Raw genomic sequence first — 70,174 nt, 5'->3', positions numbered from 1 at the left:
CCGCTGGGGAACATCCGGAAGGCACTGTCTGCACCCACCCCAGCTCCCTGCTCCGAGACTCATCCCACCACCATGCCCACCTCCCGGGGAGAAAGTCAAGGCCGCACTGAATCCTTTTTTCCCCCTCCTGTGAACTCGGTGGTGCCTCTGGGGGGGTGCACGTATTTATTGCTCTGGGATTTGAGAGTCACAGTTGTCCTGCCCCCGTACATCAGGTATATTAAGCAGACACCGACAGGAGCATCAAAAAGGCCTCCCTTCAGGATTTCAGACCCCTCCGCTGGACCATACAGTGAGTGCGGGGAGGACCCGGCCCAGGGGCCCTGGGGCTCCCACTCTACAGGTGCCCCGCATCCAGCAGGCGCTGAGTACTCGTGGGATGGATGTTTGAGGCAGTAAGATCCAGATAACATTACATGCTAATGACTTACGCACACGGTGCAATCCAAACCCATCCATTTCTGAAAACAAAAATATTCCCCAGAGCCTCTTCCCTCGGAAATGCTGAGCCCCTCTCTGTCCTTGAGTCCCCACGCACAACTGAGCTTCCACTGAGTCCACTGACACGTTTAGGGGGCAGGGACAGCTCGGACCACTCTCGCCCCCCTACTTTGCACTGTCTGAGCCCCACGTTGGTCAAAAGAAACGCTGCCCACTCATCCCGATCGGTTCATCCCAGACCTGCTTTTCACGGGGCCACTACAGCTCTATCCTGCAGTGAAAAACTTGATGATGAAAGGACATACGTTTTTTTGAGGAATCTGCCCTTTAAGAGAATAAAACACATACCACTACGAGAGACCATCAGGTGCCCCGCCTGCTAGTAAGTTGCGTTGTTCCAAACCCCTCGGAGAGCCTCCTAGGGCCTCCCAACCGACCGCTGCTCAGCCCACCTGCACTGACCCTTCTCTCCCCACGTGACCTGTCTCCGGTCACCACCCCCATGACCAATGGCTGAAGCCCTCGGGACACCCCCTGCTGACATGCTTCCCCTCGACCCTCCTGTGTGACGGGGCACCAAGTCCTTTTCCTCCTAGCACCTCGGTATCTCCCCTCGACTCGCTGACAGCTCTCCCTGCCCGGCCACTCTCTCGGGGCAGGCACCTGTTCTCTCACCTGGAGGATTACTCGCTAAAACCACCTTACTTGCCTCTCACCCGCCCATCTTGCTGGCCTCTAACTCGCTTTCCTCGCCGCTGCCAAACTCGAGGTCCCTGAAACGCAGACCCAAGCCAGGCAGGGAGGATGCAGTAGGGGCTTCTCAGGCATCTAGCAGGCCCTCATTCCTCACCCACCTTCTCCTTCCCGTCTCTGCACACACTCCTCCTTCGCAACCACCTGCAGCCTCCTAATGCACTGCGCCCTCCCCGGTCTTTGCTCCCCCTGTCTGGAGCGCTCTTCCCTTCAGGACTCAACCCCAACACCCCTCTCCTCCGGGGGGCCTTCCTTGGCCTTGCCCACCCTGTCGGGCTTGGTTAGGGGCGGCCCCCCGTGGGCCCACAGAACCTGGCCTTTCCCTCACACCATGCTGTGACAAATGGCCTGTTTGTGCCTCTCTCCGCACAGCAGATGCTGAGCTCCAAGCTCCGTAGGAGCAAGCGCTGCATGCCGTCCACCGCTCTCTCTCCAGGCCAGGGCCCGGCGCCCACGCTGTTCAAGTCAGGGAGTATGTCGTATTCATGCTTGCTTCTCCGGATGTGTCACAATGCTAAAACACGGTAGGTATGCACAAATGCTGACGAATGAATGGAACATTCTATTGGTTAAAATTCAGTTTTGAAATTAGCGCCCTCTAACTTGCTGCTTATCCGTGTTCGGTACCCAAATGTTCAGATGACTCGTACGGATGATAGGAGACCTTCACTTCTACCGTGTGCAGGGGAGAAAGCATTGCTGGGAATAAATAGGGTTGTGATACAAGCATCCGTTCGCCGAATTTCCAGGACTGGGGACCTGCCTCTGCAAGTTGGCAGCCTGTGCTCTGGAGCCCAAAGATCCTCGTTATCACTTACTAGTGAGTCGTTGCATCTTCCTGGGACTCAGCCTCTTCATGGGAGAAGCAAGCCCTCCCCAGCTTCACAAGCTGGCACGTGGAAGTGGCCTGCTATTTTTACCCATTGAGTTTGAAAGGCGTTTTGAATAATAAGGCTCCCGGAAAAAATAAAATAGTCTACCACTGCGTCTTGCAGCTGATGCTTGAGTGCACATACTCACACACGCAGTTTGAAGACGGCAAGTGGGCTAAGGACGTTTAGCACTAAGTTGTTCTGGAAACATTCTACGGAGAAAATGTATATAAACAGTTCTAGACAAAATGACACAGGCCTAGTGCTTGAACAGCATGTACATAGAATACAGCGACTGTGGCAGGGCCAGGGAGCCTAGTGGTAACCAACCTATGATTTGCACTTGCCCGTCCTTCCTTCCTTCCTTCCTTCCTTCCTTCCTTCCTTCCTTCCTTCCTTCCTTCCTTCCTTCCCTCCCTCCCTCCCTCTTTCTTTCTCTCCCTCTTTCTTTCTCTCCCTCTTTCTTTCTCTCTCTCTCTTCTTTCTTTCTCTCTTTCCTGGTTAGATAAGCAGTATGACAAGATGATTCCACAATGATCATTCTATATGCCCCGAACTTTTAGGTCACCGACTTCTGTAGCTCTTTCTTAAAACCCAGTTCGTTTGGGCTTCCCCATGGGCAATGCTATAGAGCTGGGGGTGCTGGGGTCAATGTTATTCCACATACAATCCCGAGCATCTTAACCGCGCTGTCTTCATTACCAGTTCGATCACTCAGTTTAAAGAAACAGCAAGAGACCCCGTGTCTCTTTCTTTTCCCAGGTCCCCAAGTTAAAGGGGCCTCAGTCATAGTACAGCTTCCTATTTTAGCCGCCTAAAATTAGATGCAGATTTACAAAGGCTCTTAGCTCAACCACCACCTTGCACAGTTTAAAAAAAATTATGCACAGAAATACTTGCACTTTCTTAGCCTGCTCAAAGGAGTTTTTTTTCGTTAAGGCCATCAGATTTATATATAATCTTACAAGTGCATGCTTCATGTAACTTTGTATCTACATGTGATCTTACAGTTTTAACTTTGGAGTTCTTCAAAAGATCTTTAGGTTCTGTTATTTTAAGCCTAAAATAAACTTACATTTTATAAAGTATGATCATCTTACAGATTATGCATTTAAGATAACAGAAAAGTATAAAATAGCATATTCTTTACCAAACATAAAAATAACAAATAGCTCGAGCCTCTGTCACCTAACTTCCAAGTCGTACTTTTGGGAGAAAGAGCACCTATTTGTTCTTTCACTCAAACCCACATATTTAAATTCAAATACTACTCTCCAAAAAAACCAGCATGCCTCCTTTCTGGCGAGTTGCTAAAGCCCAGGAAGCTGTTAAAGACACAGGGAGGCAGTGACCTACCCCTTGGCCGCCCCAGGCAGTTCCAGCCCAGATTCCAGCCCCTTTGCAGCAAGCCGCCCTCCAGCCCCGGCCCCTCCCCCAGCTGGTGCCCTCCCCCGTAGCACCTATTGCTCCTTCAGCATTCATGCCTGGCCTGCCACTTCCTGCGGGCCGGCTGCAGGGGTCTCAGCTCTCCTGAACTCCAGCAAGGTGGCACAGTTGTGTTGGTCTCTAGCTCCGTTTCCTTTTACGTTCACCATCCCCACTGCCCGAGCGAAGCACTGTGAGGGCTGTGCTCACAGTGCCGGGGCTGCTCTTCTGCACTCTTAGGTTCCCGGTGCCCGCAAGTACTAGACGATGGGGCGGGTCGAGGGGCGCTCACAGATGAATGACAGCAGGTACAGAAAGACTCCATGCGTCTATTCCATCTTTTACCCGGGTCGTTCTTAAGAGCAAGGATTTTTATCACCTTATGTCATTTGTATCACCGGGGTCCTGACCATAATGGGCTTAGGATGAAACAATATTTAGAAACACTGAAAGATGGGGATCCCCTGAGCCTAGTGCCTCATGCAAACACGTGCAAGGCTGATGATGCTGACTTGTATTAGGAGGGTCATTTGACCAGTTAACCACATGCAATGTTTCAAAAAAAAAAAAAAAATGGAGCTACATCTTCTGTAAGAGTCCTAAAGTCAATGCATCTGGTGAAAATATGAGAGTGAAAATTATCCTTCCAGTGGGTCCCCCCCAAACACAGCATATGAGGTCCTGCACACACTGCCCCACGTCTCAGTAAGGAGCGTGTGACGGCGACGTCTCCACCAGCATTTGGAACAGAGATGCTGTTGCTGCCGTTAACGATGCTGTAAAGCAGTTGCATTTTTCGAAGCCATGTTCTAGGAAAAAAAAATACTTAATTTTTTCTCTCTTCCCTACTCAGCGTGTATAGTTGAATTAAAGGAGCAGTCAGTGCAACAGCACTGAACACACATTGTACAGATAACCAATTAATTCTACCAATAAAAACTGCAGGGAAGACGATGGCCACAGAAGCTCAAGAGTCTGACTCGGCAACTGTCACAAGGAATCCCCGAGTGCCGAGTCTTTACCGACACCTGGCAAACCCTCCGAAAGCTTCTCCGAGTGACGGGTCAGCTGTGCACCGTCTTTTCTACAGTGTATATCTGCGTTTATTCCTTTACATAGAAATTGTTTTTTTTAAAAAAATACATATATATTTATATTTTACATACATATTATGTAAATATGTATGCATATTATTGCAATAATAAATATTAAATAAATTTAAATATTATGCAATATATTATACATATATTAAATATTTTTTTTATTTTTACAGAGGGAAGGGAGTGAGAAAAAGAGAAAGAGAGAAACATCAATATGTGGTTGCTGGGGGCCGTGGCCTACAACCCAGGCATGTGCCCTGACTGAGAATTGAACCTGCGATGCTTTGGTTTGCAGGCCTCACTCAATCCACTGAGCTACACCAGCCAGGGTCTTTACATAGAAATTGTTTACCAACTGCTCCCCTCCCCGACCCCCAGGCAAAAGAAGTCATTTTTGAAGAAGTATTTCCCTCAAAATAAGAAAATATCTAGGTTTTGGAAAATTGTCTTTTGATATTTGGCAACAAGTTATGTGTGATAGTCTGCATGTTTTAAAGTCCTTAACAAATTCGGTTAAAGCAAAAACACCACAAAAATGCAGATGTCCTCTGTTTTCCCTTCCACACACACACACACACACACACACACACACACAATCAATTCTAGTCTTTAAAGAGTACTGTATGTAATTATCATATGAACCGCAATTGCATTCCCGGGCCTTTATCCCAGGAAAATGAAAACTTATATTCACACAAAAACCTGTACATGAATGTTTATAGCAGCTTTCCTTGTAATCATCAAAAACTAAAACGACCCCGTCCCAGCTGGTGCATGGCTAAGCAAACCGTGGGCCAATCCCACCTTGGGATACTACCCAAGTGTGAAAACAGAACAAAGCATTGTGTACACAAGTTGAAATCTCTATGAACCGGAGAACAGACTGGTGGCTGCGGGGTTAGGTAGAAGGGTGGGAAACGTCTGAGTATATGGATGCAGAGGGGCGACATGAGGAATTATTTTCTTTTAAATTTTTTGTATTGATTTTTTTTTTTAGAAAGAGAGGAGGAGGAGAGACAGAGAGAGAGAGAGAGAGAGAGACACCGAATTGTTGTTCCGCATCCTTGTGCATTCACTCACAGGTAGGTTTTCCTGTGTGCCCTGACCAGGGGTCAAGCCCACAGCCTTGCAGTATCGGGACGATGCTGGAACCAGCTGAGCTGACTGGCCAGGGCGAGAAGCCCTCCTGGTGATGGGACAAATGCCCTGTATGTGCGTCGGTGTCCGGGTTGTGATACTGCCCTCCACACTGCAACATGTGACTGTTGGGAGACACTGGGGAAAGGGCACAAGGGAGCTATCTGCTATTTAATACAACTGTGTTGGGAACTGCCCTGCCTGGTTTCAGAAGATGCAATCCCCCGTGGCTAAGGCTGAGTAAAGAGACCTTGGGACCATAAGGCACTTAGGAGACAAAGCTTATCTTGCTTGTAGGGGAACCACCTCTGCCCCCTTTCTCTTCACCCTGCTTGGCCCCAGGCAGATGACTGGTTAGCCAATGACAGATAAGATTCCTTAAAAGAGGGACGACCTAAGACAGGCACGGTCTCAAAGGGGCCCTCAGGGAAGGACTTGAGGGGCTATGGAAAAAGGGGGTGATGGACCCTTGCCCCTCAGCTTTGACATAGCCTGAGTCCTCATTCTGTCTGCAAGAAGTCTCCTAATCTCTTGGCTGCCTTACTTCCCCTGCCTGACTTAAGCCTGAAACAATGCTGGAGGTGGGTGTGGCCCTGGGCTAGAAAGGGCGGGGTCCCTAGGGTGATCAGGCCTAAGAAAGAATGCATAAAATCCTATGAAACCTATTTTGCTGATCCCCTCCATTGAAATGATAAGGGTCCGAGCAGGAAGTGAGTTTGTTCCCCAAAGTTTTATGGCCCTTTAACTATCTGACCCTGCCTCAGAATAAGCCCTTAGAGTCTCTGAATGTTATCTACTGTTTAATCACTTCTGCCCAACAATGATTGATGAGCTTTATGTATACACCCTGTATTCCTCTGAAAATTGAATCCAATAAAATCTTGTCCAGGCAAGGGTCGAAGGGCTCTCCCCTTGAGAGAGTGACCGTGACATCCCTTCCCCTCCACAGGACTCGGTGGTCCCTGTGAATCTGCCTCGTCTCGTCCATAAGGCTGCAGACCTTAGGAGCTGGGATCCGTGACACAACTGCATGTGAAATATATCATCACCTCAAAATACAGAGTCTAATTAAAAATAAAAATTAAAAAGGAGACTCTAATCTAATAGATTAATCTCGCCATACTGCAACGTGTGCTTAAGTGCTCACCACCTCGCCTGGAGTCTCTGCAGAAACCACAGGCCTGGAAGAACCGCACACCGGCCCCCCCACCACGACACTGCACTGCACAGCAGTTTGCAGGGTGGATGCCAGCGCCGGCGAGCCCCCCAGCTCCACAGCTGCGGGCCCCTCTGGTCAGACGCACCCCTCCCCCCTAAGCATCCACAGAACCATCCTCCCGTCCCCCCCCCCCCACCCCGGCCACCGAGAAGGCCACCAGGAGCACCTCCCTGCGGGAAGGCAGCGCTGCTGCTCGGGCTCCGCAAAGGGAAGGCGTCTGTGCACACGGGGTGCCAGCCTCCTCTACACGCATCGCACGTTTCGACGCGGAACCGGCTCCGGGGACGGCTTCGTGCATGTGAGCCGAGCCGACGCATCTGGCGAGCAGAAAACGTCCCATTCCAGAGGCACTGAATGAATACAGAGAATTAAAGTGTGTGTGTGTGTGTGTGTGTGTGTGTGTGTGTGCACATACATACATGCGCGTCCCAAGTCTTTTCCCTTCCCGGACTGCAGCATGCTCGCACCAGGAAGCGATTTTAAGCCTGCTCCCACGACACCCGACTGTCAGAATCTCTGTGATAGAGAAGGGAATTTTTCTGGAGACTGCTCTTTCGGGTACAAACATTCATCCAACCCAATAAAGACGTTTTAGGGGGAAAAGTCAATCTATAAGATTGATTTTTCCCTATGCTTTGATTAGAACAGATAATGTTTGGTAATACGCCACAATACTAAGCATTTAAAATTGATGACCACCGGAAGTGCAAAACCTCCTTCGGAACGGCAACGGAGAGTTTTAGCTGGAAAAACACCGCAGTCTATAAATAGGAACACCCCACACATATCTAAACCCCCTGAGCACTTGATTGCTACACGTCCTTCGCATCGAGACTGAACAGACCGCGGGGAATCTCACACCGAGGGCTGAATCTCAAAGAAAGAAAATCCGTTTAGCGGTCAGGGTCCTTGTCATCTTCAGTCTCTGACATCCGCCACCTCCCCGAGTGCACTTGACTCCGTCCCGCCACTTTCCTTGGGGAGAAGCCCGACCCCTGATCGACTGTGTACGCTAATGAAGAACGCTACCTGTCGGAGGCACTTGAATAACGTCGTGCCAGGGGTGTCCCTCCTCACCGCTCACTTGGAAGCGCAGGCGACAGCACGCCAGCCAGGACGCACAGAGCGTGCACAGACACGCACCGCTACCGTCAATCTGCACCCGCTGTCACACTGCCCCTCCCACAGCCGTGTGCCTCTCACACGGGCTGAGGCCGCCTGGGAGATAGAATTATATGCCGATTCGTTCCCATAGGAAGTTATCATGGACGGTCCGGCCAAACACAGTGAAACAAATTCTGAAAAAAATATTAACTAAGTTGGCTGGTCCGTACCACGGCGACCAACGTAAACTGTTCATCTTAAGAGATACACATACAATAAATATTTTTCAAATGGACATTTTCTCCTTTTCAATAAATAAATGCTTTAGCCAACCCAAGGCAGCGGCTTGCATGATTTAACGTTTACGTGGTTTTTCCCCAGAGAAGCACAAGGACAGGCTGTTGCTGTTCTTAGGTGGACAGGGGAAATGGAGAATGGTGTAGTGAATCCCAAAAGAGAAACAATTTGCCCAGAAGTTTTATTGTATCTACGCATTTATTAAATGCAATTCACATCAATAGCCCTCCACAGGTACTGTTAGATGAACACACAGGTTTAAAAGAACGCTGGGGTCAAGAGGCACTCAATACAATGTATTTACTATTTCACTCCAAAATAAACTAAGTACAACAATACAGATGTTTTCCTTAGAATAGATTTGTCTGAAGAAACTATGCTTTATTTAAAAAAAAAAAAACTATTAAAATCTCTTTTTTCTGAAGGGCATAGTCGAATGTCTTGTCCATAGGTTAAGTGCTATGGACACTACATCCACCTAAGAAATTATAAGCCAAAGTAAAGGTTGGAGAATGAGGACCGCCAGTTTTATGCTAGGATGGTGGTGCGTCCCTCCTGTTTCTATTTGCAAAGCCTCTTTCACAGAACAGGGAAAGGACGTGGAGGCAGGGCCATGCAGAGACCGAGTCCCACGGCATCCAGAACCACGAAACCGGTCTTTTATAAACCGCCTGGCTCACTGTGGGGCCCCACGAAGGCAGGTGACAGGAGTCCTCCGTGTCCCAGCCTTAGGCAAGTACCGGGGCAAAACAAAACGGTAAATTTTTGTTCCAGAGGCCATCCCATGTTCCACGAAAAGGTATGTTTACGGGTTTCATTTGATTGCAACATTCCTAATGCCAACACCGCACTCACAAAGAGCCGTCTGAACTTTCTTGAAATCACAACTACTATTTAATTGCTAAAGGGATTCCACCGATGGCTTTTTAATAAGATTTTATTATTATGAGTTATCATAGAACATGTTAGGTTCCCATGAAATATCAGTTTGACATCTTGTTCAAATAGTTACTTTTCTGCTACATGTTACTGCCATTGTTTGCCCTACTGCTCCTTATCAAGCTAGAAATGGAGATACTTGTTCAGGCATAAAATCTTCAGGCTTCGTGACGGACTATAAAACAAAGCTATATGCTTTCTTGCTGTCATCCCTGCGTGAAAGACCTTCCGAGTTGAGATCTTAATCCACAAAAAGGCGAGAAGGACATTTTTAAAAGGGGGAGAATTCTGACAAAAAAACGAAAACACGCACCGGCATCTACAATATCAGGGCTTAAGTAAATCAATCTTCATCCCCCCTGAAAGGAATCTGATGTCCGGGGACTGGGAGTTATTCTACCATAAAACACGGCACATTAAATACTACCATAACCCATCTGAAATGTCTTAAGGTAATTATTATGTCACCTACAAGTGACTGTACGTATAGTTACATTTTAATATTCATGACTGAAGGTCTAATGCAAAATACGTGGAAGCTGTAAAAATATTATGTGGGTTAAAGATCAGCTCGAGCAAATCAGTAGCCACCCCGTCACTCAAGTAAGAGTCCACACGGGATTTCAAAAAGAACCTCTAAGAGCCAGGGCAAAACATTTGGACCGTGGTTCTCCGGAACACCACCGTCATGCCTGCTGCTGCTTTGCATATAAAACTCTTTATCTCCACTAGCTGGCTGGAAAGAATGAAAAGCTCCTTGCGACCAGCCGAAAAGCAAGTCTTTACCGTGCCCCTTGAAAAAGCTCATTTTCACATTACTCAGGCTTCATTATGCTAAATCAATATTCGTTTAGTCACTGGGGTTATTGACATATTTTAAAATAAAAGTATACCCTTCAGCTACTGCGCTCATTACAGGTAATTTGTCTTGTCAGAGAGCAGGGAATATTATCCTGGCCTTTCAGGGGCTGACAGCCCGTGGAAATGCCTCCCCATGGTTACAACTGTAAATAATTTTAAGGTAAAATATTGAAAAATCAATGACTGCTTCCTGCAATCTGTCACAAACAGATCAATCATAATCTTCCCTGCCAGAGAGGGGGACGTGATGGAGGTGGGGGCAGACGTAATTCTTGGCTGGAACCTCTCATTTCAAAATCACTTCACATAATGGTGTCATCATTTAAACACTTAGCAGTCGGCGCGGCCGCCACTGCGACACCGCGCCGGACAAAACCACGAGGAGGAGGAGGAGAAAATGCCATCGCTATTATGTTAACAAACATTTAATTTAAATGGTTGCTGCATTAGGAAATTTCAGCTCAACACGGTTTTGCCTGCCCCCTTCCAGACTCCTAAATTAATCAAGGCTGTTTTTCCTGTGTACTAAGGCTTAATAAATCAGCCCGCGACTCAAAATTTCACTCTCTGAAGCACGTACACCTTTTATTGGAAAAGCCCAATACAGAGAATAGAATTTGGAATTAATAAATACAACATTTGAAATGTAGAATAGCCATAATTCTATCTACATAACAAAGACAAAAATTGTGCCATAGATGTCAAGATTATACTTTTAAAATAGGTTTAAAGGTCTCAGTTGCCCAGATATTAAATTTTATATTTTCCTTCTGTTAATAAATATTACATTGTAACTGTGTAATATCGTAGCATATTTTAAGGTGACCAGCAAGAGCTATTAGCCAATTCAAAAAAACTCTTGCATTCTGCATAAAGCTATTCCAGAGACTGGTATTTTACACACCGTAGCAATAACCCAGGCACATGAAGGGTAAAAGTTGGTCAAGGCCCTAATACTGGACTGTTTCGCAGACGCAAACTGCTTTCTCAGTAATCACTTCGGTATCACCATTTTTTCTCGGCTCCATTGTAACGCTTTTCTCAGCTGCTTACAACTGCTACCTGGGCGTGAAGGAAAGAACCTTTGAGATTGGTGTATTTTCCCCTTCCTGTTGTGTTAACCAAACACAGCGTTTGATTTAAAGATTCAAGGGGATTTCCTGAGGGTTTTGGTGTTCAAGTGTACACTAGCTCCTTTAGAGGAAGAAATTAATTTTAGTTACCGCCTTGCTCACCAACTTCCTCATTATGCAATTGGACACCACGAAGCCCTTTATTGTTCTACTAATATCTTCCCGCAGATATAACTCAGGGAGCAGATATTTTCGATGACTAGAGAAGTATAGCATTCTTCTTAAAAGTGAGAAATATATAAACACCGTGACTCAACGTGACCCTTCATAAACATTTTTAGAGCTACTAACTGGCTCTTTACAAAAAGCTTTTACGTTTTCAATTTAACCTGCGCATTCGATACGGTAACACAGTATGAGAAGACAGAATCTTTTCTTATGGGTACAAATTGAACATAGCACTTGTTCTTCAAGAATCTTAGACTCAGTCTTTATCACTGACATGGGGTTCTTGAAAATGAAACGGCATGCGAATGAATTATCAAGGACATCCTCCAGAATCACACAGGGCTCTCCATTCCACGGGCCTCCCCGCAGCAGCTGCAAAGGGAGCAGCAGGCCAACCTAACGAGAGGAAAGGGAAAGCATTACCCGCAGCCTGGGATTACGCAAAATACGGGAAGGGACTTAACGCTGCGAACCAGGAAAAGCACCCACTCGGGCGAGCTCCCAGCCTGCAGTGCCCTGGAGCGGCCTGGGCCGAGGCCGGGCCGAGCCAACTCCTTGGCAGGGCCCGGGCACCGGGAGTCCAGCACCCATCTCCCACTCGGGGTGTGGCTGTGGCAATGAACGCAGACACAGCGCTCGCCCAGGTAAGGCAACAAAGGCCGGGAGGTAAACCAGGGCAGCTCTGTGACCTGCCGACGACACCCACATCGGTGGCAAAATAACACAACATCTTGCAGGACCTCGCGGGCTACCGCCATGGTCCGGATTCCCAGAAAGATGCTATTTTAAGGGTGCTGAGTAGGCCCCAATGGGATTTCTCAGCTCCCCCAGCACAACCCGCAGCCCTGGGAGAAGCAGCTCAGAACTTAGCACGGACAAAAAAAATCAGATCATTTTCCTATCTCCAATGTAAAGAAATTGCTGTCTACTAGATAAAGTTCTTATATGTAATAAGGGCTTAGGATTATAGAGGAAAGTATTCTTTAAAAAAAAAAAAGATAATATTACCTCCCTATCTCCAGAATCTCCTCCTTCCAATAGCCAGTGCGGGTTACGGACGGCAGAGTCTTGAAAAGAAAAACAGCCATAAGTTAGCCTCATCTCTCCTACTCCTCCGTCCTTCATGGAATTACAATTTAATTACCAACACCTCAATTGATTTTATTCCTGAATTAAACATTTCTCAAAGAGTATACTCTAGCTATTTCCACCAGAGAACATTCAGGACAACCTTCTCAATTAATCAGCCACAACCTATTCCTGCTGAAAGGACACGTCTTCTTCACATCCTCCAAAGAGTGGGGAGCCTCCCGCCAGCTCCCCGCCCCGCCGACAGACCTATTTTATGTAAAAGGAGTCTTAGTTTTAATATGTTTGACTATCATTAACATACACGACATATTCAACTTAATACTATATGTTGGCTGACAGCAAATATAAAACTCAGCCAATTCACATATATGTTTAGATTTTTTCCTGTATTTATTCTTAGGAGGAAAAAAAAACCCCAGTGCTCTTACCTTTTCAATTCTGCAACTTTACACGTGGTTAAAACATACAGGGGGTGGGGGGAAAAACCTAAGCTGAAAGGCACACAAAGAGAAATCAGAATACTCACTGCTTAAAGTTTTCTTTACATTTGTGTTGTGTGTTTTCTAACTTGTTGTCATGCTTCAGCTCTCGGTCATCCGTGCAACCCCATGTCGATCAGGCCTAATTGGCAATAGGGGAACACAAGTGTGTTTTTTAAGTACAATTATACATCACTTTGCATGACGTTAAAAGTCACTTTCATGCCCTTGAAAGTATTCACAGAGAAGCATTTGTTCCATTGCAGGCTCTACGGACTACAGAAGTCTTCTGCAAAACCTGCTTTTTTGGGTCACACAACCATTTCTTTTTACTTAACAAAATGTTCTCTCTCACCAAGTCCGGTCCTTTGCCCTCCTCGCCACGCAACACAAATACGTTGCAAAATCATTTCTTCTCATAGCTTTTCTCGTCTGCCTGTGTTCCGCAGCCCCCGTTTTGATGAGAAACGACAAGTTTCACACACAGCTGCGTGCTCTCGGTCACTGAAGGAGAGCGGCCCTCAAGCCTGGGGCTGGTGCTCCCGCCGCGTGTATTCTGGGGAGACCTGGGTAATGAAAACACTCAAAACCCGCAGTTCGGTCTAAACAGATTATTTCTTTAATCTGTTTATGATTTTTTATAAAATATAACCTCAGCCTTGATTTTTATGAAAAGCACTCTTATAAAATCTCACTATCTAACGACACTGTTAAAAATGAATGATTCAGAGTGTTTTCGTGAGTAGTCAAAATGTTTCCTGCTCCTGAACCTCTGTTTAATGCACTGGTACAGTCACACAGTTGGAGGCCCCAAGTGGCTCGCGGCGCTCGGTGCCCAACAGCAATACAAATACTTGGGTAACACCGACACTGACACTCCCTGGGGCTCCCTGCACGCACACGCCCCGTGTGGACACTCACTCGCAGATGGGCCCGGGGGTGTGCAAGGATGACGTTCAGCCAGCACCTGGAGGAAGCCCACAGGTCAGCGGTCAACTCAGCTGAAAACATCCCAGTGTGTTACGGAAGCATCACACTTACCGCCTGCACGGCAAATGGAGACGATTCTGTTTAGGGAAACACAGAAGACTAGTTAAGTACTTTGGGGATATTAGACATGAATATCTAATCGAATTTTCTCCAAGGAATCACTTCATATCACGGCGAGTAAACAAATAAAGGCCCTATCAAGGTGTGGAATATCATTAGCCCGAGAAAAGGCGAGAAAAGGCGAGAAAAGTGAATTACGTAAATGACAACTGCAAGAGAAAATTATATTCCCTTCTCCTGAACAAATGTTAAGAGCACCCTTACTAATAAAGACTTAAATTCAAACTACATTAGAATATACTGGTTTTCAATTTCAAAGCACCTAAGTTAATTTGCCGAGCTAAATTGGTGGTGAGGTATACTCTGGCTATAAAAATACTGCAGGTTTATGCAGAAATAAGTCGTAAGAATCACACTTCAGAATACTGCTAGAAAAGCAACCCAAGGTCATTACTGAATAAGAAAAAAAACACACAAGATTTTACATCCTCTTTCAGCTGCATCTATGGCTGTTCTATTAAAAACAATTATTCTCTATGAAACAGCAAATAATCGTACCAAAAAAGGTTAAAAACACAGAAGCTGACAAAATGTAGAAATTGAAGGGAAATATACAGATATTGAGATATCACTACACCGAACAGGCTGTGCTACCTGAGTTAAAACATTACTCCAAAATATAATACTGTTTTCACAATCCATAATTCACTCAGGATTGTACAACTTCATTGACTTGCCTGCCATCAGCTAAAGAACATTTAAATTTTTCCTAAGAGTTCTGTAATGTAAATATAAATTAATAATTATTTGTTATTAATAAAAAGGAATGACAGGTAATTGATCCATATATTCCTTTTCCATCTCTTTTGACACAGCATGTCAAATTTTAAAATAATACATGGGAAACAGCATGGGGATGCTGATCTTAATTTTTTTAGCTGCCAGAAAAAAAAAAATTCTGATGGAGGCGTTGGGGGAATAAGTAAAGCAATTATGCTCACAATTAATGCTCTTGCTGTAATTCCAGCAAACAAATCTAAGCAGGTCTGTCTTTGGTTTTAGTTTACCAGGTCGTGCTGGCCGGCTAATCAGCCCTGGAGTCAGGAGTGAGCCGCGAACCCACACCTGGCCTCCGGATCCCTGCGCCCACGGCCTCCTCCACTTTCATTTCCTCTTTCTACTGTGAGTTTTCACATTAAACAAAAACACTCACACGTCTCACATGCGCACTGACAGACAGCCGACTTCCAGGAAATCGTGATCTACAAAGAGAGGGGGGAAATCTTAATGCAACACTGATGGGAAGGGGTATTGGGTTGTGGGTGAGCCGAGGGCAATGTGATCGACAGTATCCGTCTTGCTATTGTTTCTCCATTCAGAGACTTCAAGCCAAGGGCAGTAGCATTAGTTTAGTGGTCACCCAGCGTATGTTTCAGATCCTTATACTATTCAGAGAGGCTAAATGTGCTATCTTCACTTACTCACCGATTCGAATCTACAGAACAATATTTTGCAAAAATAAAACAGTTTGTTTTCTCTTTCTGGAAATCAAAAACAGGGCATTCCATAAGCAATGTAGCTAAGTACCTGATGATATGAAAAAAAAAATTCTTTTCGATCATTAAAACATTCCAGGAGAGTGTTTTCCAAAAAAAAAAAAAAAAAAAAGAAGTGGCATAAATGCCTGATATATTTACCTTTTTTATTCCTGTCTCTACCCATGAAGCACGCCTTCTTCTACAAGATTCCCAGCACTAATAAACATTTGCTTAATACGCGGCTCCACGCTTTTATTTCTCAATCACTAACCACCAGGGTGCAGGGCACAAAGAAGGCCGATGAAGCCATTGCCCCAAAGCCACAAGTAGCAGGAGGACAAGCCGGCACACTTCACGCTGAACTCTCACTTCTCGCTAAAACTCCGGTTGCCAAAGCGCTCGCAAAAATCTGGAAGCTCAAAGACGGGTTTCGAGGGCAATTAAATTCTCCAGAAGCAAAACTGTCCAGAAACATGTGGCCCTCCTTGTGTCACGGTTGCAGAGACAACACTTTCTCAGGATCTTAATTAAGATAACGATGCACACCTGTGTCAACATTCTCTGGGAGGACAGCCTTATCAATCATAATCCTTTAAGTACACTCCGAAACAGCAAAGGGATGTGACGGAAGCAATCTGTTGGCTCTCCCAGCGCCCGGGGTTGGGTCCCTCCCTCAAGAAGGATGAGATCTTCAAAAGACAGCAGACCTACTTTCACGAGTCTTCAAAGTTCCCACTGTAAACAGTTATTACACTAAATAGACAGGAATAACCTCCTTTTGCGCCTGATTTAAACAATGACAGCTGTACAGCCGAAAACTCAAAAAGCGAGCTCTACCGCCATGTCTGAGCTACATACAATGGTGCATCTTATTTTTAACAAGCTTTAAAGTTGTGCCCAACCGGATCCGTGCAGACACGGCGAACCAATAAATCCTCGGGGAGCTGTAAAATTAAGAAATGTAAACTCCGGCGTGAGAAGCAACCAGGAACATACCTACCTGTCCCTCGTCTAAGTTAAAAAGGTTCAGAAAGATAAAACGCAATAGTAAGCTCCCCCACCCCCAAAACAAGCCATCTTGGTAAAGCGAAGGAAGGGGGAAGTCGTTGCCACCTCTGCTGGGGGAGGACGCTTCAGTGACAACAGCCCGAGGACACTACTCCGCAGGGTCCCACACGGAAAAGCCCAGGAATAAAGGGGGGAAACGGGGAATGGGGGAGGGTAACGAACTGCCACCCCTACCGAGATAAAAAGTGAAAACCGGCAAAAAAAAAAAAAGAAAAGTGAAAGCTTTCGCACGAAGGCGGAGAAATCCGCCAGCCCCGAATCCCTTCCTCCCGCTGCTGACCGGCTCTTCCCGTCCGTGCCTGAGCCCGGGTCTATGGCAGACGCCGCGCGGCCGTGGGCGGCCGAGCCGCGGAGCCCTCCGTGTGTAAATAAAGCAGAAAATAGAGACATCCCTTAAGAAATGAGCCGTAAATTTGACGTAGAGCGGAGGTGACAACCACAGCAATAGAACCATAAATTCTGAATGCTGCCCTATCTTTCGGGATTCTCTCCAGGCCCCGACACCCAAAAGGAGACAGTGAAGGAAGAGCGGATGGGGGTTGGGGGAGGAGGACCGCCCAGCGGCCCGAAGTGGCAGCAGGATGTAATGAGGATGTCTGTGTGACAGACTCAGATCCTCGGTGGCACAAACCTCCGCGGCTCCATTGCGGCACTCAGCATCCCGGACGAGAGCCGAGGGGGTGCAGCCGTCGCGCGTGGAGAGAGGGGACCCCACTCGCGCCCGCCCGGGGTCCGTGACACCGGGAGAAGCCCGCCCCCAACTCACGCGGCCTCTGCCCGCCCGGCGCTCGGCGGCGCTTCGCCGCGGTCTAGCCGGTTCACGAGGGGACGCGGATGCCGCTCGAGGGGCGGGAAGCCCGGGCGCGACGGGGTGGGGGACCAGGCGGGATGGGGGCGCAGGGCTCACCTTTCCTTCGCGTCGCGGGAGCGCGGGGCGAGGACGCTCCCTCGTGGCCAACGCGAGCCCCCGGCGGGCGGCGCGCGCGCGGGCCGCTACCGACCGTTACCGCGAGGGGCTGAACGGCGGCGGGCGGAGCCGGGGGCGGTCGCTCGGGAGCCGAGGGGCCAAGAGAGGCGGGGGACGGTAGGGGGCGGGGGGAGGCAAGGCAGCAGGGCGGGGCGCTCCGAGGCGCTCCCTGCGACCACCCGGGCCTGGCTGCGTCCGGCAGGACGCCGCCCCTGGGCTGCCCGAGAAGCCGCCGCTGGCCGGCTCCGCTCCCCCTCTTCGTTAGGTCGTCCTGGCCGCTCGGCCCGGCCTCAGCTTCGGCTGGCTCACGGCCACCTCTGCCCGGCTGAGCCCGCCACCGCTGACACAAGCTTTCCGTCTCCATGACAATAGGGCGCTGACGCCCCGCCCAGCCCCGCCCCCACGGCGCCGGGGCTGGGAGGGAGGCGGGCTCAAGTCTTCGGGGGACATTGTCAGTGGAGGCCAGCGTCCAATTAGAGGTGAAGGCAGGGAGAAAAGGCCGAGGGGATCGTAAAGGTCCCGGAGAATAGCGCTCGAGGGGCGGGGCCTGAAGAAGCTGACGGAGGGGAGGAGCCAGGGCGCGTGCGCTGAGTCGCTCGTCTGAGCGCGTGCTTGTGTGCTCAGTGGGTTTGAGTGCGGGGCCGGAGGTCGGGAAATAAGTGTGTCCTGCCCATCAAAATCATTGCGGGGCACTTTGTGTATAGTCGTGCTTCGGCTTGCGTGTGACCCCATTATAAAAGGCCACAAATTCCCTGATATATCAGGCTCCGGCGGAGTGCCCCACCGTGTGCCCGCCCCTGTCCTGGTTCACCAGCGCCCCTGTCTGTCCCCGAGATCGAAAGCGTCTGTGGCTTGTGACCGCGCGGGGTGGAGAGGCTGGCAGATGGTCTATTTTGTACTTTCACTGTGTGGCTGTCGTGGGCAAGGGCTCTGCCTGTGACTCAGTGGTGTGTTTGCCTTGCCAGCGCCTCGCTGAACAAACAGCGGCTGGGTTGGGCACTGCTCTGCGGAGTGTTTACAGTGCAGCATGGGCGGGTGTGAGCGCGTGGGAATGGGTAGGGGACCCTCATCCTCCACCACCACCACCACCACCACCACCACCGGCCTTGGCGGAGAGAGCTTCGCATGGAAAGCGCCAAGAACGAAGCAGCGAGGCTTGGGCCGGGTGGGGAGGGGAGGGGGGTCCAGAGACCTGTTCCCGTGTAGCTGCTTCTCCGTCCAGCAGCTCTTGCTCACTGCCTCCCCTCTAGAGAAACGCTACCACCACAGGACCCAGGCCCCCAGTGTCTTCTGCCTCTCAGTCTGGAGGGGAGTTGGTGGAAGAAGGGCCGGATCCGATACGTGCAGATGTCCAAGGCCTGTCTCTCGCCCACCTGCTGCTGCTGCTGCTGGCAAAGAAGGATAGTCGTCCGGACTCCCTCGCCTTGGACTAGGGCATTCATCGGAGTCTTTCAGGGACCTTCATTCCAGATCTTGAACTCACTTTCGGGGCCCCTGCTTCGGCGAAGAAGCCAGGGGCAGCGAGGTGGCGATCCGCCTTGGAGCCCAGCCTCCCAGCCAACAAGAAATCCGCTAACTCCGCGGTTTACCATGGGGAGGTGAGAACAGAGCATTCTCCTACGCGCAGTCCTCTGCCTCTTTTCTTTTGTGCTTTGGGTCGGCCAGACCTGCCACCAGGGCCTGTGGTGTGTCGGAACGGCCTCTCCACCCGGACTTAGCCAAAGAGGAAAGTTGGAAGAGAGCGGCGCGCCTGGGATGTGATTGTCATCCTGGGGCCGGCGCTCGAGAGTCAGAGAGAGAAAGAGGGAGAGACCAGAGAAGGGAGGGGGTAGAGAAAAAGGGGGGTGGAGACGAGGGCTTTAGAGGAGAGGCGGGCGCGAGGGAGGGGCGAGGGGAGAGCCAGCGAGCGGGAGAGGGAGCCGGGGAGGAAGAGGGAGAGGGCGAGGCGCGCCTGGCGGCCGGGTTGGCTGCGGCCGCCCAGAGGCTCCTGCCAGTCCAACCACCGAATACACCCCGGGAAGGAGGAGCTTCGGGCGCGCACAAGGCGTCAGAATCCTCAATTTCCAACTTAGCATCTTGGCAGGACCTTTGCGAAGCCAAAAGCAGAGCCCCCCAGTGCAAAGAGCGAGGGGGGAAAAGAGAAAGCAGTAAGGGAGGGGGGGAGAATCCAGCCGGGGCGAGTGAGGCGCGCAGAGGAGCGGGCTCGGCGGCCGCAGCCGGAGGCGCGCGGGAAGCCAGCGAGGAGGTGCTGCGAGCCGGAACCCGGGAGCCGGGGCCCGAGGAGCGGCGGCCCGGGGCAGCCGGAGGCCAGGTGCCGGCCCGCTCGCCCTCGCAGGGCGCCGCCCGGCTCGTTGGCGGCAGCGGCGCGGAGCGCCCCATGCCCGTGCGTGGCCATGTCGTACCCGCAGGGCTACTTGTATCAGCCGTCCGCCTCGCTAGCCCTTTACTCGTGCCCCGCGTACAGCACCAGCGTCATCTCGGGGCCCCGCACGGATGAGCTCGGCCGCTCGTCGTCGGGCTCCGCGTTCTCGCCCTACGCTGGCTCCACCGCCTTCACGGCGCCCTCGCCGGGCTACAATTCGCACCTCCAGTACGGCGCCGACCCAGCCGCGGCCGCGGCAGCCGCCTTCTCTTCGTATGTGGTGAGTGAGCGGGAGCCGCGGCGGGAGAGCGCAGCCGGGCCCCCGCGGGGCGGGCGGGGGCTGCGGGACACGGGCCTCAGCGCCACCGCGGGCCACCCCCGCCAAGCTTCACGGCCCTTGCAAACTTGGGCGATTGTCTCGCTCTGCCGCCGCGGCCGGGCCTCGGGCTCGGGGAGTTGCTCGGGAAGGAGGAGTACCGCGTCTTGCTCGGATCGCTGAGCTGGCGGAAAATGTTTTGAGAGGAGAGGTCGCTGCAATTAAAGAGCAGCATTTGATTCAAACATGAACTTCAGACCGCCCTTCAATTTTTATCTTTTTTTTTTTTTTAAGTTTTGCGATTTGGGAAAAGTAGTTCAAAAGAAATAGACCCGGACTCCTAACAGAAGCATGCTTAGTCTATGTAAATGCGTTTGGCCTTGCCTTTAATTAGTCCTCCAAAATGTTGCAAATCCGTAATCCTATCTTCGCAATCCGATTTGGAGGTATTAAATTTCTGAAAAGTCGGCGGAGCTGCGGTGCACCCGGGATTTTTTCGGCCGGGTGCACTTTCTGGTAAAGCGCCTTGGCTTCGGTTTGGGGTAACATTTTTGGAGGGGTGGGTGTGCCCGGACGAGGTTTAGCTTTTCGTTTGTCTTTCTTTGGAGGGGGGAAAATGCCTTTACTTTCCTTGCTCTCCCCTCTGGCGGCTAACGCGCTGCCACCCGGGCTCTGAGTGCACAGAGTCGCCACCGCTGCCGGAGCCTCTCTCTCTGGGGTGGAGGGCCTGGCCGCGGCGGTTGTATCTGAGCGCCGGAGACGAACTTGCCCCGGGAGACGGGGGCCTACCGGGAACCGGTGCAGCCAGGACGGCTTCAAAGGCCCGGGCAGAATCGGACTCCGGAGTTGGCGCTCCCGCTGCGTTCCAAGAAGGGGGAGGGGTTGCCCTTGGGTTTAAGCCCTCCAACCCTACCCCAGCGGGGGTTCGGGCCTCGCTGCCCTCCGACCACGGTTTCCAAGGACAGGGTGCTTTGGTCGCCCAGGTGGCAGTGGGGATCATGGCCCACTCTCACCTCCTTTCTGCGTGTTCCCTGCAGGGCTCTCCCTACGACCACACACCCGGCATGGCAGGCTCCTTGGGGTACCACCCTTACGCGGCGCCCCTGGGCTCCTACCCTTACGGGGACCCGGCGTACCGAAAGAACGCCACTCGAGATGCCACCGCTACGCTCAAGGCCTGGCTCAACGAGCACCGCAAGAACCCCTACCCCACCAAGGGCGAGAAGATCATGCTGGCCATCATCACCAAGATGACCCTCACCCAGGTGTCCACCTGGTTCGCCAACGCGCGCCGGCGCCTCAAGAAAGAGAACAAGATGACGTGGACTCCGAGGAACCGCAGCGAGGACGAGGAGGAGGAGGAGAACATTGATCTGGAGAAGAACGACGAGGATGAGCCCCAGAAGCCGGAGGACAAGGGCGACCCCGAGGGCCCCGAAGCAGGTTGGTGGACGCGGGAAAGGGTGTGTTGAGGAGTAAGATGGAAAAGGGGGGTCCGGAGAGGGGGCGCGCAGGGCCTGGGGGTAGGGTCTGGGGTCTTTGCCTTATCCGGCGGGGACCAGGTCCCCGCCGCTCGGCCTCTGCACCTCTGACGGCCTGGGTTTCGCCTGCAGGAGGAGCGGAGCCGAAAGCGGCCTCGGGCTGCGAAAGGCTGCAAGGGCCGTCCACTCCTGCCGGCAAGGAGACCGAGGGGAGCCTCAGCGACTCGGATTTTAAGGAGCCGCCATCCGAGAGCCGCCTGGACACGCTGCCTGGGCCGCCCCGTGCCAGCGGGCCCTCCCCGGCGGCGCGGCTGGCGGAGGACCAGGGTCCTCACTACCCCTCGGGCACGCCGGCTCCGGGCCCTCACCCAGCTGCGGGAGAGCTGCCCCCCGGCCCCGGCGGGCCCTCGGTCATACACTCGCCTCCACCGCCGCCTCCACAGGCGGTGCTCGCCAAGCCCAAACTGTGGTCTCTGGCAGAGATCGCCACATCCTCGGACAAGGTCAAGGATGGGGGCGGCGGGAGCGAGGGCTCTCCCTGCGCACCTTGCCCCGGGTCCGTAGCCGGGCAAACCCTGGGAGGCAGCCGCGCGTCGCCGGCCCCGGCGCCGCCATCGCGCTCGCCCTCGGGGCAGTGCCCCTTTCCGGGCGGGACGGTGCTGTCCCGGCCTCTCTACTACACGGCGCCCTTCTATCCCGGCTACACGAACTATGGCTCCTTCGGACACCTTCACGGCCACCCGGGGCCCGGGCCAGGCCCCACAGCCGGTCCGGGCTCGCATTTCAATGGATTAAACCAGACGGTGTTGAACCGAGCGGACGCTTTGGCTAAAGACCCGAAAGTGTTGCGGAACCAGCCCCAGCTAGACCTGTGCAAAGACCCTGCCTATGAACTGAAGAAAGGTATGTCGGACATTTAACGCGGGCCGCGTCGGTCCCGGACTTTTCCTAATTTATTAGAAATCACGGCCTTGGCAGTTATTTTTCCATCAACAAGAGAGAGAAAAAAAAACTACCCCTCCTATTAAAAAGTTTATAGTTCTTGGAGATGGATGACATAAAAGTGTAAACATCTCCACACACACACAAAAATGTCTTAACCAACCGAAAAGAAAAATTAAAAAAGAGGATTTGTATTAAATCTTATTCTGTATATTTAATGTAGCATTTTGTATTTAAATTGATAATTCAATATCTTTGGAGTAAATTATGAAATTAAGACACCTGTACAGGCATTTAATGGGTTTTTTTTTGTAATATAAGTATATGCATTTGTGTTTCCCCAAAAACTGTTTCATAGTTTAAAGATACAAGTTTAATTTAATTTTTTACACCTATTGATTTTTCTGGGTATGAGCTAAAGTATTATTACAGAAAGGAAACAGGTTATACTCTTAGATTTAAAAAGTAAAAGAGACTGCAGCCGCCTTTGTAAAATGCAAAATATTTAATTAAAAGAGATTTTAACATAATCAGAGCCACTCATTACTTTTTAGAAGCCTCAATAAACTGTCCATCGCCTTGGACAAAAGGTACAAACGGCAACTTTTTTTTTTTTTCCAACTGGGGAATTAAAGGTTCCATGGAACCTCAGTGTGCCAAGAGTTTGTAATTAGCCTGCAGGTCCCGGGGGAGCACGGCCCTGCCCCGAAATGCAGGTTGGATCACCGAATGCCGAGCTGCTTGGGGGGAGATTGGATCCAGGAGGAAGGAGGAGAGAGACCCAAGTGTATGCCCAGAAGGGAGAAAGGATGGCAGAGTCAGCCAGAGACGCGCACCACCCGAGCTCCACCGCTTAACCTAATTACTTTCAATCAGTGTCGTGTTTTATGCAAAGCAATCAGCTGGTGAACTTTGCTAATGAGTTCGATTTTATGCCGGATTTAGCCCTTATTACTATTTCAAAGGTGCTGTGGGCTAATGCGGGCGGGAAGCGTTAGGGTGTGCCAAGAAGGCGCTCCCAAGTCACTGTCTGCCTCTACCCCTTCCCAACTGGGCATTCATCTCTGCGTTGGGTTTGATTAAATTAGTGAAGGTTCTCTCCGGGATGAGGTGGAGAGTGGGCGGCCCCGCAGACCCCCCGGGCGGCCACGGGCCTGGGGCCGCAGGGGCCGGCGAGGGGACGGTTCCTCCCTTTCACAGGTAGGTGTCACACTTGTCCTGAATTTCCAGCCTGCACTTTGCAGAGTCGGAGACGAGATGAGTGGGCGGAAGTAGGGGAGGGAACGCCGCAGGAGCTTGGGGGAAGGAAGGGGAGCCCCAGACCCCCCGACCCCGGAGAGCCCCACCTCGGACAAGCGGCCTTCCAAAGTTCGAGGACATTTGCCTAGACAAGGAGGCCTCCATGCCCTGGATCAGGCTTGTCGTTGCTTGAGCACGTTTACCTCTCAGATTCAAGAGTTCCAATAGCTACAACAGGGTTTTTGAGGTTTTTGTGTTCCCGTGTTAATGCCGCGTATTTCATCTCGACATGAAGGGTCGGAACGCGTGTCAGTCCCGAATGAGGAGAGACGGCCCCGCGTCCCAGACCCGCCAACCCTGTCGGTGCTCGCGTCTCCATTTTGCGCAGAAGAGGTGGAACCGCGGACGTGTTTTCCTTCGTGGGAAATTTTCAGTGGTCGGGGGAGGGGAGGGCTTACTCAAAAAACATACTCCGGCGAGGGGAATTAGTTTGCTCTATTAAACTGCAGCCTGAATGCAGACAAGAATGTGTTTGCACATAACGCCGGTTTAATTAGGCTAAATCAAAATGCGCTTATTTGCATTTCTACTCAAGAGTACTTTAACCTTACTTGCTTTTATAAACACTCCCCAAACTTTCACTGGAGTTTAGACTTTTGCTATTTTTTTTAAGCTGAAACGGGCTCCTGTAGCTTTATTCGAATTTAAAGGAGTTTGAAAGCATTGTCCAGATGTGTTCCCGCCCCCCCCCGCCCCCAAACAGCAGTCGACTTTAGAGTTTAAATTAGTGAGAAAATTCACACAGGGAAAATGGTTTCCAAGCCGAAAGTGTGAACGATTAAATATGCATGAGACGATCGTATTTTATTTTGTCCCTTTAATTATAAATGATTTTTTTAAACAATTGAATTCCAGAGATGACTTGCGCTGCCCCCTCGAGCCCCTGCCCCCTCCACCCACCCCTCGGCCCAGAGAGCCTAGTTCACAATCAGCTTGTTCCCCCCTGTTGAATATGCAGCCCCAGGAGTCACCTTGTCTTCTAAAAAAGTCAGAAGAATAGGCCGGTCCTCAACTCGTAAGAGACTTTAAGGACGCCATCAACTCTGCGGGGGGTTTTGGAAGCCCTGGCCCTAAATCCCACCCAAAGATTTTAAAGAGAAAATTACAGGCCTCCTGTGTTGCCTGGGAATATGTAAACGGCGCAATGCGGGCCTCCCCAGTCTGGTCGCCGACACTCGGGGCTGGGTGGCGAATGCCTGCGGGGCTGCCTGGGACCGGGAACCGCGCACCCGGGAGCCCGCGGCATTTCTCCCCAATGGGGGGCTGCGCCTGGAGCCTCGCGGCTGCGGAGCGAAACCGCCAGGGGCTGGATGGCTGGTGTCCTAGTCGCTGCCTCTACTCGCATCCCTCCTGCCCTTGGCCTCCGCGGGGGTCTACGGTTTTCTTTGCGTCCTTCGTCTCTTTGATTAAGTTTAGGGTTTTCTCCTTTGCAGAGCCGGGTGTTCGGTGGCTAGTGGTTACTCCGGTGTCTGGAGTCTTTCCAGTTTGGGGCGGCCTGCTGGGCACATCAAGGTGCGGGCATTTAGCAAATGTCCCCGGCGTTTAATCCCCGAAGTGGTTGCGTGTCTGTATGTCCCACGTCTCCTCGAGCCTCCACTTGGTCGCGTCTTGGGCAGCATCAAAGGCCACGCGCCTTGGAGGAGCTGGAAGCACCTTCCAGGATCGGGGTCTTTCGCAGGCTTGGACTGGGGCGCTGAAGTAGACGGAGGCAGCACCTAAGACACCTCCGTTCTGGGGCTGTGCGGGCATTTGCCACCTGCGCTCGGCTGCACTGCACCAGCCACCTCGGGGAGCCTAGGTTGGCACTTAGGACCTAGGAGGCGCCGGGTCCCTGGTAGTGGAAGCCGTAGGGTCACTGAGTGGGGTCTATGCAGTCAGTCCCCCAGAAGCAGCGCCAAACGGGGAGTGGGCTGCTGGGTTCTTTCCTTTACCCTCTTGCGCTGGGCGGAATACGTTCCTGGGACCTGGCGGTGACGAACCAACGGCCCAGTCAATCCCCGAGGGCGCCTACGGGGGACATGTAGGGCCTGCAGAAGGGGACCTTTCCTTCCCAAGCTCCTAGGCCCGGAGTGCCAGGCCCTGAAATGTCCCTGGCCTGGGTGCGGGGCCTGCATCGAGGCCTCTTAGTTTGCAAAGCCCTCAGGGGGCCTCTTACTCCTGGGGATGTGCGCAGCTCTCAGAGCATGGAAGGTGTGTGGGTGGGGGATCGTCCTGTGTGCGGTTTCAAAACAGCCGGTGCCTCTCAGCTCACCTTTGCCCCCCGCAACTAGCTGCCAACTCGGCAGAGGCACAGACTAGCGCTTTGCAAAGCGCCCGAAGTGAAAGGAATGTGATTGCGCTCTCAAGAGAGAGCCGGGCGCGGATTCCATTTAGGAAGGGCGCCGCCTACTGGTCCCTGGGCGCCGCGCGGTTCGCAGGGAGGAGGAGCTAGGCAACGCCAGGCTGCGCCCCTACCCGCAGCTGTGCCTTAGTTCTGAACCCCAAGCGGGTCAGGCCTTCACTGCTCCACCACCCCACTCGCTGCGGCCCGGGATCCAGGACCCACTTAGCATTGGGGGTTTGGACCAGGGCCCGGGACTAGAACTGTTTTAATCCTACGTACTCGCCGCCAGGGCTTGGGCACGGCCTGGAAAACCAGGCGGGAGGCTATTGAGAACAGTGCCCAAGGCTGAAACAGCCCGCGGGTGGGGGCCGCGGCTGTGCGCGTCCTAGGCGCCCCCCCCTCCCCCCGCGAGCTCCCGCACCGCTTCGGGTGCCTGCAGTCGCGTTCCTGCTGCCCAGGGCTCTAGAACCCGCGCGGTTTTGTTTCATTTGCTGTTCAGCGTATCTGGGGTCTATCAGGCAACTTGGCCCAAAGGCCGTTTCTGTGTTTTGGCCTGTGGGTAGGAAAAGAAAAAAAAACAAACAAAATAAAACTGCTCTCCGGTGCTTCAAAGCCTCCCATTTCGAAAAGACCTTTCATGAGGTCGACGTGGCAAGGCAAGAGGTGCTCACTGGACGACCCCCTTCGCCCCTCCAAAAGCGCTAACGGGTAGTGTCTCTGGCCTCCCCCCTGGTGCAGGTATATGGGGGGGAAACGAGGGCGCGCCCTCGGTGCGGCGCTTAGCATCCCTGAACACACAGCCACTGGACAGGGGGGGAAATCGGGCCTGACTAGCACCTTGCCGCCTGCCCGCCCCCCAAACTGGCGAAAGTTGCAGAACTGTCCCTAGACCCACCCCGCCGGTCTCCCTTTGTGACCAGGCTAGAGCTGGTCTCCTTTTCGTTTGCGCGCTACGTGCGACCTGGGTCCCAGGCACAAGGCGTGGGCCAGGTTGTGGGCGAACGGGGGATTGCCCCGGCCGTGCTGCGGCTCCGACTGCGCCCCTTGCTCTGCCCTCACCCCTTGCTCTGCCCTGCCCCTTAGGGCTATTGGGGTCTCTGGCCTCCTGTCGGCCGCAGGGCCCAGCTCTGGATCCTCAAGGCCGCCGGCCGGGCCGCGCTCGTTTCCAGAGCCCGGAGGAGCCCGGCGGGCCCAGACGCCACTTTTCCCAGTGAAATCTGCTTTTATTTGCTCCGAGCAAACCCCGGGCTCTCAGCGCTCCCGCCTGATGGATGCAAATGTAAATGTGCACTTATTTAATTGGATCAGGCCCCAAGATAAAAGAGATAAACGGCTCCCCGTTTGCTAACTTATTTTCCAAGGCATGCAGCGCCGCGTGGAGGAGAAGCTAATGAAGGCGCTGCGCGACCCTCGGCGCTCCAGCTATCCGCCGCGGCAGAGCGCTGGCCTGTCCGCTCGGCTGGAGCTGCGGCTTCTCCTCTGTCCGCTTTGCGTGGGCCCTGCCGCTGGGTAGGGTCCCCGTGGGACCTTCTGTGCACCAGGACTGGAAAGTGAGAAGGCGCGGCGTGGGCTTCGCGGGCGCAAGCACCTCTGCCCTCACCACAACGTTCTCCGGCTAGTCCTGTCCTTTTCTTACCCAGCTCCGCAGGAAGGGGCCCGACCGGTCGCGCCCAGGCATAGAAGACCCCAGGTGTCGTCTTTCACTCCAGGTGGTGTTTTGAGAGAGAAAGACGTGAGGGCCACGGGGAAAGACTAGGCGGTACCCGCTCCTGACCATGAGGGGCCATGAAGCCGCCCTTGAGACGAAAGGACCCCCTTCCTGTTGCTAGATGCCCCTCCTTTGGAGCCTGGGGTTTCTTTCAGAACCGTCAGGAAACTGTGGATTATCCCCTACGCCCAATGAGGTACACGTTCAACATACACAGCCCTTCAGTAATTTCAAGGGGTCATGGAACCCCGACATCCGGACACTAGGAGGAGAGAGGGCTTCTTCCCAGGGGCTGGAGTTCAGAACTTTAGCGCCAGAGCGTCCTCCTCTGCCACCCTCCGGTTCCTTCCCCAATTTGGGGGCCTCGGTTTCCCCCCAAAAAAGTTTCTCTTCTGCTCAGATGGGCTGGGGAGGATGTCGGTGTGGGTGAGGGCAAGAGGCCAGACGAAAAAGCCGGAGGATGGGTGCAAAGGAGTGGGGCAAAGGGGGTACCCTCCGTGGAGACCCCAGCCCAGTAGCCTCCGGGGGCAACGGGGGGGCGGGGTGGGGCGGGGCCGGCCGGGGTGAGGCCCGGCTGGGCAGGGTGAGGCCATCCCCAACGCGCTGATGGATTGGCTTGTCAGGAGAGCTCCGTGCGCCGAGCCCATCAGAAAGCACTTACCTCGCTAAACTGAAATTACTGTCTTTTCAGGGGCTAATTTGTGTAACTCCCATGGAGGGGCTTGGAGGGGGTTTGATGAGGCATAAAATGATGATTAATGAATTTATTGGCCGCTGCTCATCAAACAAGGGATGGGGAGCTCCCGTTCGCACAGGCGGCCTGGTGGCGGCGCTCCACGCAGCTGGGCTTGGCCTCCCAGGCTGCGGGCCCACGAGGGTTTCCTCCCTCCGTGCACGGCCGGGGTCCCGGCTACTTTCGTTGACCTCAGCTGCTTTCCGCTGGCCGGCTGGGATTCAGCCGCAGGCTCCACCTGTGCCGCCATCGCCCCCTACGGGCGGGCCGCGCAGACCTGGAGGAGGCTGGGGCTCCTGCGGCCGCAGGCCTAGAGGGGCACGGTGGCCTCTTAGGCGTCCTCAGCCTCCTAGAAAAGGGGACCCGAGTGTGTCCAGCGTACCTCGGACAATGTGAACGTGGAGACGCCAGCTGTCCTCCAAGACCTGATGGCTCCCGGGTTGGGCCTTGGTGCCTCGGTCCTACCCCTGCGACTTCCTAAGCTGTGTGTCGTGGACAGATCACATAACCTCTCTGAACCGCAGTGGCTTTTTCTGTAAAAAGGGGGCTTGCTTTTGTGAAGATCCTCGTGGGTGGCATATAGTTGTTGTTGAATAGAATTATCGGGGTCACACTGTCTTAAGACTTCACCGGAGACACGCTAGCCAAAGCCCGGGGGGAAACGAGGTGGCAGGGGACAGAGGCTTTGGGTTCTGACTTGGGGAGGGTCCTGCTGGAATGGCTGGTGCTCCTTAGCACTCCCCCCCCGCGCCCCCCCCCCCCGCCATCTCCACCCCTTCTGGCCACATCCCCGGAGCTTGGCAGGGGGACACTGGAGAGTCTGAAAGGCACTCAGACCGTGGAGTGGCCGGGTCAGAGCTGAACTTCATGGAGCTGACTGCAGCCAATGGAGTGAAGTTGAAGTTCAGGTTGGTTCCCAGGGCAATTCAGAGCTAAACCCTCTGTATAGGAGTCCGCGCGCTCCTATGTTTCAAAAGCTGTCCACAAGGGCCTCTGAGTAACTTCCTCTGGCCGAGAACCTGCGGCCTTATGAACTGGTAAATTCAGCTGGGATTCTTTACCTACCCTGCCTGCCTCGCCCCCCCACCCCCGACCCCCAACCGACAGGCCCACCCAGATCTCCTAACGATGGGTGACCTTTGACTCCCTAGTACGTGCTGCCCTGGTGACACAGAACCGGAAAGACCTTGGCATTGGCCTCTCCGGCGGAATGCAGAGGCTGGCCTCCATCTAGTGCAGTCCCCCTTCCACGGGTCCCTTCCCCACCTCCGGCACACACTAACTGAGCGCCAGCAATATCCCGGACACGCGGCTCTGTGTGCCCACGGGGCAGAGATGAGCAAAACAAAGTCCCTGCCCTCCTGAGGTTTACCATTGAGAGGGAAGACGGAAGGTGAGCACAGGAGTGTGCTGATGGCTCATCGTAACGCCCAGGGGATGTGTGCGCTCAGAGGAAAACGAAGGAGGGGGAGGGTGTGGGAGTGTGTTCCTTTTCTGAGGGCAGCGCAGGGATGGCCCCTCAGGAGGTAGCTTTTGATCAGAGACCCGAAACAGTTGGGGGCCAGGCCCTGAAGAATTCGGGGGTGGAGGGGAGAGAGCTCTGGGCAGAAGGAAGCGGAGGTGCAAAGGCCCTGAGGTAGGACAGGTGCACACAGCAGTGAGGAGACCTCGGTGGGACCGGATGAGGCCGAGGCAAAGCCGGGGTCCAGGCACAGGCCCCGGTGGGTCCCGATGGGATCTTTGGGTTTCATGATGAGAAACAGAAAGGGAAGAGGAAAGGGAGGGAGGGGAAGGACCTCATTTATGGTCGAAAGTCCAGTGTGAGGCGCTAAGACTTTCGGAGGGCAGGCACAGGAGCAGGGACCAGTGGGGAGGCTGATGGAGAACCCAGGGGCAGGTAATTCTGCCTCTCACCGGGGAGGTAGCCGGGAAGATGGAGACAGGCGGTCCAATTTGATCTGTATTTTGAAGATAGAAGCGACAGGCTTTGCTGACGGGGTGGGTGTGTGGGATGAGAGGGGGGCATTGTAGATGCCCCCGGGGGTTGGGCCTGAGGCACCCCGGCCTTGGGTGGCGTGGCATTCGCCAGGTTCCCAGGGTCCGGGGCAAACCCTACGGTAAACACACCTTCCCTCCTGGCACCAGCGGTCTCAGAGCTCTCCGCCCACCACGTCTTTCTTTTCCTTTTTTCTCAGTGGGGAAACTGAGGCTCAGGAAGTGAACACAGTGAATCGGCGAGCAGCATCGAACTGGAAAACCCAGGTCTCCTAACTCCTAGGCGTTGTTCTCCCTCTGCCTCGCCCAATCTAAGCTCCCCGGGATATCTCTGTTTTCACTGAGAACTCCTGGAAACAAAACACCCTAACAGGGAGGAATGAATTTATAATGGCGGAGCCTCAGACACCGTGACAGGCTGTCAAGGGAGATATTTTTAGGCCAGGCTGAGAAACACAGCAGCCCTCCCGGGCCGCAGCTGCAGCTCGCTGCCTCCTCGGGACTCCGTGGGTGAAGTGCAGGCCAGGGGAAGCTAGGAGAGGGCCACCCCTCCCCAGACAGTCCACGGCGAGGAGGTGCGGGGACTGTCGCCTGTCGCCTGTCGCCCCTGCCAGGGAGGGAGTCCCTCCCTAAGTAATTGCTCTCCAAAAACATGTGCTCATTTCTCCTGTTGGAAGTGATTCTCCACCTGCCCACCGTGAGCTCGCATAATGGGAGCAAAATTTCACGTTCCTTTGCCCAACACTGTACCAGCCAACTGGTACAACTGCTACCAAACAAAGATTTCAGTTGGGGGGGCAACTTCCTGAGTTATGGCTCTTTGGTGCCTTCATTGGAATTTCTTTTCTTCTCTTTTCTTTCTTTTTCTTTCTTTTTTTCCCTCTCCTGTCTCAACTGGACTGTTTCTCACCCCTCAGTCCTTTTTCTTGACTGCTCTGTGTTGTCTAGATGGTCATCGGCTGGGGGATTTTTTTTTTTTCCTTTCTGTAACACTATCAGTGGCTTTGTCCCCCAGGGAGCCCCTGGGCCCCGAAGAGCAGCACCTTGACGTCTTCCGAGCAGAGGCAGGCGTCTGCCAGCCCTTGGTTCCACAGCCCCCCGCCGTTCCCAGGCATCCCAGACACCTTCCCGGCACATGCGGTTTGATATCCGACTAACCACACGGTTGTCATTTCTGAGACTTTTTTTTTTTTTTTAGATCCCAACCACAAGGTTTTTTTTTTTTTCGTTTGTTTGTTTGTTAGTTTTGCTGGCCCTCTATTTGTAGCCAGCATCTAAATCCGAACCCTGTGGCTCTTTTTCCAAAGACTCCCATGTGCCGATGCGCCCTGGTCGTGGAGGACCGGTGTTCCTGGAGGGCATGGAAGCGTGGATGAGTGGCAACTTAGAGAAAAGGGATCATTTGGAATAAACACCACCTCTTGGCTCTTGTGAAGAGTGCGGTAGAAAAATTCGTCAGCCTGGCTTATTTTGGTCGGTGTTGTTTTTCTGCCCAGATTTTTTTTTTTTCCTTCTTCTTCCCAGAACATGTAGGAACGGCTGAGCAGGCTCCGTAGAACTGGAGACGGCAAGGAATGGGCCCTCAGCGCCCCTGGGCATGGACCTCTCCAAGCCCCAGCCTCCAGCTATTTGTCTTGGCCTCCGACGGCTGGAACTACCATTTACAGAACAGCTCCCTTCGAGCCTTGTCATCGTTGACTTATTTGGGGAGCAATACTGATGCCGTGACTGTAACCGAGAAACTAGTATCACTTGCCATCCCCAGAAGACGAATATAAAAAAACAAAGGTCCCCGCACTGACCCTTTCTTAAGGCTCCCTTGCACACTAACCCTCCTCGCAGGAGCGTGCTTCTGGGGAGGCAGGAGCACCTGGGAAACCTGCTAAGCCGGTGTTCCTTCCAGCCCGCTGGTCCTGCAAGGTCCCGCTCCCCTTTCCATGTCTGTGTGTCACTCTTGGGGGTCAGGTAAGAGGCCAAGACCCACAACCCAGCGTGTCCTCTGGCGCCGCAAAGCACGCCGGCCCTTCTCCTTTCTCAGTGGGGACCAGGAGGGGGCGGAGCAAAGTCTGGAGGAAGGGTTGGTGCGCAGGCCCGAGGGCTGGACGCTGCCTCCCCTTGGGAGGCTGTCAGTCCGTCAGACCCTCCCTGCAGGCGCTCACAAGTGGGAGGTTCCCGTCCTACTCCTCCCTCCTGAAGCCACCCACTGTAACACCGTGGGTTCTTCAGAGCTAAAACATGGGGGGCTGCCGGCATCCTGGCGCTAATGTCACTCAAAGCCAAGACCCCGCCCCTGTGCCCCTTTTCCCTTCTCTCTTCTCCCTGGGTAAGGACCTTCAGCGTTGCTCATCAGGTGGGACCTCCCCCGCCCGCTGTGGCCCGCCGTGGCCCGCTGTGGCTCGCCGTGGTCCCATGGTGCGTGCCTGTCCTGACATCCAGCCCCACCTCTCACCCCTGCTCCAGGCCACACATACCCGACTACCTGAAGCATGTCTCCAGCCCGCGGGACCACAAGCAAACGCAATGCAAAAGGTCCTGAACTGAAGTCACCTCCCTCCAAAATTCCTCCTCTCCCCTCAACTCCAGACCAGCTTCTCTCTCCTCCCTCGGTGGAAGGACTTGAGAAATAGGTGGACTCCGGTCCTCCCAGCCCCCGCCCCCCCCCCCACACCCCACAGGCCTTTGAGCCCCAAGTCCCACAGACCCTTCTGAGAGGTCGCCTTCAAGTGCCTCCCCTCCCACCGCTGTCCTCTGAGCCTCCGTCCCCTGTCATACAGACTGCAGCCTGCCCTCCTGCCTGGCTCCCCGCTCCTGCCATCCCCACGGCACCACCGGGCGGTCCAAAGCCCGGAGCATCCTGAGTCCTCAGTGCATGTCCGTGCGGACGGGAGCAAACGGAGGGACCCCAAGGCAGTGCACTTGTTTGTATTTTCCCATAAAAGTATGCATTTTGAAACAGCTCTGGGGTCACACAGATGGAACTTCAAATCCCGACTGCACTCTGTTACCCTGAGTGCGTTAGGGAGACACTGAATGACCGAGAAGCCCAGGACCTGGGGAGACGGGGGGAGGGGGTGAGCTTAGGCGCCACACTGCTCATTCTCCCCCACCTGTGCCGTGTGCCTGCTGTGCAACCCTGGGCAAGGTCCCTAGCCTCTCTGAAATTCAGTGTCCCTATCTATACAACAGACTAGTAATGGTACCTACCTCAGAGAGTGAGGGTTAAATGAGATAAAGTAAGCAAAGCCCACAAAAGCACATGGTTAACTCTCCATTACTTCGCCACGATTACGCAATAAATGTGGTTTCATTTTATTGAAAAGGACTACCTGAGAATTTCTAAACTTGTGTATTTTCCCCAGTTCTTAACTAGTTCACATCTTCCTGCTGACCAGCAACGGTTAAGGCGTCTAGAGTTAAAAAAATAAATAAATAAAAGCTGCTTTGAAGACTCCTTGGAACATTATTTCATTACTGAAACTTTCTGCTGACTCATCGCTTCCTTGGGAACCGAGTCTTTCTTTACCAATAACTTTAATTACATCAATCACTCACTCCAAATTCTGCTGAATAATGAAAACTCCAAAACTAGAGGTGACACCATGGACTTCTGTCACGCGAGCGGGGGTTGTGGAGGGAGAACAGGTTTTTCTTCTCTTTTCTTTCTTTTTTAAAAACCGCCGCCGGTAGTTCACCCAGGGAAAGATATGTTTAGCTTTCATGATTTACTGTCTGTTCATCTGTCGCTCTATCCATTTATAATTAGCAACCTCCACAGCAGGAGGAGTGACCATTCATGACTACTCGAATTAAATTGAATGAGATTTGTTTCATCTGATATTTCTGAGTCCTAAGGCTCACGTCTCCGTCTTGGGGACAAGATAAATGACGTTTGAGAATTCCAAGTCCTTTGCTAAAAGCTGCTAAGCAGATACTTCCAGGGTTAACATATTACCTAAACATTTTATTGTCTATAACAGTAGCTACCCCATTGAGTTCTTAGTATACGCCAGTTATTATGCTAAAGGCTTTGCATACACGATCTGGGTAGAGCCCCACCAAAGCTATGGAGTAGGTGCTATTATTATCCCCATTTTACAGATGAAGAAGCTAAGGCACTAAAAGGTTTACTTGTGTAAGAAGATGTCAAAGTGGGATATGAACCTAGGAATGCGTGACTCTCCTTTTCTGGGCCTAGATGGAGCCCGAAGGGAGATGCTCGCTGCTCTTTGCTGCTTTAGGCATTAGCCGCTTCTCTGGCTATTCATGGCTCAATTCTACTGCAGGTAGACTAAGGTGCCGGCTATTTTCTGAGCTGGATATGTTAGCGGGTGCTCCAGGAAAGCAGTGACCCTCCTTTAGGTGAGGGGAGTAGGAGGCAGCGTGGGGTGTGGTGGGTGCATTTCACGGAACCTTGCCCCCGAGTGCATGCTCTTCCTTCCTCCTCTCCCCCCCAGGTCCTTATCCACACCCCCCCCCCCTTAGACTGTGACCCCAGCCTCCTACTAGGTCTATCTCCAGGCTCTCCCTGCATCTTTCTACCTATGTATACTTACCTCCTTAGCCCGGAGACAGTGGCCAGGGGGAGCCCCGGGAGGTTGTAGGGCAGGAGAATGACAAAGTCAAAGCCGCACTTCAAAAAGATTCAAGTCCCGATTCCTCTCCATGGCATTTGAAGCTCCGCGTGTGTCTGGCCGCGCTGTCCTACACAACCCTGTTTCCCAGCAGTTACTTCCCGAGCCCCCCTCCCAGGCTGGTCGGCCGCTCTGCCTCCCAGGAACCCGCCCCCATCAGACATCACCTGTCTAAGTCCACGCACACTTCTGAGATTGAGCTCAAGTGCTTCTAGGGGCTTCTAGGGCTGTCTCAGTGGCTCGTGATCACACAGCCCTCCCTCCGTGGGGGGCTACCGCCGAGGAAGACACAGCAGAGTGCTCAGGCTCTGGGGTCAGGGAAAGCTGGGTTTGCACCGCCCCTCTGCCACACACCAGCTGGGTCGCCTGGAGTAAGTGGCTCCACTTCTCGGAGCCTCGCTTTCACCACAGTAGAACAGCAACAATAATAGCCGAGTCCTGGGATCATGTCTCTGCTCTAGAGGTTGTTCGTGCTAGCACTGCCTCCAAAGCCAGTGACATTTGCAGTGACCGTGTATAGAGCTGGAACCAAGATGATTCCAAAAAAACACACAGCTTCCGTGAGCTCTGACCTGGCCTTGCATCTCGGCACAAATGGTTCCACGAGCACATAGATCCGGTCCTGAGCTCTCATGGTCTGTTGGCCTCGTCCGGGTTCCCAGGGGCTTTGCAATGTGTCTTCGGGCCTGGGAGGGCAGTCCTTAGTTATTGCTTTTCCGGATCGAAATGAATTGACTGGACATTTATCTTCCCACACAAAGTTTTAGGTGTTTATCAAGCATTAAGTCATTTCTATTTGTAGGCTTTACAAAGAGTATAAATCATTTCTCCATAGTTCGCCAGGCACAGAGTCTTAACTTCAGGGTGGAGGGGCTGGGAGTGTCCGGGGGATGCTCCGAGGATGCGGGCTGAGAAAGGACTGGAGTGCACCGCAGCGTCCCAGCGGCGTCCACCTGGGGAACCCTGGTAGGCAGTGCTCAGGCGGACCCGAGGGCCCAGGTGTCTCACCTTGGGTGGAAGGGAGGAGCAAAGGCCCGTGTGGCTCCGAGGCAGGGACCAGAAAGAGGCATTCACCTGTGTGAGGTGTTCTTCGTAGACTGTGGCGCTGGCTTCGTGAGTATTTGGGACTTCCAATGTACCTACACCCAATGAAGGGGGTTTCTTTCCTTTCATCGGGGCTTGCTTAATAAATATCCCCAGCCTAGCCCCGAGTCCTGACTTTTCCCTATCGAATAACAAGTGCAGGGATTCAGAGCACATGGTGATTAAGCGCAGGCTTGGGAACCGCGCTATCCGGGGTCCTGTCCCTCCGTGCTCTCCTCCGCCGGCCCCACCTCAGCAAATGACACTGCCACCTAGAAATCTGAGACTCAGTCTCAGCCTTCTCCGTCCTCGCCAAACTGTCATCTCCAGTTACCAAATCTGGATGAGATTGGGTGGCTTCAACTTCCTCGGTCCCTACTTCCTTTCATTCCTCCAGCCGTCACTGTCATCCAGGCCACTGTCATCTCCCACCTCCTCAGTGACCCCCCACCCCCGCCCCCACAGTGAGCTCATGCTCCCGCCTGCAGGTGGACCACATTCCTGTCCCTGAAATGTGTAATGGCTCGCTGTTGCCTTCATATAAGGCCCAGACTCCAAAGTGCCATGTTCCTTCAAACTCTGTGCTCCAAGCCTGTAAAACTGCGCCATTTCTACGCACTATTTTGCCTCTGGGCTTTTGCACGTGCGATTCCATCTGCCTGGCGTGTCCAGGGTTTTCACTCTCTCGCTCCACCTTTCTGCAGTCGATTCCTCCATCGTAGAAGGTCTGTGCTTCAACCTCCCCCTTCCCTCAGGGCTCTGTCCCTCAGGGCTCTGTCCCTCTCTGTGCTAAAGGTGTAAAGTAAGGGATAAGCAAAATGAACGAGTTGTGTGACCTCAGGTACTTAATTCACCTCTGAGGTTCAGTTTCTCCATCTTTGAAATGGGACACAGTCACGGTGATAAGAGTGGATACCAGTGGCTATTTCAAAAGTCAATGTATGATTTAGCATCTCAAGGGATTGTTGTGAGGATTGAAGGACATCGTTGCAGGTAAATTTTATTGACCATTGGAGGAATGGACAAAGGCATAGGCCTAGTCCCGGTCTTAAGGAACTTGCCATGAGATCAGATTCATACCGCTGTGGCTGGCAGCTCTTTGAGACCCATTGCTTTCCTTCTGTTTTTCATAAAGGAACCCCAATTTTGTTTGGGATGATAATGTACCCAGCCTTAGTAGATGAACCATTTATGTCTAGGCCAATTGAGATATTCCCATTCCTCTCAGCCAGATGCTCACGTTTCCAGCATCCCTTGCAGCTAGGTGGTCATGTGACCAATTCTGGCCAATGAGACAGGAGGAGACATCTACTTCTTTCTGAATCCCAATCTATGCTTCTGTAAAATGATATAACATGGGGAGGTGGGATCAAAAAACAGTGATGTGTAATTCCTTCCTCCCTGGTTTTTTAAAAGTGGAGGATCTCAATTTTACTTTTTAGTTTCAAAGAAATCTTACACAGAACCCTAATATATAAAACAAATAAAGCGCAATTGCTCTAACTGGAAGAGAGAGTGGAGAGTGCAGGAACCCTGTCCACACCTGTGCAGGCAGCCCCTGAAGCACATCTAGGAAACAACACTTGAAAACCCCTTGGGTTGGGTATCCTATAGGACATCCTACAGTGGACATCTGTGATTTTATTTGTGCACATTTTTGAGCACTTACTCCTGTCCAGTATGCTCAGTCTCCTCTGGAACCATCTCTCCCTTCCTTTGGGTTTCTACGCTTTGGATGAAGTTAATGCAATTCTGATTCTAGGGCGAGACATATTATTTAGGCCCGACCCACTGTCTGTCTCCCTGGATACAGTGATTGGTTCAAGGACAGGCACATGACCTAGTTGGGTTCAGTAAAATTGAGATCTAAGATGTTGTTAAATTTGAAGAGAGATAGAGGCCTTCTTTTCCCATTGAACTTGACCCCTGGGACTATGAAACCTGAGAACAAAGTCCACATGGAAGGGAACAGAGCTGAGAGATGGACAGAGGCCAGACCGTAGAGACTCTGAGCCCTCGGATTAAGCTTTGCCTGAAGACAGACAGAGCTACTGCTGGATGTTTTGGTTTTGTGAGGCAATAAATTCCCTTTGGTTTCAGTAGTTTGAGCTTCACCTTCTATTTTTGCAACCCAAAGAGTCCCAATTAGCACAGATCCTTTCCAGACCCGGAATCCTGGGGTCTTCTGAGAGGCAGATAGGAAGGCTGTTCATAGCCTTTCCAGTTGTTCCCCTCCTGGGTATGTGGTAGGCTTGTCTTGCACACTTCCCACGCATGGTAAGGGAGGCGTGGCATATGACTTTCTTGGACAATGAAATGTGAGTGGGAGCGATACGTCACTTCCGGGCGGGCTCTATAAAAGTCAGTGCGTGATTCACCACTCTCTCTCTTTTTCCCTCCCATAATGCTGTTCCAGACGGTGGAGGCGGAGGTTCCATCAGCCTGGGTCCCAGACTGAGGACAGCGTGGAGCCGAGACCCCTGCTGACCCTCGATGGATACGTACTGTGAGCAAGAAATAAACCTTTGTTGTTTTAAGCCATTGAGATTTGGGGTCCTTTGTTATAATAGCATACCTTCGTCTACCCCGAATAATTTACTCAGAATTATGCATTCCTCCTTCCCCTCCAAGTGGACACGGAGATAATGACCCTCCCCCTACAAAGCCACGCCCCTGGTCTCACCGCTGGTGCCAATCAATTCCAACAGCCAATCAGTCATCCCTCCCAGCCCTGGCTTCCGCAGGCCAACTTCCTGATCACATTACTGGACTCGCAGGGCTCTGAGTTCTGGAATCAGACCTTCTTCCGGAATTCCCATTCATTCTCGTGTGAAAATTAACAAGATCCCAAAGGTTATGCTATGGTATTCATAACATAGTGCTCTTCCAAGAAAAAAAAATGGACCATTAAAAAAAATAGTCATACTGGCCTATAGTGTAATAAGCAATTTCTAGAGCTGGTCAGTTAATTAGGCCAATGCTCAAGATTCTGCAGCTGGGGCAGAGGCCTGGCCAGGGCTGAGTTCTTTGGAAAGCAGAGGAGGAGGAGTCAAACGTTGCTGAAGCTTGGATGCGATCATCATCATTCACATACAGGACACTTGTACAGCTCTGGTGTCCCAAACTGGCCTGCTGGCAAAGCCAGACTGGCCATGTCAATAGGCACGTGGCAGGTCTTATGGGAGTGGTGGGGACTGTGGCGAACCTCACAGTGATACCTCACCTACAGTCCACTCTTGCTCATAGTCACCGGACAGAAATGCAGGCCCAGTGCTGCTAGTTTTTTTTTGTTTTTTAAAATATTTTACTTATTTATTTTTAGAGAGAGGGGAAGGGAGGCAGAAGGAGAGGGAGAGAAATAACCATGTGTGGTTGCCTCTCATACACTCCCCTACTGGGGATCTGGCCCACAACCTAGGCCTGTGCCCTGACTGGGAATCGAAGCGGTGACTTTTTGGTTCACAGACTGGCGCTCAATCCACTTAGCCACACCAGCTAGAAGTGTGTTGTTAGTTCTTTCAGATTTTTTTTTTCAGGAAGAGTTAAAATTCATAGAAATTGTCACCTATATCGCATTTCCCCTAAAATACTGTAATGTCCAAACTTAGCAGCCACAGACAGAATTTTTGATAGGATATTATAGGGTCACCCTCATGATCTCTTTGCACTCCGCATTATCTCCATTTCACAGATTAGGGAACTGAGGCTCAGAAAGGTGAAGTGACGCACCCAACAGGATATGGTCAGACTCCAAAACTCAAATCCATACCCTCAGACGCCAGCTCTACTGCTTTCTCTTCCTCCACATCCCAGCTGTCTCCTGACCCTCAAGTGTGTGGCGGAGAGGCTAAACTGTCCACTCCAGATTCCTGCTTCCTCTTCAGTATGATAGGTTTTCTATGGAAAGCAACTGCCAGGACTACATTTCCCAGCCTCCCCTCTAGGGGAAGTCATGTGACTAGTTCTTGCCAATGGACTCTGATGGAAAGTGCACGGGCAGTTAAGAATGGTATGCCTTCCCTACCCTCTCTTTCCCCTTCCACCATGTGTTACACATGAACACAGCAACCTTGGCTACTGTTGTTGAAGATAAAAGGAACACAAGGCAATGAACCTGGATTTCTGAATCATCATTTGGAGGAAATTCACCTCCAATCAGGAGCATTCATTTTGAACTTGACATCAGGGAGAAACAAATTTCCATTGCATTTGAGCCATTATACATTTTTGTTAGCATTACCTTAGTTATAGAAATATGAATGGACTTTTAAAAAACCTCCCCCTGCCCCCCCCCCTTTCTATTTCAGGGGGAGGAGCTCCTGGTGGACAGGGTCGCCCTCCTGAATCCAGTGGGACTTGATGAGAAAATGAGTCGTGTTAAGTTTGGTTTCTGGGGATGGGGGACGATCGGCCCTGAGTGTCACTGCGTCTTATCCCCCCACCCCCACCCCCAAACCTGGCTTTGAAGAGGGACTTATTCATATTTCAGCTGGAGGTGAACATATCATCAGCCAGCCCTCCTGGAAAAAGACAAAAGACAAAACAAGCATTTGGCCTGTCTGGGCCACACACCCTCCACCGAGATAGGAGTCAACATGTTTGGGAACATCAAAGACAGCGTGATATCTTAAACATAAGGAGATTAACATTTACAAAGGTTTACCCCTCGGCCTGTTCCCAGGAATCCAGCAGACAGAGCCAGAAGGGACAATTAACATTACCCATCTGCGCTGTGGTCTTCTGGCATCTCATACTTGAGCTCTCTGCTGGCATTCGGGATGGAAGAGGCGAAGTCTGGCCTCACGTTTGAATGAGCACCTTCCACACACAACAGGGATGTGAAAACACGCTGGGAAATGAGAGCATGGGTACCCGGTCCTGGGGGAGAGTTCTGCCCCCACCAAGACCAAACCACAAACCGCTCCCTGAGAGGGAAAGAGAGAGAATGACACAGAGAGAGAGAGAGAGAGGGTCTTTACCCACATTCCCCGAGTCAGGAGCAGCCATGGCCCCCGATGCCAGCCAGTTCGCACAGACGCGGCTCTGACAGGGTCTGCGGGAGTGGAGGAGGGGGCGAGGCACCGGTTCGCCTCTTTGAAGCGGGAGGCCAAGAATATCTCAACACACTCCGAGTACCAGCAACAGTAGGCAATGGATGGGGACCAAAATCCCTTACAGCTGTTGGAAACCATACCCTATTCAGAGATAATTGGCAATTAGTTAAACAACTCCTGTTTAAAACACTCCTCCTCCCTACCCTCAAAGACAGCTGTGTTTAAAAAGGGGTGGGGGGGAGCCTTCTCAGGAAATGTGGAAACCTAATCTTCAGGTCAGAAGAGCAAAACGGGAGTAAATGAGTTAGAGAATTTAAAAATATGGAACACCTCTCGAAAATGCTCCACCTCGTTTTCCTCTTGCAGCAGGATACGGGGGGGGGGGGCGATTTGGGAGTCAGAAAGCCCTACGTCCGAGTAGCTGCTCTGCCATTGACCAGCTGTGTGGGCTTGGCAAGTTCCTGAGACTTGCTAAGCCTCAGCTTTCTCATCTGTAAAATGGGAATGATAGAGATTGCACGATAAAGATTCAGTAAGACAGTGCATGGAGCCTGGCACATAGTAAACATTTAATTCCTTAGCCCGACAGTTCAAGGTCCTCCACGATTTGTCCCCAGACTACTTTTCCAAACTCTTCCCCATTTTTATGTCTCCTATTAACTGGCAACCGAAAGGACTAAGTCACCTAGACCTTAGTTCCCTAATCGGTGACATGGAATAGCTGAACTGGCTCATCCTTTGTTCCTATCTCGAATGTCAGTTTTACCAAGTCCTCGGGATCAAGCTCAGCCGCCACCACAAAGCCGCCCCCGGGAAGGATGTGATTTCTTTTTGTAAACCTCGAACCAGAGCTGCAGGCTGGTGGCTCTTCTGATCGACCTGCACCATATTTTAAAAAATCAGAAAATATTGCAGAAAGGTTTGGAATTTCCTGCTTCTCTAAAATAAATCGGAAGACCTGCTGATTCTGGCCCCACATTCCCGAACCAAAGCAATTATCTGCAGATGGGTCACTGCTGCCCCCTGCAGGTGGGGCAGGCATTTCTAGCTTTCTCCACGTCTGGTGCTTTCCTGCTGGACTTTACCTGCCTGAACCCAGAGATCGTCTTCCTCCTCCCTCTGCCCCTCCCCCTTCCCCCCTCCTTCTCCTCCTCCCCCTCTTCCTCACACTCCTCTTCCTCCTCTTTCTATTTTTTTTTCTTGTAGGGACTATTCCTTGCCTTCTATCTTACGTTGGAATTATTCATGTTTATAGACATCTTCATGTCCTCCGCTGCAGACTGTGAAGTCCTTGGCAGGGGCGGGGGGACTCTCTTCTATTCGTCTGTGAAGCCCGGAGGCCCTGGCCCAGAGCCTGGTTTCCCGGAGGAGAGGAGCAGGGCCCCCGCGTACACGTGAGCGGCACACCCAGACCTGTGCAAAGAGCCCTGCGATTGAGTGACAGCGTGAATGAATGACGAGGTCCTGCACTTCCACAGCAGCCACCCTGTGCCAGGCCCTGCACCACGTACCTCACAGACACTGACTTGATCATCACGTGAATGAATACATATAGATACATATGAATGAATGTTGAATGAATGGGACCCTCTGCTTGGCTCCCAGCTAGGGTGCGAGGCCCCTGCTCCCTGGGAGACCGGCTGTGAGACTGGTAGGTGTGGGCGAGCTGTCCCAGCACGAGATCTTGGTCTAACCAAGGTCCACTCACATCACTGGAACGCGGACAGGGCAGACTGGGATGGTCCCCAACCCCAAAACCTTGTTCACTGTCCGAGGGGCTGCCCGAGGCCTCAGCCGGACCCCGAGATGAGTAGACAGAGGTCCCTGTAGCTGCAGAGCCAGATTATCTTCTTGGTTTCCCCTCCAAGGTCACCCAGAACATCTGTCAGAGCCTTATTCCCTGGGGTGAGAATAACACGCTCTTTATGTTTGCACAACTGTTCGCACCCATCTGTTTCATATTCCACTGTGATCTTGAAGAATGACCCCCTGTGTCTCCCGCCTCCCATCTCCATTATAAGTACGTAAAACATGCCTTATCCTGTACCCATTCTACAGATGGGAAAACCAAGGTCAAAATGGAGGAACGGACTTTCTCTGCGTCATACTGCAAGGCCGAGGTTATAACTTGGACTTCTGGCTCAAGTCTTTTTCTATTTTTCACAGCAAAAGTATGCTAGGTGGAGAGAGCCTACCAACCTATTAGCCACCATTGTCGTATCAACAGAACAGAGGGCATGGGGGTTGTGTAGACTGGGGGTGGGGGAAAGAAGGTGCAGGAGGTGAGGCCTGGCTCCTGTGTAGCCGAGGAAGATCCTACGGGCTGGGGAGGTGAGAGTGATCGCAGGGGGTGACGAGAGCACAGAGCCCATGGGGACAGATTCTAAGAGAATCAGAGAGGAAGCCAGCGGGAAGGGGCCTTGGGAACCATGAGAGGAGGAAGGCAGAGGGACTGGAATCCAGGCTCTGGCGCTGGATAGGCCTGGGCTCAAGTCTCCCTCCTTCTAGCTGTGTGACCTTGAGCCACTGACTTGACTGCTCTGGCATCCGTGTGCTCGTCTGCAAACAGGGAATGTGACTGTCCCCGGGTGGCTGTGAAGACAAATGGGGACAGGACATAGTAAGGGCTCAGTAACTGGTAGCTGTGGCAAGTGCCGGCTACTCTGACCTCCTGGCCGTCCGTCCCTCCGAGGGACGGGAGCAGCTGGCCCCTCGTCACCCAGCAGACGAGGAGGAGAGATGGCGTCTTCTGGCTTCCAGCCCCCTGCGCTTCTCACACATCACCTGGCACTCCGGGCGGGGGGCCTGAAGGCCCCTGCGTGAGGAGAGCCTGCACCCCACCCCACGGACGCTGTGCCCACCGGCTTCACCACCCTCGGCTTGCCCCAGCCTCAGCAGAACTCCCGGTCGGCCCAAAAGCCAGAATGGGAGACCCAGCAGGAGATGACATTTTATGCCACCTTCAGTCTCTCTCTTCTTTCCCAGCATTATGTTCTTTCTTCTTAGGCTGAGAAGGCGGTCCTGACCAGCCCCACCCACGGAGAAGGTCCCAGAACCACAGGAAGCTCTGGCCCTGCTGAGCCCCAGCCCCAGCCCTCTGCTCCCTCCTCCCTCTCCATTCGCACCTACACTGCTGCTGCCGCCCTCTCCCCCAGCACAGCCACTCCTCCTAAGGCTGCCGCTCCAACCCAACGGTGTCCTCACTAAAGTTCAACGGCCCCCTGCCTCTGAGGCTGAGAAGCATCGGCCATCGCAGAGCCATTGATGACCGCTATAGAAATTAGACAGAGCCAGAGAGAGAGAGAGAGAAAGAGAGAGAGAGAGAGAGAGAGAGAGAGAGAGAGAGAGAGAGAGGCAGATTCATAATTTATGGTATGGCGGAGCGTGAGTGACAGGCAGCAGCGGGAGGCCTCAGCACCTTATCGATCTTTTCAAAAAACCCAAGAAACGGCTCGGTGCCGAGGGCCAGGGGAGGCATCGGAGGTGCAGGCGGGGGCGAGGCCATTAAGGACGCACCGCGACCAGGCCGGCCGCCGGGGTGGGCAGGGGGCTCCGGCAGGTGGGGCACACACGCGTGCTTCCGATCGATGACACCGTGTCAAAACATAAAATGCATGCTTCAGCTCTTAAGCCAAATGGGCATGAGATTTTTTAAAAGCATTGATTCAGAATGGATCAATGGAAATCGAGGCATATGTATTTTTTTCCCCGTGCAAAAGAGGGTAATAACACTTTGCAGAGAGGCATCCGGCAGGGGTGACGAGAGTGAATGTTCTGTGAGCTGTGCCTTCTCCTCCGATGGCCACCAGAGCGCTGAGGGAGGATGGCCGAGGGGCCTGCCTTGGCTTGCGAGCTGCTCAGGGTAGCGTGGGGGGGGGGGGGGTTATTTTGTCCTCATCCAGGGATGATTCCGCTCTTTCTCCAAGCCCTGAGCAGTTCCAACCAGCGCCCCCTGCAAAATGCATCCAGGATCCCCCCTAGTTTTACCATTTGCACTGCTTGCACCTGGCCCACCTCTCCCCTGGACTATAGCCTGCCATCCCATCCAGGGTAAATTTGGGTCGTGCGTGATCTGACCCAGCCTCTGTCCTGACCTCCCCTCCCCCCACTCTTCCATTTGCTCACAGAGCCCCCTCAGAGCCGCCCACCCCTCTACCCCTGCCGACTGTCCAACCCCCCATTGGCCCACCCCATGATTCTTGCATGCACACTTTTTTCCCTGGCGCTCAGCGCTGTTTACAGTGTTGCTGTTCGGGTTTGTCTGTGTGTCGTCTGTAACCGTTTTATAGAATGTGAACGGCAGGAGGGCAGGGGCCTTGTTTGTCTTGCTGACTGCTACAATCCCAGAGCTTGAGGTTCGGCACAGAGTAGGTGCTCAGTAAACACTTGTTCAAAGAAAGGAAATAGGGAGCGGGAGAGGGGGGGAAAGGCAGGAAACGGGGAGGGGGCGAGGAAGGAAAGAGCCCCACCCAAGTGGGAGACCACTACCTAGCCATGCCGCCATCGGCGGTGTTTCTGTAAAACGCAACCACGAAACAGAAAGTCGTCAGTCGTGACCTGCAAAGACGCTCACGGGGGCGGCGCATCTCCAGCTAGGCCTTCTTCTATCCGGAAACTAGGACTTCGAATCATGGAGAAAATCGGATTATCAAAAGTGCTCTTTGGGGAGACAGGCAACCTCTCTGCCTCAATCAATGAAATGCAGGCAGCACCCAAAGCCTACCCAGCTCTTTGGGGGGGGCAAGGCATAATCGCAGGTGAACCTCTCTTTCCCACCGGGGGCCAGGCGGGTAGCAGAGGCTCCTGCCCCAACGCCGCCGCCGTGGACCAGAAGGCTGCAGATTCTGCTGGAGTCTCCAGGTTGTCCTGGGCTCCCTCCTGGTCGCCCCGGGTGCTGGCATTCGGGCTCTCGCTGGGGGATGGAGGCTGCTTTTGTTTCTCTGGTGCCCTTTCTGGAGCCACGGGTCATCTTTCACTGTCGCGAACACTTACCTGGCCAGGACAGCCAGGCACGGTGATGAGATGAAATGAATCCTCCCCACCCGTGAGGGAGACAGAGAGGTAATCCCCCCAGCAGGCCGGTGCCCTGGTCCCCCTCCCCTCCCCCACCACCCCACCCGCCCCCGTCTGGGAAAGGACAGGTTGGAGAGAATCATTTTATCTGGCCAGGGTTCACCAGGACAATGATTTCACTGTTTTCCCCGAAATCGTTTCCCAAGCCCCTGGTCTCGTTCTATTTGTTATTTACAGGATAACTTAATCACCCACTTGGAGGGTGGGGGGGAACGGGGAGGGAGGAGGGGATACCCTGGGTGGGGGGGTGAGAAGTGCTTGCTCAAAAATGATTCTCTCTCCTTTTACTTTTTTTTTCCAATTGCTTCAATATGTCTCTCTCCTCTCTTTTCCCCTCTCCCTCCATCTCACTCGCTCCCCCCTCCCCCCGCCCTCCCCTCTGCCTGCTTCTCTTTCGGTTTTAATAGTCTCCCTCTCATCTTCCCGCTCCGCCCCCTGCCTTGGCCTGGAGCCAGGCTCCCAGACAAACTTGACCCCTAATCGTTTCTGACAATGCGATCACCCCTGTGCCCACCTTCCCCATCGGCGACATCTTTCCTTGGGCACACCCTGTGGGTGTCCATTAGAGAGACCCAGCCCCGAGAAGGGAGCCTCGGACAGGAGTGTTGGGTTCGCAGGTCCCGGCTGTCCCAGCTGAGGGTGCCTCCCGACCCCGCTGTGCTCTCCAGCAGGAAGCCTGAGGCTGTTCATCGGGGCCCCTGGGAGTCAGGAAGACCAGTGTTTCCCCCCGCCCCCCGGTACCTTCTCCCTTACCTCAATGCTGCGTGTGCACCGTGCTCAGTGCCCCTGAGACCCGAGGAGGGCCCCTGCCTAGGAGACAAGGCAGGAAAGCAGAAAGGCTCTGTAGCCACACTGTGCCAACTGCCAGCAGGGTGACCTCGGGCAAATGACCCAACCTCTCCGGGCCTCTGTTTCCTCATCTGTGTAACGGGGGCAAGTTTGATCTTTCATAGGGTTTACATAAGGATGTGTTGGTACTTGCAAAGCATCCGGAAGAGTGGCTGGCACGTTACAAGCACCCATTCCATGTTAGTCATCACCAGCACCTGTCATCTCGTGTGTTCGTCCTGGTGGTGTGGCCGGGAGCCGGGGCCCGGACCCAAGACGGACAAGCCCGTGAGCTGGCTGCGACAAGAAAAGGCTGAAACCACGGGCGAATCACTTTTCCCGCTTAAAGCTCAGTGTTCCTATCTCTGCAATGCAGGTGCATATAGTCCCACCGCCACGAGGGTGCCAGGAAGCTGCATGAGCCAATGCAGGCTAAGAACAAAGACTCTAAAGCTGGGTCTTCCGTGTTCAAGTCCAGGCACTGCCACTTATCAGCTGTGGGACCTTGGACCAGTGACTCCTTGTGCCTCGGATGATTCTCCGGTCTATGACACAACCCTCCTCTCCCCTCTGATGACACCTTGCTAGCTAACTGGCTGCGTTCGATCCTTCCTGTTGGATTCCCAGAGCGGGTTTGCCTTCCGGGGTGCGCTCTGAGCCAGCCGTTGCCCGGGAGATGCGTGGGCCCAGCATCGCAGGATCTGATCTCGCAGGCACAGGCAGCTACCTGGGTTTCCGTGGGATGCGAGCGACGCATTCAAGCTTCAAGCTTTCATCCTGAAGTCCGAATAGAGCAAGCCCACGGGCCCCAGGGCGCACCTCTGTTCTTCGCCCTCACTCAGTGTTTCCGCCACTGCTTCCTCCCCTTGGTGTGTCCCGGGCCGGGCCCCAAGACAGGGCATAGGATCAGTCAGCTCACGTCTTTAAAGCCACGTCACTGACAACTCGATGGACTCGCTGCCTTTGGGTCAGGTGCCTTCCTCTGACCAAGCGGCCACGGTCAGGAGCGGCCACCGGGGGCAGAACCAAGCTGATGGAGGAATACGAGGCTGGGTGTCTGCATGGGCACGGGAGTCCCTTTGGCAGAACGGCTTGACTCCCGGTCCAGTGCTCCTCCCTCTTCACCTCCTCCCGTCACGCGGCATTTCCTTGTTTTTGTTTTGGGCGTCGTCCAAGGCAATCCTAGGACCCAGCTCTCCAGACTTGGAACAGCATGTTCTGGTGTTAGGACTTCGGCTCGTTTTTCTGGAAGACGAGAGGCGTGTCCAAACCCTGGGGGTCTGCCCCGGACCTGGAGGGTGGGGCTGGTCTGGGACGGGGGGCTGAGTCCTGCCTGAGCGCTTCCCGTCGTCCTCATCCCGGGTCTTCAGGCCGAGAAAACTCCTCAGAGCCTTTGCTCAAAACGGCAGAGGTCCTCCCTACAACTGGAGTATGTATATTTTTAAATATTTTATTTATCTGTTTTTTTTAAAGCGGGGAAGGGAGGGAGAAAGAGTGGGAGAGAAACAGTCATGTGTGGTTGCCTCTCATGTGCCCCCAACTGGGGACCTGGTCCACAACCCAGGCATGTGCCCTGACTGGGAATCGAACTGGCGACTCTTTGGTTCACAGGCTGGCACTCAGCCCACTGAGCTACACCCACCAGGGCTGGAGTATAATCTTTTACATAGTCTTTCCCTTTGTGTCTTCTATTGCAATAGTGATTGTTCTACTATTTGCGTGATTTTATGGCCCTCTCCCCCAGCACCCTCTAAGTCCCACGATGTCAGAGGCCACGTCTGATTTGCTCACGTTTGCACGCTCTGCCCCTCACACAGCGCCCGGCACACAGTCCCCCCCCGCCCCATCAGTATCCATCGAGTGGATGAGTGGATGCATGAGGGAGCTGAGACCCAAAACTAGCCCCAGTTCTTTCGGCCACCTTCCTTCCCAGACCGCCTGCCTGGGTGGCAAGGCCGATCACATCCAGGCTCGAGATGCCCCTTATCCAAGTCAAGGCCAAGATTAGTGGGAAACGACCGGGTCAAAGCACAGGATCCAGATGTGCAAATTCCCTTCGACGAGGCAGACGTGACCCAGGGATTGCACGCCAGGCGGAACGGTTGCATCGGATTCCTTATTTCCATTAAAAGAATTGTAGCAGGTGCAAAAACCGGAGATTATCCCAAGAATTAAGATATGAAAAGCATGTTAGATCACTAAACTCCAATTAGGGAAATTAAATCGTACACACTTCCCTCCTGACGCAATATCGGGAGCTTGCATTAGCTCTGGGCTCCGGTGCTAATAAAATTAGAGAATAACACTTTAATTGAATTGTGCTTAAAAGGATCATGCTGACAAATGTGATTGTATCTGGCTGGGATACACACCTTCTCCAGCAATCATTAAACCCAATGAAATGCCAGTCTCGAGATCTTGACAGTTTTCTGCAACAATCTGTGAGCCGTGCCGTATCTTGGAGTATCTAATCAATTTAGAGCCGCCTCATTAGGGCTTGGCTGCTAACGGATACTTAAAAATCAAAGCAAATTACTGCACTCCATGGATAACTAGCTAATCATATCGATACAACATGGATGGATTGTGTTGCAACAATTCATTTCCTCTTTAAGAAGCCACTGTCACCCATCATTTAGGGATTGAGATTCATAAGCCCGGTGCAGACAGCTCTGCTGTCCAACATGTCCCTGGGCTCAGCGTCAAGGGGTGCCTGTACCCCAACTAGTCGGGGTGAGCCACAGGCAGCCCCCTAACTCCTTTTATTTATACTCTACCTACCCCCTCAAGCTCTTTCCAGGAGATTGAGCCCAGGCCTTCTATTGTATGAAAGAGCCCCTGTAAGCTCAGAGACAGACAGCATCTTTCCTAAGGTCACACAGTAATGAGAAGCAGAGCCAGGATCTGGCTGGCCCTTCTCGACATGACATCAAATTTCCTATTATTTTATTAGCAATTTAAAACAGTGACTATCCCTCCACTGATAGGTCCTATTTTAATATTCTTACCAATAATGAACATCACCATCATCATTGTTTTTATAATAAGAAAAACCTATATTTACATAAAACTCATGACCCATTTAATTCATTTATCTCTCTCAACAACCTTAGAAGTACATTCTGTGATCATTGTGGAAGGCACTAATGCTATTCACCGAGCATTTCTGGCTCTGTGTTCTCCCAGGACACATAGTAGGACTGCACTTCCTGGCCCCTGTGGTTGAATGGATAAGGAGACTAATTCTGGCCAGTGAGTGTGGACAGAAAGGATGTAGTTATTTACAGGCCAGGGCATAATAACCGGTTTAAGATCCCCATTGTTCCCTTTTCCCCTCTGGTTCATCAACGGGCAGCACTTGCATTGGTAGCTGCTCTGAAGCCAACAAGCAAAAGCTTCTAGACGACCCACAGGAGCCTTGCCGCCTGAGGGAGAGATTAACCCGTGTTGTTGGACGCCCTTGAGCTTGGGGCTGTTGGTTACCGCAGCGTAACCTAGCTCGTCCCGATGGGTGGGATCACCACCCCCATTATACAGATGAGGAAGCTAAAGCACATGGAGATGAAGGGGCTGGTGCCGCGTCCTGTTCGGTCACTCTCAGCAGATTTCTCCATGGCCCAGATGTCACCTCGGGTCCTGCTCTTTCTCCTTCCCTGCCTCTTCGTGGCAACTCCTGGACACCAGTTCCTGGGCCTTCCGGTCGCAGTGAATGGTGGGTGGGTGCCGAGAACTGCTTTTCCAGGCCCAGAGTGGGCCTGTTCAGACCGCTCACCCCCTGAAGCCAGCTCACGCCTGTGCAGTATACTGTATAATATGCTCCTTATTTAGGCATCTGAAGGAGTCCCCCAAGATAACCATTGTCTCTGGGGTCCCCAGAGATCATCATTGTCAAGCAAGTAGTGATGAGGGTCATGACTGACCAAAAAACTAGCTGTTGGATGGAAAAATTCTGGGCACAGTGACGGTCCTGCAGGGACCATTCGACAGGGAGCTTTCTGCACCAGCTCCCGCCACCACCCCTCCGAGCCCCCAGCCTAACTACGTTGGCAGCCGCGGGTGTCGGTTACGACTGAGGACACTCAGCGGTTACGGTCCCCTAAGCACGCCTCACCAGTGACCTCGCAGGAGAAGTTTCAGGGGCAGGACTGTGGAGAGAGAGCCCAAGCCCCAAGCCTCGAGTAGGGAGAGGAGGAGAGAGTTTGCAGAAATTGTATGCAGCTTCACGAAATGCATGCCCTTTGGGAGGCCTATCTGTGCCGGTTCAGACGGTAATTGCAGCCTGTCCCCGACCCAGAGAGAGGGCAGGATGGCAGGGCCTGCTATTATCACGTTCTCCCAGGCACAGCGGCTTGTTTACAGCAGGGCTGTGGCCTGCAGGCCGATGGTCCAGTGCCTCCCCCGGCTTGCTCTGGGGAGCATGGCCGCCATCCTAATGCTCAGTGGTCGGGGGCCCTGGCCAGGATGCCCGGAGGAACGGCTGCTGAGGTACAGACCCTTCGCTGGGGTCCGTTCCCAGGTCTCGGTTCACGCCTCAAGTCCTCGCCACCTGCCAAGGCCCGAGAAGGCCAGCACTGCCCCAGCTGGTCCGCTTCATCAGAAGGCACTTGGAGACCGAAGGCGGCACATCTGGCCTGTGGAACGGACCCCATTACTCACCCACGGTGAGATCCTGGCAGGGTTTTTCCCCCTGTCACATCCTCAATCTTTCCATTGTAAAGTAAGTCCCCCTAGATGAGTGCTGATCAAATTTAGATTACATACTCAATTCTTTTGGGAGGGGGTGCTTCTCGTGGATGCTGAGGTCTGACACGGATTCTTTTCATTGTAATATCACTTCACCACAACGGTGGCTAGGCTAAGCAGAACACATATTCATGAGAGGCTACAGAGTGGCCAACAGACGCTCCCTGAAGACCAGAGAACAAGGGTGGAGCCCCTGCAACACCAAGTTGAATGGCAGAGCTGGTACTGCAGAGCCTGATGTGGGGCCACGGCTGGCTTGGAGGTCGGAGTTTTCTCTGCAGACTCCACCTAGGCTCTACCCAGGTGCAGCAGCCGCCACAGCCACTAGCCTCCACTGAAAGGGTTCCACAGAGTCTCTCTGCTCTTTTCCATCACAGTGTTCTGATCAGTTGGGTGAGAGAGCCTGTGATTGGTGGGCTCACGTCATGTGATTTTTCTCTAGCTGCAAGGGAGGCTAGGAATGCAAATTGCTAGCATTGTTAGCTTCTCCATTTGGAAATAGACCGTGATGCATAAAGTGGGGGTTCCACTGTCATAGGAAGAGGGTCCTAATGCTGGGTGACAAAGAGGTCAGCAAGTGTCCTTGGCAAAATATAAATATAAAACGAGCTTGTAGCCCCTATACAGCTCTGTAATGTAAACACATGAATGAATCAAATATAAACTTGGCTAAAAAATAGTAACATTCACATTTTAAAATATGAATAATCAAAAATTTACAAGTATTTATGATGAAGAATAATATTGTTTTACCAAAATCACATCATTGCTTGAAATAAGATTATGGTTCTGACTGCTACACTGATGCTCTCTTGAGTTCTGGACAGAGTCCAGAACGCATCTGTCAACTGGTTCTCGTTTGGCACTAATGCATCTTTTTATATTAATTTTACCTCTGTTCCTTTTCTCCTTGTGTCTCAATGATCACAGCTGGACTTTTTGACACCAGTGTGATTATGAACACAAAAGCAGACATGATGTTGGAATGTGTGACCGTTCTTCCTTACCAGGTGGTCACCCCAGGGGCCAGAGTAGACTGAGCATAGCTACAAAGACTCTGCGGCCTCCAGAGTCTGCTGAGACCAAAGGGATTTCCCCAGTCTGACCTCAGTCTGATGCTCCTCTTCACACTGTGGTGTGGCCAATGCTAGTCCCATTTGTTTGACCAAGTTTTCAGTCCCCTCTCCCCTGTCTTCCAGACACACGGAGGTGTTTGACTTCCTTCTCCCTTTAAACTTGGGTATGACTTTATGACTTGCCCAGACCAATGAATGTGCCCCTTCTGGGTGGAAGCACCTCAGAATTAATTCACACATTGTCACTTTCCCTTCACCCTGTCGTGACGACCAGTGGCATTCCAGATGGGGCCCCTGTGAGCCTCTGTGACTGAAGATGGCATGGAGCAGAGCTCTGAGCCAATGTTGGATGGGCATGTGGTATGAATGAGCAAGTGAGCCTGTGTTGCTTCCAAGCCCTGCACTTCTGGAGTTGTTTGTTATGCAGCATGACCCAGCCTGTGCTGACTGATAGACTTAGGAAAGTAGGAGTCACAATTGCTGTTACCTCCTTCTTACACCACAAAGAACTCTGGCACAGAGAGGGTTTGAGGGTCTTACTCAAAGTCAGACAGATAGAATAACTCAGATGTAGGACTCAAATCCCACTCTAGTTGTCCCCAGTCCCGTGCTTTCCCAGGGACTCTCACAGCGGAGAAGACAGAGGCTCTGTCCCCAGCGAGCAAGGCTGAGCGAAAACGCGGCGTGTCTCGGTGGCTGGAGTGCCAGTTCGCGAAGCCACCTCAGAAAGAGCCCGTTCTGAGTGCCAAGCGCATTTCCACTTCAGAGCTTCCCGCGTTCACAGGGAAGCATTCTGAACATTTAAATTGAAAAAGTCACAGTTCTCAAATTCCCTCCAGCAGCCCGGGAGGTCGACAAGATGATCGATGTGCTGGGAGCTGTGGAGCTTCCATTCCGAGGAGCAGTCTCAGGCCGTAAACCTGTTTACAAGAGTGATGTGTGTCCCTGAGTCTGTGGGTGGCCACACGGTCTGCGGGCGGGGGACTCTACTCTCTGCCTCGCGGGCTCCACCTCCCTTCCCTCGAGAAGCAAGCGTCTCATCTGGAGGCAGATGATGTGGCCGGTATGACAGGTGGCTCTGGAAGACAGCAGGGTGCTCTCTGAGGGGCGCTCTTGCTCGCCAGAGGATGGTATTAGGGCAGAGGCTGCATAACCGATATTTTTTCCAAGCGAAGCTGCATCCACCGGGCCCTCAAAGCTCAAGTCTAGACTCGCATTTAAGAAACAAGCATTTCCTATGGGGTTCTGAACCTTTCCAACTTGGGGCTGCTTGCCAAGACATCTAGGCTGAAATCAGGTGTATTAGTATACATACATATCACTGTATATACTAATACCATACATACTAGTCTATAGCTATGTATCTACATCATTTATATCTATCTAAATCCCTTGTTTTATGAAGATCTATCTATCTATCTATCTGTCTATCTATCTATCTATCTATGCACAAAGAGCTTTATTCTATGGAATTGTCTCACATACCATGGGGGCTGACAAGTCCCAAATTCAGACGCTAAGCTGGTAGGCTGGAGACTCAGGTGGGAGCTGGTGTGGCTGCCTTGAGTCCAGGGGCTGACCACACAGACAGAATGTCTGCATTCTGTGCTGGAGGCAGAGGTCCTTCCTGTAGGAATGCCAGTCTCTTCTCTTAAGGTCTTCAGCTGATTGGCCAAAGCCCATTGCATTATGAAGGGTAAAACCTGCTTTACTTAAAGTCAGTCGAGTAAAAGACATTGTTGCAACAACACCTAGCTAAGTGTTTGACCAAGCAACTGGCCGCCACAGTCTAGCCACATGGGCACATGACCTTGACCATCGCACCAGGATTAATCTCAAGAACAGGCCCTGGGGAGAGGCTTGTCCACGGACAGTAAAGAAGGGTCCCGTGGGCTGTGACCATGCACAAAGAATCCCACTTGTGAAGTCTCCGGGCTCCGAGCTCCAATCTGGCTCGTGGGCTCTCCGATGAGGGAGAACGTTTGATAGGGTGATAGTAACGACAGCAGCGGGCACCTCCTCAGGCCTCTGCCGGCCGGGTGCGCATTTCACTGTGAGGACAGTCCTGTGAAAGAGGGGTTTTGCTGTTTCATTTCACAGAAATAGAAACTGAGATACAGAGAGGGAGAGTTTGTAGCAGGAAGAACTGGAACCCAGATTTCTCTCATCTTTGTTCTGCTTTCCCTCGTTACATCCCTGCCATTCACCATGGAGGGAGTTGCCGTTTTGTTCTGGGCACCGTGGAGCCAGCGACGCCCGTGCTCTGGGGCTGAGGGTGCTCCCTCTAGGCCCCCTGGTGCCCCCGATGACAACGCAGCACCCCGGGAGGGGTCTGCTCAGGGCAAGCCGGCGCTCCCTTGCCCCAGCGATCGTGCGTCTACCTCGGCACCCTGCGCTCACACTCAGGGGAACTGGCGTCCTGCCGCTTGTTCATCTCGTGGTTGGGCCAGCCCGCGAGCATGCACAACTGCAAACACGGGCCAGCCCCCGCCACCACGCGCCAGCCCTTCCGCGTCTGTCCTCGGCCACGGCAGGGTGGAGATCGGGGAACTAAGCTTGTTCTTTCATGCCTCAGGGACTTGTCGGCCTGCTGCTGGGGGCCGAGAGTCTCACTTGGTTGCTGATAATGAGCGGGGACCACACGTGACCCTCCAGGAAGGGCGGATTCTCCCCCAGGCTCCTCTCTGGTAGGGCCCCCGAAGGGAGAGAGGTGGACACGGTGGCCACTTCCCTGCCACCTGCACGCCACCGCGGCCGCTGGTCTCCGCTGGACCAAAGGCTCAAGGCTTCTGTGGAAACATCTGGAGTTCCTTAGTGAAGGGTCAGCTCCTTCTCGGAAAGGACAAGGAGGCAGAAATAAAGACGGGAACAATAAGCAGCTTGATCATTCCCTTGCTCCAGGAAAGACCTGGCAAATTCAGACCTTCACTGGGGTGGCTCCCGGATCCTCAGTCCCCACACCCCCCGGGTGACCTTCATCCTCCTGATGGCTCCCCATCCCCGCAACACCACATTTCTGCACTTTTCCAGCGTGGGCATTTTCCAGTTCTGCAAGATGGTGACCCTCAAAACACCCTGCTTCCTATGGGACTAAAGGAACGGGATTCCACCGCAGCGTGCTTCCTGGGACCCCAACAGCCCCTCCCTGTAGGGCACTCCCAGCTCAGCCACGGTGAACCCTCAAAGGGAGGGAGGGATGGTATCCCATCCCAGGGGTGAGGGTGAAGGGAGGTGCTGTCCTTGGCAGCCTTTGACTCCAAGGCCAGCCCGGGGTCCTTTGTGGGCCAGCCACTCAGAGGGGGAAAGGGCACGGACCATCACGCAGCGTCAGGAGTTTCTGGGAGAGCTCTGTGCCTCGCTCACGCCCAGGCCACAGCCATCCCCGTCCGTGCTGAGCCGCTGTGGAACCTTCCCCCCGCCCAGCTTGGTGGCAGTCGCTGCTGGTGAGCTGAAGTGGCATCTGACATGAACCACTTCGGCCACCTCGACTTGAGTGTCTGAAACACCACACGTGTCTGTGTGGCCCTGTTGGGGCGCTGAGGGGGAAGGGAGGCGCCCTAACTGTGTCAGGAAAAGTGTTGAATGATTTTGAAATGGGCAGGAAAAAAAATCGCCATGGGTCCTAACTCATCCTTCTGGATTCCTCCCACGTCGCTTCGTCTTTGAGCTACTTAACATCTCAGAACATGGTAGGAAATGAATAAGAATTCAAGCAGTTCTTGTTCGTAGGAATGAGATGCATTTTGTTGGGTGGAAACACAGTCGATTGGGGCCACGGGCATAGACTATTTTGCATCTGTTTGAGCTTCTCGATCACCCATGTATGTGGGTTTTTGGAATTCTTAGAACGGTAGTCACGTCCTACTAGTGACCTCATGAGCAGGGAAACAAAACATTTGACATGATTTGGTTACATATGTAAACAAGACCTTTCACAACTGAAAGTCCCCAGAGGGAGGAGGAAAACCCTGTGACCCATGACACTTGCCTCAGGCCCCTCACCCCCGCTCCTGGAACAGAGGCAGGACGAGGGTCATTGGTTCCGTTTTGCTCCGTTTTGCAGCTAAGGAGATGGAGCCCCGGCGACAGGACTGGCTCTCAGACACCGAGGACCACACGGCGGGAGGTGGTGGAGCTGAGCGTTCAACCTCGAACCCAGGTCTGTTGGATCCTAAAACCTGCCTTCTCTCCCCCCGACTCTTCCTGGAAGCAAATGGGATATTCCCGGGGCAGATGCACACACCCGCTGTATTTGGAAAGCGGGGCGACTGAGGCTGAGAGACGTTCAAGGACCGTGAGGTGAGTGCGGGTCCAGAGCCTCATCCGGGACCTCTCTTTCCTGGGTCATCTTTATATAATCCCGCTGAGTGCACTTTCCTAGCTAGTTTGTTCCATGAACATCTGTTCTAGCTTTCTGTCTTGTTAGAGGAAAAAAAAAGCAGGGAAGATTACTAGGTGGCTTTGGTTCCTAAAATGCTCTCTGAGCCTGTATTCATAGAAGCATAAGTGAGGTGGGAACCCGGGCCAACATGGGCAGCCTCTGTCTCGCAGGGTTCAGGCCTGGTCCCTGGGAAGGGCCACAGCTGTGGAGCTGGCACAGAGGCTCCTCTGGGGCCACTGGAAGGTCAAGGTCACAGAGGGCCCTGCCCAGGACTTGCGAAGGCAAAGCAGGGGCAGGGCAGGGAGGCCTCCGGAGCGTGGAAGGCTCGTGGGCTTTGGGGTCCGGCAGGCTTGGCCCAAATCCCACCTCTGCCACTTATCAAGTGTGTGACTTCGAGGATGAAATGGGTGACATCACTCTGGGCTTCAGTTTCCTCATCTGTAGGGTGGAGATAGTAACCTCAGTCTCCTAGGGGGGACTCCGATCCAGCCAACCTTCCACTCAGCCACTCCCTGAACCACTTTCTCCATCAGCCAACATCACATGGGCCCGGGCAGCCCCTGAGGGCTGCCATGGAGGATGGGGAAGCCTTGGGACCACCCCAACTTTCTTCCCACCTCTTTCGTCTCTTGGATTCTAAACTTCCTTCACTTCTGCAAGATGGCTGCCACCTGTCACAGCTGGAAGGTCAAGTGTGGCTGCTGTCTGCTCCCAAATGTCCGGGGAGAGGGAGAGAGCTTGGAAGCTGGCCTGGCACTGGGCTCTGCCCCTCCCTGAGCCTGAGCCGGGGCCCCTGCCTGATCACGCTGGTCTGGTTGGGCCCCACCACCTTATTTATTGCCGTGTCCCAAACAAAAGCCACCAGAGAGAATCTCGGGGCCGGCCCTTCTGTCGAGTTGGCTGTGCCCCTCACTGGCGTCACCCCGGCCCTTGTCTTGGGCTCCTGCAGGCCCGGGTTCTGCGGGAATCCTCTGTAAACTTTACCTCTCGTCAATAGTCCCCGTTCAGGAAAATTGGCTCCTTTGACACCGTTTTAGACAAACCATAATGTGTGTGGAGCTGACAGAGGTTCTATTTACAAGGCTTCAGGAAATAGCCCTGGGCAGAGGATGGTAATTGTAGGGCGAAGGTTCAGCAGGGGCTCAGACGACAGAGAGGATGGCCCTGGGGACAGGGGGCTGTGATGGGTGACAGAGAGGGCAGGGGCTGCCGCGGCCCTTGGGACCTGGGGGGCAGAGGGGTGCAGGAAGGGTGCGGAGGTCTTCCCTTCTCTCTCCTCCAACCACGCTGTCCCCTCAGCACGCCGCACCTCATGCCCCCTCCCAGCATGTTCTTCCTTCGGTATTTTTTTTTTTAAGATTTTATTTATTTAGTTTTAGAGAGGGAAGGGAGAGAGAAAGAGAGAGAGAGAGAAACATCAATGTGCAGTTGCTGGGGGCCATGGCCTGCAACCTAGGCATGTGCCCTGACTGGGAATCGAACCTGCGATGCCTGGTTCACAGCCTGCACTCAATCCACTGAGCTACGCCAGCCAGGGCTTCCCTCGGTATTTCAATATTCTCACTCCCTCGGCATCCTGGTTCAAATATGATCTTCCCAGATTGAGACCCCCAGCCCCCTGCACAGCCTCACACACACACACACACACACGTAGCACACAGATACACAAGTACACTTGAACACATACACATGCACACGCATGTGCCCACGCAACACCCCCCCCCCCCATGCTTCTTTAACCCAGTTCCATCTGCCTGCACCTGCACGGCGGCACCGTCACCTCCAACCACACGGCGTCACTGATCCCGGCCTGTCTGTCTGTTCCTCCTGCAGCGTCGGTTCCGCGCCCAGGTGGGGCTTTGGTGGGCCCCGCGCCGCGCTGCCAGTGCCTGGAGGAATGCCTAGATGCAGACGGGGCGCACTCCGGAAGGGCTTCAGGAACGCTGGTCAAAGGAACGAGTGAGTGGGTGACTGAATGATGGGGTCCCAAGGTCAAGGGCCCCTTAGCTTCCCTCCCCGGATGTTCCCCATCTTCTCCGGTAGAGGCGGGCTCACTCGTGCCCTGCACTTTGACCTTCAACCACAGACCCTTTCAGCTGGAGCCGCAGGGGGTCACCCAGATAGCTGCCTACAGGGGGGATCAGAGCCAAGGCCTGGAAGGTGGGTGAGAGGCCGGAGGTCCCCCAAGATCAAGGTGGGATGGAAGGTTCAGAGAAGCCCCCTGGCCCCCTGAGCCTCCCGTGCTTAGCAGAGGAGTGGACAGAGAGCGGAGACAGAGGCTTGGATGACTGGAGGCCGAGGCCCTGGCTTAGGGGATTTCGACGCGTGGAGAAAGGGCCGAGGCGGGGAAAGGCTGGCGGGCGTGGGGAGGTGACGTCATCACGCAGCTTTCTCCCCCGACCGTGTCCCGAGGGCATGCCACATGGGCTGGGCTGGGCTGTGCTTTGCTTCACTTACAGCCGCTTCTCAACATCCCTGACATTTGCCCTTCACCTACCACCTGCGTGACCTTGGCAGGCCACTGAATGCCCCTGGGCCTTCCAAACAGTGGTGGCCATGACTCACATTAGCCAAAACACAAGGGCTCCGGGGTGGGTTTGCGCCCTCAGCGGCCTGTCCCGGGGGGCAAGAAGGAGGCCCTTCTCACCCAGGAAGGGAGGCTAGGCCCCGGACAGGGTAGAGGCCGGTCACCCCAGTCTGGCCTCAGTATTTTTAGCATCTTCCCTCCTTTCCTCCTTCCCACAAGCCACTAGCCCACTCCTTGCCCAAATAACAGTCACCAAAATAGCCCTGGCAGTCGACGGAGGGGTGCTGGGAGGGTCCCCTCCCTCCCTCCTGCCGGTCAGTCCGGTGTGAGCAGAGGCCCTGGGGCTGGGCGAGGCCCAAGCGGAGGTTGTTAATTGCACCTTTGGTCCGAATAAAAAAATACTTCTCCGGGCTGATTGCGGCCGTGGTTCTGGGGAGCCAGGTGCCCGAGTCTCGCCGGCCCCCGGGCTTGCCAGGGACCCATGCCTCAGGGTCTGGGATAGCACCGTCCCCGCCAAGCAGGCAGCAAGCAGCACGGTGGGTAGAGTGACCAGAGAGAACGTCTCACCCAGGTCTCTCCGTCACACAGGTCTTGCCCATTGGGAGACCGAGGGCCAGACATCACCGGACATCACCTCCCCGGGGATACCCCCACGGACCACCCTGCCCCGCCCCCAGCCCCTTACCTGTTTTCATTTCCTTCATAGCGACAGCCACTCCCTGCCTGGCATGGCGTCAGGTATCTGTCCGCAGGTGCACTTCTTGTCGCCCCTCCCACTAAAAGTCATCTCCCCGGGAGGGGGTCCCGGTCTGTTTGTCCCCACCTTGTCCTCGGTGTCTAGACTCGTACCTGGAGCTGGAGAAACACAACATAAGCAAATATCTGGGCGAAGAAGCAAACCACTTGGTAAAGCGGACCTGGCCAGTTTCCAGCTTCTGCTGGTGGGGAACAGCCAGAAGAGGGGAAAGCAAGAAGCAAGGCCCCCAGCAGCCCCCGGTCCCCCAGGCAGCCTCGGACACCAGTGAGCACGGCCCTCCTGTCTGCTGATTTCAGAACCCACAGCCGAGAGGGTCCCTGGGAATGACCTTGAACTGAGCACTTTCTCCCTGCTTTATTTATGTAACTAACACAGGCGATTCTGGCAGAAATCCCGAACAGTCAGTCCCTTTATTATCTCCACGTTATAGGTGATGAAACTGAGATCCTGAGAAATGAAGCAACTGGGCCCCCATTGTGCGGCTCCTGGGGATCCGGGCTGGAGTTCGAGCCCAGCCTTGGACTTGAACTCTGGCAGCCTGGCTCCAGTGGCCATGTCTTCATTTCTGCACATACGGCTTGTTGTCTGACGAGACCCCCCGATGCTCAGATAGGTCATGACTGTCCCGTAGCCAGACTGGACTCTCGCTGCCCTGCTTGTGCCACCAATTTCACAGCCGGTGCCTGCCCATCCCTTAAAGAGGGGACAGCCATGCATGTCACCTCCTCCACTCTTCCTGACAACCCTGAGAGGCTGGATTGTCATCATGCACCCAGCCCCATTTCTCAGAGGTGACAGCAGAGGCCCAGAGAGGCCACTTCTCGTGGAACCACCTGACTTCCTGGCTTTCTCAGAGCGTGCCCACCCTCCTCCCCTCCACCCGCTCTGAGCCTCTCCCCGGCTCTGACTCGGGCCCGGACGAACGTGTTTGCAGCCACAATGCGTCGGCCTCTTGGCCCGCAGGCAGCCCTGGCAAGAGCCCTCGTTCCCCCCGGGTGGCCGTTAAACACCTTCTTGGCTTTTTATGAGCGCCGTCACCCTGCCACGCGCGCACCGAGTGGCCTTTATGGCGGCACCATGATGGCAAGTCACTGAGATTAACGAGGACGAGTGGAAGGGGCGCAACACTGGAGAACTCCACGTGGGAGCGCAGGCCGCAGACCCGGGGCGCTGTGGCAAGGCGCGAGCTGGAGTCACTGCCCGCGGCCTGCGGCAGCCACCTCCCCAGGAGCTGGGGACCTTCTCTCACTGCTCTCGCTTCTCGGTGCCTTGGGGTGTCGGATCTTGCCAGTGGGGACCAGCATCTGTGTCTGGGGTTCTTCTCTGGGGTCTGGTGAGGATGGCCAGTGTTTTAAGGTTCTGTCTGCAGCAGAGACCACCTCCCACCCCTCCAGCACAGATCTGTAAGCTCTCAAGGTCATTTTTTAATGTCCGATCTACCCCTCTCCAGCGTTACCTGAAGCGTCTATTTGGTGACTTACGTGGGCCAGGTTGCTCCGGCCTTGTCCAAACTCTGGCTTTTTCTCTACCCTTATAATTCATTCATTCCCTGCTCAAAGGTTACTTTTTAGAGTCCTTACTGCACCCCTTTATCTAGGATTGCACCCTTACTCTGCTTTATTTTCCTTCCTTATAATGAGTAGCTACTTGACCTTAATTACGTAATGTCTTCACTCTCTGTCTCTCCTGCTGGAAGGTCAGCCCCTCGAAGGCCGTGACCTTGTCTCCTCTGTACCCCTCAAAGTCAGCCCTGCTCCTGGCACAGAGCGGGAGCTCAGGGCATGTTTATTGAAAGTTCAATTCACTTGCCCAACTCATGTGCAGCGAGGCCTCCCCATCAGAAAGGTCTCCTGGCCACTTCCTTTCTCGGGGTCTGCCGGGGGCTTCTCCTCTGAGGGCCGTAGCACAGGCCACACAGGGACACCCCACAGCTGGTGTGACGAGGAGGCCTTGGCAGGAGATGCTGTCTGCACCCGGGGGGTTCGGACCCTCTCCCACCCATTCGGGGGGTCCACAAGGTCTCCTCCGGGTTCTTCGTCACCCCCCCCAACCCCCCCCGCTCCAAGCTTGACGGAGCAGCACAGGCCCCGTGTGGAGAGTCACAGCCTGAGCGTCTGCCCAAGGTGTGGTGTGACGAGAGGCTCTCACGGAACAGAAAACAAACTTGAAGCGAACCCTGCGTTTTAAAAAATGTTTAAAAGAAAGCAGCATATACGGTCCCGGGACAGGGATCGGCACACTGTTTCTGGGAGGGGCTGGGCAGCCGATGCTTCGAGGGCCCCGGGGTCCAGCCGGCACCCGCCGCCCCGCGCGGCCTTCGCTGCTCCAGAGCCGCCGGAGAGCGCAGGGAAACGGGCTAGAGGCGCCTTCCAGCAGGCCTCCCTCTTTCTTTTCTTATGGGCACTTCCATTTCATTTCATTTTCACAAGCCACGTCATGTCATTCTTCTTTTCATTTGTTTCAACCATTTAAAAATGCAAACACTATTTTTGACTCACCCGCCGTAAGAAAAACAACAACAACAACAACAACAAAAAACAAGCAGCAGGAGGGACTGGGCCCGAGTTCGCCGGCCCCTGGGTGCCAGTCCCTGCTTGCTCACTGGCTCCACGAGGAGCCGTGAACGGTCAGCGGCACTGGCCTAGCTGGGGCTCGGTTTCCCCAGCCGGGAAAGGAAGGCCTGGGCCAGGGGGTCTCCAAAGCCCTAACCCACTTTGACACCTAATGGTGGAACTTTCAGGAATTTTGCTGGGCAGGTGGAAGGAGACACTTTTGCCAGGAACGAGAGAGGTAGCCCTGTGGGAACCCCCACACCCCCTCATCTGGGAAGAGCAGACAGTGTCTCCTGGGCCATGGCCCGGCGCCACTGTCCTCCACGGGAGATTCGGGGGGCCTTGGGGTCCTAGGGGTCCAGTGACCCACGGACAAAGGGTTTTTGGCTGAAACATCCGAAGCGATCACCCCTACCCCCTTCCCAGCTCCCAGCCAGGGCCCCTCACCACTCCTGCCTGCCCACCCCACCCCCCCGACCCCATGCCTTGCTTAACAAAGACAGAGACAGCAGTTAACACTGTAATGTTGAAAATTGCTTGTTTCAGAACATCCCATAAACAAGCCCGTCTTTGTTTTAATCCCAGCCTAGCTTACTGTAGTTAATTATAGGAATTTGTGGCTATTTATGTGAACCGAGGACAGGCAAAAACATTCATTTGTCGGCCGTGTAAGTGCTGGGTGGGAAAGGGCTCCCAGTGCCGAGAGGACCTAGGTAGCATTTGTCCTGGGGGCCGTGCAAGGTGGGGAACGGCCCAGGTGTGTAATTATCGCCCCTGCCCCCCAAAAGGGAGAGAAGGCCTCCATAGAAAGTGACAGCTAATGACTGTTTTCAGCCCACAATGGCTAACGGGAAAGGGCCCGTGTTTAAGGCAATCGCCTGAGATGTGGAGCTTGCACCTGCCAGGTGAGCAGGGTTATTTCTGGGCCCGGCCACCGCCTGCTTCACGTTCCTGTCCCCGGCGGGGCGGGCCGGCGAGGAGGAAGCCGGGCCAAGGTTTCCCAGGGCTGGGAGGGGCTGGGAGCGGGGCACGGAAGCCAGAGGACACCGGGGCCGCCCCCCCACCCCTTCTCCAGCCCCGGAGGAGCCACCGTCTGCGAGGAATGTTAACAAAGAGGAGACAGCGCTGGCTAAACAGAGGCCCCACGACAATTCCCGGCCCAAACAAAGCCCCCCGGGCCCCCACCCGCGCGAGCAAACAAGCCAGGCCTTTGTGCACACTCAATAATTATCACTCGCAATTACCGAGTCAGGGCAGCGGGCTGGGCCGGGGCAGCAGAGTCTGGGCACCGGGGGTACGGCGTCTGCTCCGGAGGCCAGTTCTCTGGGGCCTCACCTACCAGAGGCGCCCGAGGGGCGTGGATGCTTTGTTCAGACCCCCCCCCCCGCCCCCGGCCTGGACGTCTACTCCAGCCCCCGCTGTTGGGAGTCTCAGGAGGCTCAGCCCCCATGCACCCTCACGTGCCCACATGTATGTACGGTGGGCTTGGGCCTGCATTCTGTGCTGACCCCTCATCTCCTTGGTTCCCACCACCTGCCTCTGAGCCCTCACGTGCCCCTCTCTCTGTGTCCTGGTCCCCAACCTTCTGCTCACTTCTTTCCTTCTTCTCACCTCCTCCAAGAAGCCTCCGGGGATTGCTCCACCCGATGCTTACCTCTCCTTGCCCCGCCTTTCCCAAGTTAGTGATGCCCCATGTACCTCTCTCTGTGTGCTCCTCCGTATGTGCACACACGAGTGATACCCGGCCAGCTCAGTTACAAGTTTCCCAATAATAGCAACAATAACCCCATAATAATAATTACACCCAACACTTACTGACTGCTTACCAGATACCAGGCACAGCTCTAAGAGTGTTCCAGGAACCTATCTTTTAAATCTTACATTAATCTCAAGCAGTCCGCACTATTCTTATTCCCGCTTCACACTCAAGGAAACCGAGACACAGAGAGGTTAAGCGACTTGTCGGAGGCGGCAGAGCAGCACGTGGTGGAGCTGGAGCCAGCGGTGAGCCGGAGCTGGTGCGCCCCAGCCCATGAGCTGACTGTGCGCATCTTGCATCTCTTCCCAACGCGGCATTTGGTCTGGCTGCTGCCGCCTTGAAATCAGCCATGGCGGTAATATGTACACCATGGGAATCAGCAAATGCCAGGAATGAGGGGTACTCCCCTCCCCCAGAACGTGGGTTGTCAACCATTGACAAGCACCCCACCACGGGGCTGGACTCGAGCCGCCCAGCTACCGAGCCTGTGCTACCTGCATTATGGGAGTGGGGGTTTGCGCACCCCCCTACTGACTCCCACAGCGCAGGGTGGGGCTGCATGTGTGAGGGGTGAGCTCGTTCCTCTGCCCGTGCAGAGGAGCACAGTTGATTTCAGGGAGTTAGACAGGGAGCAGGAGTTTGGCGTTGACGTGAAAGGAAACGAGGCTTAACCCTATTCCCTAGTCCCTGCCTGGTCTACCAGGAGTCTCTGGTCTACGGAGACCCCTGTGACTCCTCTGTGAGCCCAGAGCCCCGGGCCACCAAGGGCCCCACGAGAAACAGCATCTGCCGGGCTTAACCCTGGCCGAGGCCCCGCATTTCTGCCCAGCTGCCAGGCGGAGCCAAGAACGGCAGACGCAGATCAATTAGAGACTAGCTTCATCTTTGTTTCAAAAAAGACAAGTCAAGAAAAGCTACGGATAATGTTAGAAAGACTCAAAGTTAGCTTTTTTTCCAAGAGCCCCAGGAGGGCAGTGCCCGGACAGCTGTCTCGTAAAGCTATTCTGGTTTTCCCGCCTGGTGGCCTGGAGCAACTGGCTTGGCACCCATCGGCCAGAGCGGCCGGGAGGCTCCCGCCATTGGGAACTGCCATTTTACACCAGGGTAATGACGGTTTCTGGGCGAGAGAGATCAATAGCGGGTAAAAATAGGCTTCCGTCCCATCTGGACGCTGCTCCGGTTCCTAGATGACTCAGCGGCACCCTGTATGGGGCTGGGGTGGCGGCCATCGGACGGGGCAGGTCTGGCAAAACGCTGCAGGAAAAGGCTGCTCGCCGCCCCCGGCCCCCAAGTCCCAGAGCCCCCAGACCCATGTTGGGGGACCTTCTGGGGAAGGCCATGTGGGACCCGCGTTCTCACCCAGTTTCCTCAGAGAAGGCCCCTCCCCGCCGTCCACAGAGCGAGCAGAGTGAGGAGTGAGGGCCCTGGACTGGAGGGAGCCAGCCAGCGGTCCCCGGCACCGGATTTGTCGCTACGACAGTCAAGAAGACACAGGCTCTTCAGCCCTTAGAGAACCCCCAGTCTGGGCGGGGAGGCAGCTGGGGGAGCAGGCCGGTGTCTGACAGAGAGCCAGCCCTGCGTGGATGCCCAGGGCAGGGCCCCTGTCTCAGCGTCACGCACCCACAGACAAAGACACAGTAAATGATGATTATTCACGTACCCGCCACGTTATCTTATTTTTTAAAATTTTATTTTCCAATTACTGTTTACATTCAGTGTTATTTTGCATTAGTTTCAGGTGCCCAGCCAAGTGGTTAGACAGTCATATCCTTTACAAAGTGATCCATCCCCCCAATATTTCCAGTACCCGCCTGGCACTGCCCATGGTTATTACGGTGTTATTGCCTGTATTCCCCATGCTGTACTTTGTATCCCTGTGACTGTCCTGTAACCGCCAATCTGTACTTCTTAATCCCTTCACCATCTTCACCCAGCCCCCCAAAGCACCCCCCTTCTGGCAACCCCTCCAAGGCCTCCGTGCATTTGACGAGATGGTTGTCTGGGCAGAGAGCAGGGGACCCCTAAGGCAAAGAGCTCATTTTCAGGAAAATGACAGGTGCGAGGGGCTGTGGGAACTGGTTCCTCCAAATCCACGGAGCGTGGGGTGGGGGTCAGAGCTCCCAGCAGGAGAAATCAAACCTCTGGACAGTCGGGGATGGGGGTCGAAGAGCTTCAACTCCGCCTCGCAAGCTCGGGTTTTCTCTCCCTTTGGTGTGTCTAAGATACTTTGTCGTCATTAGAATAAATTGGGGAAAATGATGCAGACGGCCAAATCTCTCTCGGCACCTTCCTCTCCTTCTGGAGAGGCTCTGGCACGCTCACGTCCCAGGGAACAGGGTTCAGGAAAACCGGTGTGCAAGCCGCTTGTGCCTGGCCTGGCGCAGAGCAGCGGGCGGTGGAGAAGGAAGACAGCTGTGATGCAGGGCGGCTGCCGTGCCTCCTCTGGCTGGGGCGCGCTCCTAGAATCACGGAGTCACTGTAATTACTTATGTATTCTTCTGATTACGTCTTGTCCATTTCCTCCTGTTGGAATGTAGCATTTGTGAGAACATGGACAGGTTTCTGTTTCGTGCATCATTGTCTCTCAAGTCCCTAGAACAGCACCTGGCACATAGTAGGTGCTCAATAAATATTTAAGTCAATGAATGACCCAATCCATCCTTAGAGCTGTAAGAGGCTATCTCAGCCAACTGCACTCCCCTGCCCCCGCCCCTGGGTGGAAGGGGAAGTCAAGGCCAGGAGATGGGAAGGGGGAGTCTCACAGCTTTGGCCTATGGGTGTGACCCTGGGGAACACCCATGCACGTTGTCATTGCAGCCCCTCCAGCGTGTCCTTCTATCCCATGCTTGAAAGTACTTGTTACAATGGACCGTTCTGCTGCATCTCCCTGCATTGCATCTGCTCTAATGCGACTTCCGAGAGACGCTGCTTCCTGGGGGCGGAAAGAGGGTGCTGCCCAGGGGACTCCCCCGAGGGGTCAGCCGTGTTCTGTGTCTCATCTGGAAGCAGGTTACACAGGTGTGTTTGCTGCGGGAGAACTCTCGGAGCGGTGCATGTTGGTATGTTTACATTTCTGTTTGTATACGATGCTTCAATAAAAAATACTTCAATAAAAACATCACCTGTGCGAGACTAGCACCCACACAGTCATAGGCGTGAGACTAACACACACACGCATGTACACACACAAACACCCAGGCATAGGCATCTGAGCTGCTTTGAGAACGACATTAATAATATCAGTAATATTCTTAGTTATGCTTACTGCAATTTGCTATGGATCAGGCGCTTTTCTAAGCTCTTCAATAGCAATGAACGAACTTAATTAATCTGAACCACAACTGTAAAGTAGGGATTAAAATTTTCCCCCCGTTTTATAGGAAAGAAACAGAGGCATCAGAGGTTAGACGACTTCCCCAAGGTCATGAGCGACCACGTGCAGAGCTGGAGTTTGGGCCCCGGCGGGCTGGGACCGCAGCCTGACCATGCCCTTCACTCTGCCATGCCGCCTGCTGTTGACCTAAGGTCTGAAGAAATTCCAGCCTCGAGCGTTCTAGATCCAGTATCAATAATCAAGAGAGGCTTCCTGGAGGAGGGGAGACTTGGTGTCAGGATGAGTGATGTTCTAAAGAAAGAAAAGAAGGGACCCAGCTCTTTTGTGCTCAGATATAATGGGGCCAGGCGCTTTCCCATAGGTGATTGTAATTTCATGTGCAGTGGGGGGTATTCACCCCCATTTCACCAACGGGGAGACTGAGGGGGGCCTAGAGCACTGACCTGCCTTGCCCAGGGTTGCCTGACAGGCACGTGTCACAGCTGAAACCCAAACCTCTGTGTCCCGGTGCCCAGGCCAACCCCTATCCAAACTGCTTCCCCCTCTGTGACATTTTTCTGCTCCTGTGGCCAGCTCTGGGGGAATCTGTGCGACCTTAGACAAGAGGCCAACCTTGGGGAGTCTGGGTCCTCTTCCCAATAAAGGGAGCCTGGGTGACCCGCTGAGAAGCACCTCTGTCCCCCAAGGAGCTGGTTGGCCCCACCGGCCTGTCCCAGCAGCTGTGGGCCTTGGTGGGGCTCGCTGCCTCTTCCCTTCCATCCTTCAGACCCTCAGGCACAGTGAACCTTCCTCAGTTGGGCAACTAGCGCCTTCCTCGCCCAGACCAACCCGCCTCCCGAGCCGGGGAGGGTTCCTCCTCCCAGGAGCCCCTGCCACCTTCAGCTGCCAAGACACTCCCTCCCCCCCGCGCCCCTCCTCCACTTGCCCACCCACCCCCAGGCTCCCGGGGAATAAAAACCCCCGACTGTGTTTCTTTAAACTAATCGTCGATTTCCCCTTTATGAAAATTAATGGCTGGATAGGAAATGCCTTGAAAACTACATCAAGGTGAGGCAAATGGCTTTTTGAGATCAATCCCAGGCACACACAGGTTTGGGGCGGACTTCCTCTGATTTCCTCTCCAGACCCGGGGCCGGGGAGCCAGGGAAGGGCAGGAGCCCAGCGCCAGGCAGACCCAGCTCTTCTTCCCGGGTAATCACATCCCCCGTGGCCGCCCGGGGAAGCCACGCTGCGCCGCCGCCCCTCCGGCCCCCCGCTTCCCGCTGCACGCTGCTCTCCTCAAGGTATTCCGACTTAATTTTGTTTAGAAATTTGAAAAGCAAGTGGAAGTGCTGCATGATTATAGACTTTATTTAAAGGTTTGATTTAGGTTTCTCTCTGTTCTTATATCAAAGATAAAGTGGAAGTGGTGGTATCATGTTCACGTAATGAGATTTTATATTAAAAAGAATAAATTAAGCTCATAAAACCGTAGGTGGAAGGGCCAGGCGGGGCCGACTCACTCGCAGAGGAAACCTATACATTTATGCAACGAGAACCCACCGCGCCTGGGAGTCCGGCTTTGCCCCTGAAGT

General features: G+C 53.5%; 1 protein-coding gene and 1 long non-coding RNA gene across 5 annotated transcripts; one reads left to right on the top strand and one right to left on the bottom strand.

The window, feature by feature from the left end:
• Positions 1–10,706: 10,706 nt before the first annotated feature.
• LOC123806174 lies at positions 10,707–17,951 on the bottom strand. 3 transcript variants are annotated; one of them, XR_006783432.1, is made up of 5 exons: positions 17,584–17,951; positions 13,942–14,087; positions 13,068–13,162; positions 12,458–12,516; positions 10,707–11,845 (listed from the first exon to the last, which is right to left on the bottom strand). It is a non-coding gene; the product is annotated as an uncharacterized LOC123806174 (long non-coding RNA). The 3 variants fall into 3 exon arrangements; XR_006783433.1 differs by lacking the exon at positions 17,584–17,951 and adding an exon at positions 17,443–17,532; XR_006783434.1 differs by lacking the exon at positions 17,584–17,951 and adding an exon at positions 15,284–15,316.
• Positions 17,952–19,554: 1,603 nt separating this feature from the next.
• On the top strand, positions 19,555–39,053 carry IRX5 (iroquois homeobox 5). 2 transcript variants are annotated; one of them, XM_045818785.1, is made up of 4 exons: positions 19,555–20,285; positions 21,359–21,764; positions 21,935–22,705; positions 38,933–39,053. In XM_045818785.1, exons 1-4 carry the CDS (start codon positions 20,037–20,039, stop codon positions 39,001–39,003), a joined length of 1,497 nt encoding a protein of 498 aa, XP_045674741.1. In that variant the 5' UTR covers positions 19,555–20,036; the 3' UTR covers positions 39,004–39,053. The 2 variants fall into 2 exon arrangements, with proteins under 2 accessions (XP_045674741.1, XP_045674742.1); XM_045818786.1 differs by lacking the exon at positions 38,933–39,053 and having other exon boundaries at positions 19,556–20,285; positions 21,935–23,274.
• Positions 39,054–70,174: the final 31,121 nt, after the last annotated feature.

This window comes from Phyllostomus hastatus, unplaced genomic scaffold, assembly GCF_019186645.2.
Source record: "Phyllostomus hastatus isolate PE091 unplaced genomic scaffold, TTU_PhHast_1.1 phas_scaffold_345, whole genome shotgun sequence".
NCBI lineage: Eukaryota > Metazoa > Chordata > Mammalia > Chiroptera > Phyllostomidae > Phyllostomus > Phyllostomus hastatus.
Note: the sequence above shows the minus strand (reverse complement) of the source record. Positions and strands in the feature narration are given on the sequence as shown.

Excerpts from the sequence above, each read along its gene's own strand:
- IRX5 (XM_045818785.1), top strand. The coding sequence starts at position 20,037 with ATGTCGTACCCGCAGGGCTACTTGTATCAGCCGTCCGCCTCGCTAGCC. Across the intron at positions 21,765-21,934 it reads CCCCGAGGGCCCCGAAGCAG|GAGGAGCGGAGCCGAAAGCG; the intron begins GTTGGTGGACGC and ends TTTCGCCTGCAG. Across the intron at positions 22,706-38,932 it reads TGCCTATGAACTGAAGAAAG|ACGGTGGAGGCGGAGGTTCC; the intron begins GTATGTCGGACA and ends ATGCTGTTCCAG.